This window comes from Cherax quadricarinatus, chromosome 6 (genome assembly GCF_038502225.1).
Source record: "Cherax quadricarinatus isolate ZL_2023a chromosome 6, ASM3850222v1, whole genome shotgun sequence".
NCBI lineage: Eukaryota > Metazoa > Arthropoda > Malacostraca > Decapoda > Parastacidae > Cherax > Cherax quadricarinatus.
Window position 1 is genome coordinate 12,360,853 of NC_091297.1, and position 72,089 is coordinate 12,432,941.

At 41.8% G+C, this 72,089-nt stretch overlaps 1 protein-coding gene across 2 annotated transcripts; it reads left to right on the forward strand.

The window, feature by feature from the left end:
• Positions 1 to 25,588: 25,588 nt before the first annotated feature.
• On the forward strand, positions 25,589 to 57,498 carry LOC128692128 (heat shock cognate 71 kDa protein). Of its 2 annotated transcripts, none has more exons than XM_070080310.1 (2): positions 25,589 to 25,686; positions 55,125 to 57,498. In XM_070080310.1, exon 2 carries the CDS (start codon positions 55,128 to 55,130, stop codon positions 57,057 to 57,059), a length of 1,932 nt encoding a protein of 643 aa, XP_069936411.1. In that variant the 5' UTR covers positions 25,589 to 25,686; positions 55,125 to 55,127; the 3' UTR covers positions 57,060 to 57,498. The 2 variants fall into 2 exon arrangements, with proteins under 2 accessions (XP_069936411.1, XP_053637125.2); XM_053781150.2 differs by lacking the exon at positions 25,589 to 25,686 and adding an exon at positions 25,762 to 25,900.
• The last annotated feature ends 14,591 nt before the right edge of the window (positions 57,499 to 72,089 follow it).

Below are 72,089 nucleotides of genomic sequence, written 5' to 3' on the forward strand. Positions count from 1 at the left end.
CTCCTGCGTTGACTGGTTCGTGGTGCTTGGATTTTGTTCTGGTTAGAATGTTTAGGGTGTTGGAGAATCTGGTGGTGTGAATCATTATATCATCAGCAAAGAGTTCCCAACTTGTGCTCATTCTGAACCTACTCTTATTATTGGCGATTACAATGCGAGACACAAAAGCATTGGAAACTCACAGTTTGGTAATCGTAATGGCAATCAACTGTTGTCACTCTTAAACAGTCATGATAATGTGCAAATCGTAGGTGACCTTGAACCCACACATATCTGTGGAGGTGTCCTTGATCTGTGTCTGGGTTTCAACATTACTTCTGCCAGCTGTGAGTCTTCCATTGTAACAGATATAGCCTCTGATCATTGCCCTAGGCTAACCTCACTAGATATTGGTAATACTATCCTTGTTGGTGGGATATTCAAACGGAAACGTTTTAATGTTCCCACTGATCAGCATGATGACTTTGTTACCCTAAGGAAAATTCTTAGGAATCCACCACGATAATAGACTCAAATTTCATATACATGTACAACAAATTTCTAAGAAAATTTCCAAGACTGTAGGCATACTATCGAAGATACGGTACTATGTTCCACAGTCAGCCCTCCTGGCCCTTTATCACTCTCTTATTTACCCCTATCTCACCTATGGAATTTGTGCATGGGGCTCAACAACAATTAACCATCTCAGACCACTAATTACCCAACAAAAGGCTGCAGTTAGAATGATGATAAATTCTCACTACAGGCAACACACTCCACCAATATTCAAAACACTCAGACAGTGTCAGCGTGCCTCGTTGTGCTCCGGGTTTTCTGGTGTTTTCACGGTCGCTCTTACATGCTAGAACTTTAATTTGTCATCAATCCTATACGATACATCCCTCTAGCGCCTGGAACCAATCTTGGGCGGAAAACATTATATACTGAGTCAAAAAAGGAGAATTAGTGTGCACTACCTAGCAGAGTTTACTGCCAGAGGGGAATCATAGGCCTGTGTCCCGTGTGAAAAAAATAATAATTGAACTTTTCGTGTCAGAGGAAACAAAGTCTCCCTGATAACATTGAGCATACATAGTGTATAGTGTATACTACAGTGGCTCCCTAGTATATTGTTGATAAAGGCTAAAGTGTCATTTGAAAACAGGTGAATTTGTAAATGAAGTGATAAGCCTATAGAGGCTGGTGCCAGAAGTCGCCAGAAACTTACCACAGGTCAGCTGTTTTTAATAATCTTCCTGGCTTGCTAGTGTACTCGCATATAATCTAGTGATACCAGTGAATAGCAGAATACAGTGTTGTAGTAGCAACTAACCAGTATTATAATGGTACTTAGTGGAGTGGAGTGACTTTCATTAGTTTCTTTTTTCTTGAAATACCAGACGTATACTGTGAATTTCATATAACCTGTAGTTACCAGCGGTCGCAATATACACAACCAGAAGCAAATATTACTACAGAACAAGCGTCCTTCCTCCAAAATTTCCACCAGCCAAATATAGTGATAATATAGCATTTATTGTGGTGGAGACGGAAAAAAAATAGAAAAGCTAGATACAGCGATTGATAAACAAGGGTTGAGGTCGACCGTTCGTCATTGTAGGAGCTGCCAGAAATCACCGGTTTCTTCAACACGCAAGTTATACTTTTGTATCAATCAAATCACATATTACTCGGGTAGATAATTTCCAGTAGATCCTTCATGTGTTAGCCCAAATCACCGACCAGTATGTTTTAAATAAGCGACCCACTGATCAGATCAGATCGACTGGTCCGAACCCTTGACTGGTCCGAACCCTTGACTGGTCCGAACCCTTGACTGGTCCGAACCCTTGACTGGTTTCAAACGGTTTCGTTGGACAATAAAGCAGACTGTAAACGGATGGGGTTGTAGGCGCCCTTATAAACACAAACATTAAATATATATCAGGAATGTGCACGGTAAGCTGTCCAATATACAAAAACAGAAACAGAAATACAAATAGCTAGAGCTTCATTTAAGGAGGTTATTAATAGAATATTCAAGAGGTTGCTAATAGAATTGCAGTAAATCAACCATTCAAATCATTATGAAGCTGTGTGTAGTCTGTGGTCAGTCAAACAAAAGGGCTTCCACATGGATAAATCGTCATTTGTGTGGAAATTGGTGTCACGCCCCTTGTGCAGATATCCAAGAACTAGCTACAAGCAGTGTTAAAACAGGGAAATGTTTTTGGGTATGCCCAAATGAGATAAATCTGTGGACTAAAATCACAAGGGTATTAAAAGAGGACAACATCAAAGCTGCTTTCATGGACAACCTGGAAGCTTTCTACAACAGATGGGAACATAAAAAGTCTGTGCTGAATGGTACTGCCCTTGATACTGGCCATGTAGTCAGAAACTGTAAGGCTGGAGATGAAGTCCTGGTAGTCAGTAAATGTGGGGCTGATAGTGCTGTCCTGGGAGACAGTAATGGTGAAGCTGGAGGTGCTGTCCTGGGAGACAGTAATGGTGAAGCTGGAGGTGCTGTCCTGGGAGACAGTAATGGTGAAGCTGGAGGTGCTGTCCTGGGAGACAGTAATGGTGAAGCTGGAGATGCTGTCCTGGGAGACAGAAATGGTGAAGCTGGAGATTTTGTCCAGGTAGTCGGGAACTATACGCAGGAAGGAATTTATTTATTTATTTATTTATTTCCAATTTGTGCACACATACAGAGGTACAAAAAAATACAGATAAGAGCAGTATGCCAAAGCCACTTATACTATGCATAGCATTACGGGCTGGCTTAAAATTAACTTAAGATTAACTAAGCAATGATTATTATTATTATTATAATCAAAAAGAAGCGCTAAGCCACAAGGACTATACAGCGCTGCTACTAAGCAATGATGAAATCAGTGATAAAACATTAATGTAAACAGATAACTATAAAGCACAAGTGAGTATTACAAAGACAGGTCATATGGTTGCATTCAGTTAGGTAGTGATTCTGTTAGGTAGTGTATTTAAAAAATAATAAAGTTAGATTGGGTTTTAGGTTTAACATTTATGTGATATAATTGTGAGAAACATTTAAGATATACAATTTATAATGTTCAGTTATTCAGTATTTATTTGGTTTTGGGTGAGTAAGTAATCTTTGAGAAGAGACTTGAATTTATAAACAGGTTGTGTTTCTTTTATATTTACAGGTAATGAATTCCAGATTTTAGGGCCTTTTATGTGCATTGAGTTTTTGCATAGTGTGAGATGGACACGAGGAACATCAAAGAGTGATCTGTGCCTTGTGTTATGGTCATGTGTTCTGTTGAGGTTGGCAAGGAGATGTTTGAGGGGAGGGTTAATATCAGAGTTAAGTGTTCTATGTATGTAATAGGTGCAGTAATAAGTATGGATGTTTTGTATGGTGAGTAGGTTTAGTGTATTGAATATTGGTGGAGTGTGCTGCCTGTAGTGAGAATTTGTTATCATTCTAACTGCAGCCTTTTGTTGGGTAATTAGTGGTCTGAGATGGTTAATTGTTGTTGAGCCCCATGCACAAATTCCATAGGTGAGATAGGGGTAAATAAGAGAGTGATATAGGGCCAGGAGGGCTGACTGTGGAACATAGTACCGTATCTTCGATAGTATGCCTACAGTCTTGGAAATTTTCTTAGAAATTTGATGTATATGTGTATGAAATTTGAGTCTATTATCAAGGTGGATTCCTAAGAATTTTCCCTCTGTTAGTTTTGTGATAGGTGATCCATTTATCATTATGTTAAGAGGGACATCTGTAGCTCTGTTACCAAACTGAATGAAGTAGGTTTTGTCAATGTTTAGTGTGAGTAAATGACCTCATAGGGGACAGGAGCCATAGTAGGGAAACAAGTGTACTCAAAGATAAGATAAAACCAATATTGCAAACTAGAAATACCGCAGGAAATAGCAAACAAGAGGACTCCACTAGCAATAGTGAGGATATATTACCAAAAACAACTGGTGGGAGCTCCATTGTTGGTGCTAGGGAGGATAGAAGTAAGACAGGGAAACATGCACCAACAGGGAATACAGTCACAGAAACCCAAGGCAAACGGAAACCAAGCCTGTGCACATACTATGCACTTGGTATCTGCTGTCATGGGAAATCTGGAAAAACAGATGGGACGTGCAACTATGACCACCCTAGAAAATGCCATGCCCATATGACAACAGGAAAATGCAAACTCCCTTCCTGTAAGCTTTTTCACCCTGAACTGTGTACCTCTTCAGTACAGGAAAGACTGTGCTATAACTTAAATTGCCAGGCATACCATCTAAAGGGGACAAAAAGATACAAAACATCCAGGCCACGGGAAAACCTGTGTAGCCACAGCCACTCAAGAGGGAGAGGTTTTTTAGTGCCAGGAAGGAAAAAAAACTGGCAGGAAATGGCAGAAATCGTACACCAAATCCAGTCATTCCTGGAGTGGAACCACAGTCGATGGCCTCCACTCCAAACCAACAGATACAGATACTAATGCCGGAAAAAAATCCCCCCCCCCAGTACCAACAATACCACCAGTCCGATAACATTCTTATTTGCAAACATACAGGGTCTAAAGCCAGCAACAAACAACAAAATACCTTTCATCCGTGGACTGCTTGCAGAGGCAAAGGCAATGTTCGCGGCTTTCACTGAGACCCACATAAAGGATCACTTGGACAACGAAATATGGATCCCAGGTTACAACCTATACAGATGTGACAGAGTGAACAGGCAAAAGGGGGGGGGTTGGCCTGTACATTGCAGAGTCACTTGTTTGCACAGAACTGTTTAATGCCTCAAATGATGTAGTGGAAGTTTTAGCAGTAAAGGTTGAGAACCAAAACCTAGTCATTGTGGTAGTCTACAAGCCTCCGGATGCAACATCCCAGCAATTCCAGGAACAGCTGTTAAAAATTGACCACTGTCTGGAAAATCTTCCAGCTCCTGCACCCAACATCTTGCTCCTGGGGGATTTCAACTTAAGGCACCTAAAATGGAGGAATATAGCAAATAATATTGCTGCAGTAATAACACCAGGAGGCAGCTCTGATGAAAGCTCACACTCACACGAGCTTTTAAATCTCTGCACAAAATTCAATTTAAACCAGCAAATAATAGAGCCTACTAGACTGGAGAATACACTAGACCTCATCTTTACTAACAATGATGATCTGATAAGAAATGTCACCATATCAAAAACAATATACTCTGATCACAACATAATTGAGGTTCAGACATGTATGTGTGGAGCCCCAGACCGACATAATGAGACTAGTCACGAGGGAGCATTCACCAAATTCAACTTCAATAACAAAAACATAATGTGGGACCAAGTAAACCAAGTCCTAACCGATATAAGCTGGGAAGATAAACTAAGCAACACAGACCCTAACTTATGCTTAGAACAGATTAACTCGGTGGCACTCGATGTATGCACGAGGCTTATTCCTCTAAGAAAAAGGAGGAGTAGATGTAAAATAGAAAGAGACAGGCGCTCCCTTTACAGGCGACGGAAAAGAATAACAGAGCGGCTAAAAGAGGTCAATATATCTGAAATGCGTAGGGAGACACTGGTCAGAGAAATAGCAAGCATCGAACTTAAGCTAAAAGAATCCTTTAGGAGTCAGGAATCACGGGAAGAACTAAAAGCCATAAATGAAATCGAAAGAAACCCAAAGTATTTCTTCTCCTATGCCAAATCAAAATCGAGAACAACGTCCAGTATTGGGCCCCTACTTAAACAAGATGGGTCCTACACAGATGACAGCAAGGAAATGAGTGAGCTACTCAAGTCCCAATATGACTCAGTTTTTAGCAAGCCGCTAACCAGACTGAGAGTCGAAGATCAAAATGAATTTTTTATGAGAGAGCCACAAAATTTTATTAACACAAGCCTATCCGATGTTATCCTGACGCCAAATGACTTCGAACAGGTGATAAATGACATGCCCATGCACTCTGCCCCAGGGCCAGACTCATGGAACTCTGTGTTCATCAAGAACTGCAAGAAGCCCCTATCACGAGCCTTTTCCATCCTGTGGAGAGGGAGCATGGACACGGGGGTCGTCCTACGGTTACTAAAAACAACAGACATAGCCCCACTCCACAAAGGGGGCAGTAAAGCAACAGCAAAGAACTACAGACCAATAGCACTAACATCCCATATCATAAAAATCAACTTATTTAATATTACAAATCAGATCTTACTCCTAAACCAATATTATTTCATAGTGACTATCTGTCCATTTAACTTGTTTACCATTACTCAACTGTAGTCCCTTATATATTTTTTGTCCTTTATTTTAGCTCTATATAACTACCTTAGATCATATATTCGCAATTGATAAACTAATCAAGGTGCTATTCTCAGGTGCTAAAGTTAATAAGTTCACTATTTTGCCATTATACTCCAAAGCTCATTTATTTGATTACCACTTTATTGTTCACCACAACTTATATTAGTCCCTTTTATATTATAATTTTATATTATAATTCTAACTTTAAAGAATTACCTTTAAAGTACTACCTACTATCATATTCCCAAGCTCCATTATTTGATCACTTTATTTGTTCACCACAAATTATTTTAGTCCCTTTTATATTGTCTCCTTTATTTTAGCTTTAAAAAACTACCTTAGCTCATTATTTTTTACATTTGTTAAATAATTCAGGTGCTATTTTTTTTAGTTTTAGAATATTTACTTTATTTTTTACTTAATTCTAACTATAGATTCACTACAAATCTTATGATTACAAGCATTGATCCTGATACCAACCTCTTATTTAATGACTTAAATTATTCAAACAGTTACTGTAATTACTACACAGCAGAACAATCAAAGGCACTTCTCAGAGCCAACAACAACATAACTATCTTTAACTACAATATCAGATCTTTAAGCAAGCATTATGATGACCTCCTAGCATTACTAAATTCCTTGCATGTCAATATGTCCATCATTACACTAACTGAAACCTGGCTAAAGCCTGATACTACAGATGTCTATGCCATTCCTGGTTACACAGCCATACACAACTGTAGGCCAGACCAACAAGGGGGTGGCACAGCTATATACTACTCAGACCAACTAGAATGTATCACTAATACTTGCACAAGGGATGAACATGGGGAATATATAATAGCTAAATTCAAATCCAAATACCTACAAAAACCTCTCACAGTGATAAACATCTACAGAATTCCACAATCAAACATTAGCCAATTTAGTCAAAACCTAGGAAGTATGATAACTGATGCACGCATGAACAAAGATCACTTACTACTCTCAGGTGACTTCAATATAAATCTCCTGCAAGACCAGGACCCACACGTTACTGAATTCACAAACACAATGAGTAACTGCATGTTGCTACCAACAGTAACAAAACCTACAATAGTTACAGAGACTAGTGTTTCCCTACTTGACCACATCTGGACCAACACCATATCCCCTTCAAAATCAGGCATAATTACAGATAATACCACAGACCACTACCCTACTTTCCTCATAACAACTCTTGGTAAAATACCCCAAGACACTACTAAAGTCACCTTCAGACTTCACAATGAAGCAGCCATTAATAACTTCACAACAGCAGTAACAAACATTGACTGGCACACTGAGCTAGAAATCTATACAGATATTGACGAATGTTTTAATAATTTTCTAAAAAAGACCCAATACCTTTATAACAAGCACTGCCCTAAAAAAACTAAACAGATGACAGCTAAGAGACTGAACAGTCCCTGGCTAACACCCAGCATTCTCAAATCCATAAATACAAAACACCGATATGAAAAACAGTACAGAATGGGTCACATAACCAGAGACCAAACAAAACGTTACTCGTCAATCCTAACCAGCCTGATAAGAAGGGCAAAAAAATTGTATTATGAGAACAGATTATCCAACTTACGAGGTGATATAAAAAAGACCTGGAGGACCCTATCAGAAATTCTGGGAACAAAAAAGATATCACGACATAGCGAAATAAAATTAGCAAAATCAGATGAACCCCAACTCCCACCAACAGAAACAGCAAACAGACTCAATGATTTCTTCTCCACTATAGGTCAAAACCTTGCCAATAATATCCCAAGCTCAGATACCCCACCAAATGACTACCTCACTGGCAACTACCCGAACACACTGTTCCTAGCTCCGACTAACCCATACGAAGTCTCCCTTATTATCAACGCACTGAAAAACAAGGCAGGAGATTTAAATACCTTACCACCCTTTATATACAAAAAAGCGTCACAAGTACTATCACCAATCATTGCAACACTCTTTAACAAATCCATTGAATCCTCCACCTTCCCTACAGTTCTCAAAATAGCAAGGGTCACCCCGATCCATAAAGGAGGAGACCAAACAGAGTTGAATAACTATAGGCCAATATCCAATTTACACCCTCTCTCAAAAATCTTGGAAAAATTAATTCATAAACGAATCCACTCCTACCTCATCTCCCATAACATTCTCAACCCCTGCCAATTTGGATTCAGGCCTAATAAAAATACTAATGATGCTATTATACACATGCTAGAACATATATACACTGCAATAGAGAAAAAAGAAGTCCCACTGGGGATCTTCATTGACTTACGTAAAGCTTTTGATACAGTTGACCATGACTTGCTCCATGTAAAATTGTCACACTATAGTATTAGAGGGCACTCCCTCAACTACCTCAAGTCTTACCTCAGCAACAGAAGCCAATATGTGTACGCAAATGGGGCAAGCTCTTCCGCACAACCAATTACAGTTGGTGTCCCACAGGGAAGTGTCCTTGACCCTCTTCTCTTTCTCCTATACATAAATGACCTACCAAATGCTTCGCAATTACTCAAACCCACACTTTTTGCAGATGACACCACATACGTCTTCTCTCACCCGAGCCCAGTCACGCTAGCCAATACTGTAAACACCGAATTACAGAAAATATCTACCTGGATGAGGACTAACAAACTTACACTAAACATTGACAAAACCTACTTCATTCAGTTTGGTAGCAGAACTACAGATGTACCTCTTAACATAACGATAAACGGATCACCTATCACAAAGCTAACAGAGGGAAAATTCTTAGGAATCCACCTCGATAATAGACTCAAATTTCATACACACATACAACAAATTTCTAAGAAAATTTCCAAGACTGTAGGCATACTATCGAAGATACGGTACTATGTTCCACAGTCAGCCCTCCTGGCCCTTTATCACTCTCTTATTTACCCCTATCTCACCTATGGAATTTGTGCATGGGGCTCAACAACAACTAACCATCTCAGACCACTAATTACCCAACAAAAGGCTGCAGTTAGAATGATAACAAATTCTCACTACAGGCAGCACACTCCACCAATATTCAAAACACTCAACCTACTCACCATACAAAACATCCATACTTATTATTGCACTTATTACATACATAGAACACTTAACTCTGATATTAACCCTCCCCTCAAACATCTCCTTGCCAACCTCAACAGAACACATGACCATAATACAAGGCACAGATCACTCTTTGATGTTCCTCGTGTCCATCTCACGCTATGCAAAAACTCAATGCACATAAAAGGCCCTAAAATCTGGAATTCATTACCTTTAAATATAAAAGAAACACTACCTGTTTATAAATTCAAGTCTCTTCTCAAAGTTCACTTACTCACTCAAAACCAAATAAATACTGAATAACTGAACCATATAAATTGTATATCGTAAATGTTACTCACAATTATATCTGGAGTTTACCTGGAGAGAGTTTCGGGGGTCAATGCCCCCGCGGCCCGGTCTGTGACCAGGCCTCCTGGTGGATCAGCGCCTGATCAACCAGGCTGTTGCTGCTGGCTGCACGCAAACCAACGTACGAGCCACAGCCCGGCTGATCAGGAGCTGACTTTAGGTGCTTGTCCAGTGCCAGCTTGAAGACTGCCAGGGGTCTGTTGGTAATCCCCCTTATGTGTGCTGGGAGGCAGTTGAACAGTCTCGGGCCCCTGACACTTATTGTATGGTCTCTTAACGTGCTAGTGACACCCCTGCTTTTCATTGGGGGGATGGTGCATCGTCTGCCAAGTCTTTTGCTTTCGTAGTGAGTGATTTTCGTGTGCAAGTTCGGTACTAGTCCCTCTAGGATTTTCCAGGTGTATATAATCATGTATCTCTCCCTCCTGCGTTCCAGGGAATACAGGTTTAGAAACCTCAAGCGCTCCCAGTAATTGAGGTGTTTTATCTCCGTTATGCGCGCCGTGAGAGTTCTCTGTACATTTTCTAGGTCGGCAATTTCACCTGCCTTGAAAGGTGCTGTTAGAGTGCAGCAATATTCCAGCCTAGATAGAACAAGTGACCTGAAGAGTGTCATCATGGGCTTGGCCTCCCTAGTTTTGAAGGTTCTCATTATCCATCCTGTCATTTTTCTAGCAGATGCGATTGATACAATGTTATGGTCCTTGAAGGTGAGATCCTCCGACATAATCACTCCCAGGTCTTCGACGTTGGTGTTTCGCTCTATTTTGTGGCCAGAATTTGTTTTGTACTCTGATGAAGATTTAATTTCCTCATGTTTACCATATCTGAGTAATTGAAATTTCTCATCGTTGAACTTCATATTGTTTTCTGCAGCCCACTGAAAGATTTGGTTGATGTCCGCCTGGAGCCTTGCAGTGTCTGCAATGGAAGACACTGTCATGCAGATTCGGGTGTCATCTGCAAAGGAAGACACGGTGCTGTGGCTGACATCCTTGTCTATGTCGGATATGAGGATGAGGAACAAGATGGGAGCTAGTACTGTGCCTTGTGGAACAGAGCTTTTCACCGTAGCTGCCTCGGACTTTACTCTGTTGACGACTACTCTCTGTGTTCTGTTAGTGAGGAAATTATAGATCCATCGACCGACTTTTCCTGTTATTCCTTTAGCGCGCATTTTGTGCGCTATTACGCCATGGTCACACTTGTCGAAGGCTTTTGCAAAGTCTGTATATATTACATCTGCATTCTTTTTGTCTTCTAGTGCATTTAGGACCTTGTCGTAGTGATCCAGTAGTTGAGACAGACAGGAGCGACCTGTTCTAAACCCATGTTGCCCTGGGTTGTGTAACTGATGGGTTTCTAGATGGGTGGTGATCTTGCTTCTTAGGACCCTTTCAAAGATTTTTATGATATGGGATGTTAGTGCTATTGGTCTGTAGTTCTTTGCTGTTGCTTTATTGCCCCCTTTGTGGAGTGGGGCTATGTCTGTTGTTTTTAGTAACTGAGGGACGACCCCCGTGTCCATGCTCCCTCTCCATAGGATGGAAAAGGCTCGTGATAGGGGCTTCTTGCAGTTCTTGATGAACACAGAGTTCCATGAGTCTGGCCCTGGGGCAGAGTGCATGGGCATGTCATTTATCGCCTGTTCGAAGTCATTTGGCGTCAGGATAACATCGGATAGGCTTGTGTTAATCAAATTTTGTGGCTCTCTCATAAAAAATTCATTTTGATCTTCGACTCTCAGTCTGGTTAGCGGCTTGCTAAAAACTGAGTCATATTGGGACTTGAGTAGCTCACTCATTTCCTTGCTGTCATCTGTGTAGGACCCATCTTGTTTAAGTAGGGGCCCAATACTGGGCATTGTTCTCGATTTTGATTTGGCATTGGAGAAGAAATACTTTGGGTTTCTTTCGATTTCATTTATAGCTTTTAGTTCTTCCCGCGATTCCTGACTCCTAAAGGATTCTTTTAGCTTAAGTTCGATGCTTGCTATTTCTCTGACCAGTGTCTCCCTGCGCATTTCAGATATATTGACCTCTTTTAGCCGCTCTGTTATTCTTTTCCGTCGCCTGTAAAGGGAGCGCCTGTCTCTTTCTATTTTACATCTACTCCTCCTTTTTCTTAGAGGAATAAGCCTTGTGCATACATCGAGTGCCACCGAGTTAATCTGTTCTAGGCATAAGTTTGGGTCTGTGTTGCTTAGTATATCTTCCCAGCTTATATCGGTTAGGACTTGGTTTACTTGGTCCCACTTTATGTTTTTGTTATTGAAGTTGAATTTGGTGAATGCTCCCTCGTGACTAGTCTCATTTTGTCGGTCTGGGGCTCCTCGCATACATGTCTGAACCTCAATTATGTTGTGATCTGAGTATATTGTTTTTGATATGGTGACATTTCTTATCAGATCATCATTGTTAGTGAATATGAGGTCTAGTGTATTCTCCAGTCTAGTAGGCTCTATTATTTGCTGGTTTAAATTGAATTTTGTGCAGAGATTTAAAAGCTCGTGTGAGTGTGAGTTTTCATCAGAGCTGCCTCCTGGTGTTATTACTGCAACAATATTATTTGCTATATTCCTCCATTTTAGGTGCCTTAAGTTGAAATCCCCCAGGAGCAAGATGTTGGGTGCAGGAGCTGGAAGATTTTCCAGACAGTGGTCAATTTTTAACAGCTGTTCCTGGAATTGCTGGGATGTTGCATCTGGAGGCTTGTAGACTACCACAATGACTAGGTTTTGGTTCTCGACCTTTACTGCTAAAACTTCCACTACGTCATTTGAGGCATTAAGCAGTTCTGTGCAAACAAGTGACTCTGCAATGTACAGGCCAACCCCCCCCCCTTTTGCCTGTTCACTCTGTCACATCTGTATAGGTTGTAACCTGGGATCCATATTTCATTGTCCAAGTGATCCTTTATGTGGGTCTCAGTGAAAGCCGCGAACATTGCCTTTGCCTCTGCAAGCAGTCCACGGATGAAAGGTATTTTGTTGTTTGTTGCTGGCTTTAGACCCTGTATATTTGCAAAGAAGAATGTTATCGGACTGGTGGTATTGTTGGTACTGGGGGGGAATTTTTTTTCCGGCATTAGTATCTGTATCTGTTGGTTTGGAGTGGAGGCCATCGACTGTGGTTCCACTCCAGGAATGACTGGATTTGGTGTACGATTTCTGCCATTTCCTGCCAGTTTTTTTTCCTTCCTGGCACTAAAAAACCTCTCCCTCTTGAGTGGCTGTGGCTACCCAGGTTTTCCCATGGCCTGGATGTTTTGTATCTTTTTGTCCCCTTTAGATGGTATGCCTGGCAATTTAAGTTATAGCACAGTCTTTCCTGTACTGAAGAGGTACACATTTCAGGGTGAAAAAGCTTACAGGAAGGGAGTTTGCATTTTCCTGTTGTCATATGGGCATGGCATTTTCTAGGGTGGTCATAGTTGCACGTCCCATCTGTTTTTCCAGATTTCCCATGACAGCAGATACCAAGTGCATAGTATGTGCACAGGCTTGGTTTCCGCTTGCCTTGGGTTTCTGTGACTGTATTCCCTGTTGGTGCATGTTTCCCTGTCTTACTTCTATCCTCCCTAGCACCAACAATGGAGCTCCCACCAGTTGTTTTTGGTAATTTATCCTCACTATTGCTATTGGAGTCCTCTTGTTTGCTATTTCCTGCGGAATTTCTAGTTTGCAATATTGGTTTTATCTTATCTTTGACTACACTTGTTTCCCTACTATGGCTCCTGTCCCCTATGAGGTCATTTATATGTATTCCTTCCTGCGTATAATTCCCGACTACCTGGACAAAATCTCCAGCTTCACCATTACTGTCTCCCAGGACAGTATCTCCAGCTTCACCATTTCTGTCTCCCAGGACAGCACCTCCAGCTTCACCATTACTGTCTCCCAGGACAGCACCTCCAGCTTTACTATTACTGTCTCCCAGGACATCACCTCCAGCCTTACAGTTTGTGACTACATGGCCAGTACACACAAATGTTAAACCTAACTTTGTTATTTTTTTTAAATACACTACCTAACAGAATACTCCATTCTACTGAATGAACAGCAATGCATGCAACCATATGACCTGTCTTTGTAATACTCATTTGTATTTTATAGTTATCTGTTTACAATAATGTCTTATCACTGATTTCATCATTGCTTAGTTAATCTTAAGTTAATTTTAAGCCAGCCCGTAATGCTATGCATATAAGTGGCTTTGGCATGCTGCTCTTACCTGTATTTTTTGTACCTCTGTTTGTATGCTAAAATTTCTAAATAAATAAATAAATAAATAAATAAATAAGAAGCAAGATCACCACCCATCTAGAAGCCCATCAGTTACACAACCCAGGGCAACATGGGTTTAGAACAGGTCGCTCCTGTCTGTCTCAACTATTGGATCACTACGACAAGGTCCTAAATGCACTAGAAGACAAAAAGAATGCAGATGTAATATATACAGACTTTGCAAAAGCCTTCGACAAGTGTGACCATGGCGTAATAGCGCACAAAATGCGTGCTAAAGGAATAACAGGAAAAGTCGGTCGATGGATCTATAATTTCCTCACTAACAGAACACAAAGAGTAGTCGTCAACAGAGTAAAGTCCGAGGCAGCTACGGTGAAAAGCTCTGTTCCACAAGGCACAGTATTCGCTCCCATCTTGTTCCTCATCCTCATATCAGACATAGACAAGGATCCAGGTAAACAGCACCGTGTCTTCCTTTGCAGATGACACCCGAATCTGCATGACAGTGTCTTCCATTGCAGACACTGCAAGGCTCCAGGCGGACATCAACCAAATCTTTCAGTGGGCTGCAGAAAACAATATGAAGTTCAACGATGAGAAATTTCAATTACTCAGATATGGTAAACATGAGGAAATTAAATCTTCATCAGAGTACAAAACAAATTCTGGCCACAAAATAGAGCGAAACACCAACGTCAAAGACCTGGGAGTGATCATGTCGGAGGATCTCACCTTCAAGGACCATAACATTGTATCAATCGCATCTGCTAGAAAAATGACAGGATGGATAATGAGAACCTTCAAAACTAGAGAAGCCAAGCCCATGATGACACTCTTCAGGTCACTTGTTCTATCTAGGCTGGAATATTGCTGCACACTAACAGCACCTTTCAAGGCAGGTGAAATTGCCGACCTAGAAAATGTACAGAGAACTTTCACGGCGCGCATAACGGAGATAAAACACCTCAATTACTGGGAGCGCTTGAGGTTCCTAAACCTGTATTCCCTGGAACGCAGGAGGGAGAGATACATGATTATATACACCTGGAAAATCCTAGAGGGACTAGTACCGAACTTGCACACGAAAATCACTCACTACGAAAGCAAAAGACTTGGCAGACGATGCACCATCCCCCCAATGAGAAGCAGGGATGTCACTAGCACGTTAAGAGACCATACAATAAGTGTCAGGGGCCCGAGACTGTTCAACTGCCTCCCAGCACACATAAGGGGGATTACCAACAGACCCCTGGCAGTCTTCAAGCTGGCACAGGACAAGCACCTAAAGTCAGTTCCTGATCAGCCGGGCTGTGGCTCGTACGTTGGTTTGCGTGCAGCCAGCAGCAACAGCCTGGTTGATCAGGCTCTGATCCACCAGGAGGCCTGGTCACAGACCGGGCCGCGATGGCGTTGACCCCCGGAACTCTCTCCAGGTAAACTCCAGGTGTAATGATAGTTTGTTGTCTACTAACCATTTGCTGCAGGACTCCAGTTCCAGTGTTAAAACATTAGCAATATCTTGTGGGTCTTTACCTGTCACTAACAGAGCACTGTCATCTGCATACAGTAGGAGTTTGCACTTGACACTGATAGGCATATCATTGACATAACATAAGAATAATAAGGGACCCAGAATACTACCTTGGGGAACTCCACATGTTATCGGCAGGGGTTCTGATTCCGTTTTGTTGATTTTGACTATTTGTCTCCTGTTGCTAAGGTAGGACTTAAACCAGTCTACAGAACCTATACCGATAGCTTGAAGTTTCTTACGTAATATATTGTGGTTGACGGTATCGAAGGCCTTTTGCAGGTCTAAGGTTACCATACCTATGAGGTTCCCTTTTGACATTTCAGTTCTCAGGTAATCCATCAGTTTAATAAGGGAGGTATCGGTTGAGTAGGATCTTCTAAAGCCCGATTGATAGCTATGGAGAATGCTGTTGTCATTAAGGTACTTAACTACTTGAGAATACACCGCCCTCTCCAGAATTTTAGATATTATACTGAGTATACTAACAGGTCTATAGTTGCTTACATCAGACCTATTATTTTTCTTGAAGATAGGAGTAACTCTGGCCTCCTTGAACCCCTCCGGTACGGTATTAGTGGTTATTTTTTTTTTTTTTTTTTTTTATTTTATTTAAAATACAATACATAGCTTAACATAAAAAACCCTTAAACTAGGGTTGATACACATTGTATATAAACACATTTTGAAACACAATCTCTCAGAACGTACAATAGCAAATAACAAACACAATATTAACAAACACAAGAGGTTACACAATTATACTAGAAAATATCGCTTGTGACAAAACATAACATTAAGAAGATGGGCAATCTTAACCCTATGTACACAAGAACAACAACAAGAACATAACATGTAGGTGACCCCTGTAGCAGGTTCAATAATATAAATAAAACCATAATCCCTTCGGGTATACACTATTTACATAATATTACTGGGACATATTGCCAATGCACTATACAATACAATAAGAAGAATATTATGATAAATATATAAATATATCGGTTACTCACATCCAACACAAATAATCGATAACCGAAAGAACCTACATCACAATCTCATGATAAAACAAAGTACATACTCTTACTCACCTAACTCCCAATACATAAGTTCCCTACAGTCACACATACTCGCCTTACCACAAGTCTTACGAGTCAGCCACAAAACTAGAATAGCCATAAGCATTCCGCACTCATCTACAGGCTATACACATTATATAATATAGCAATAAAATGCTCAGTACAAACACATAAAACCCCGTTTGCCAGGCCATAGCCGAAAGGTACATCAAGTACTTCAACAAAGAAAGAAGGCAGTAGACTCTGACTTAAGACATCTATAACACATATAACTTCACCACCACATCCACTCACACAACCACATTTTCCTCAACCACGCATTACACAGATACACACAGTAAACCAGCTGTTGTGCATACCCAACCCCGGAGACAAGCCCGTTCCATCCCCTGAAATTCACTCCCCCCCCCCTTTCACAACGTTAACAATGCTCTCACACTCATACTACGGTACCCTGCTGAAAAAGCCTGGTCCCAGCGACTTCCATATATTTCCCGATTATAACACAACGTTCTATAAATGGTCCCCGCCAACACCCTTTTGCGCACCTCCCAATCCCCATTCCTTCTCATTGCCCAGGATACAAAAACAAAATCCGCAATTATATACGTGATTGCACGTTGCACAGGCGCCTCGACGCCTCCCACGTCCAAACTTAACGCCCTCAATACTAATATCCCGCCTCCTCCCACTGTCCTCAGAACCTTACCCATCCATTCCCTGATACTCCCCAAATTATCACAAAAATACACTACATGAAACGCAGTCTCCTCATCCCCGCACACCCGACACGCGCCCTCCACAATCAACCCTCTTTCCTTAAGTGCAGCACCCGACGGCAGTATACCATGGAGAAAACGGAAAAATACCTCTCGCACATTTGGACGCACGCGCATCAACCGTAATCTTTCCCATATATCCTTCCACGCATACATAGGGTAGATACTCTCAGCCTTCACGACTACCTTCGCCCTTACAACACGCTCTAAAACACCCACTCGAACTTTATTAGGGTCCCGTACATGCAGCAACGCCCGCAACACGTCTTCACACACTTTCATCTCCGACCCTCCCCACCACATTCGCACCTCTTCATGCAAGCCATTCACGCCCCTCCCTGCATGACCCCGCACACGGCGTAACCCCCACTTCAAATAAATGCACTTGACTCTTAACCGTAAATCAATCAACCCCAATCCTCCTCTGTTGACCGGTAAAGTAACCACACTCCTACTCAACCATTCACACCCGGAACCCCAAAGAAAATGGAAAACCCTCTTTAACAGCCTTGTAACATCCGGACCTGCTAACGGATATACCGCAGCCACATGCCAGACTTTACTGTATAACAACACATTCACAACAATCGCACGCTGATGTACTGTCAAATGAGTTGGTCTCAACCCATCCAATCGCCCCACCATTCGATCCACAACAAGTCCAGAATTAACCATCCTCGCCTCTCTCGCACTACGCATATACACTATTCCACACACTTTTATCCTGTCCACCATATTCCAGCTACGGTGAAAAGCTCTGTTCCACAAGGCACAGTACTAGCTCCCATCTTGTTCCTCATCCTCATATCCGACATAGACAAGGATGTCAGCCACAGCACCGTGTCTTCCTTTGCAGATGACACCCGAATCTGCATGACAGTGTCTTCCATTGCAGACACTGCAAGGCTCCAGGCGGACATCAACCAAATCTTTCAGTGGGCTGCAGAAAACAATATGAAGTTCAACGATGAGAAATTTCAATTACTCAGATATGGTAAACATGAGGAAATTAAATCTTCATCAGAGTACAAAACAAATTCTGGCCACAAAATAGAGCGAAACACCAACGTCAAAGACCTGGGAGTGATTATGTCGGAGGATCTCACCTTCAAGGACCATAACATTGTATCAATCGCATCTGCTAGAAAAATGACAGGATGGATAATGAGAACCTTCAAAACTAGGGAGGCCAAGCCCATGATGACACTCTTCAGGTCACTTGTTCTATCTAGGCTGAAATATTGCTGCACTCTAACAGCACCTTTCAAGGCAGGTGAAATTGCCGACCTAGAAAATGTACAGAGAAATTTCACGGCGCGCATAACGGAGATAAAACACCTCAATTACTGGGAGCGCTTGAGGTTTCTAAACCTGTATTCCCTGGAACGCAGGAGGGAGAGATACATGATTATATACACCTGGAAAATCCTAGAGGGACTAGTACCGAACTTGCACACGAAAATCACTCACTACGAAAGCAAAAGACTTGGCAGATGATGCACCATCCCCCCAATGAAAAGCAGGGGTGTCACTAGCACGTTAAGAGACCATACAATAAGTGTCAGGGGCCCGAGACTGTTCAACTGCCTCCCAGCACACATAAGGGGGATTACCAACAGACCCCTGGCAGTCTTCAAGCTGGCACTGGACAAGCACCTAAAGTCAGTTCCTGATCAGCCGGGCTGTGGCTCGTACGTTGGTTTGCGTGCAGCCAGCAGCAACAGCCTGGTTGATCAGGCGCTGATCCACCAGGAGGCCTGGTCACAGACCGGGCCGCGGGGGCGTTGACCCCCGAAACTCTCTCCAGGTAAACTCCAGGTACATTCCTTCCCCAACTCTCTCTTCCCACCCAATCTCCTAAGACCAGTAATTTTGATTTTTCCACATTAACTTTTAACCCGGTAACCCCCGCGAAATTATCAATAACATCTCCAGCCGCACGTAAACTCCTCTGCGTTCGCACGAGTATTGTCGTGTCATCCACATACCCTATTATTCCCTGCACTCCACTTCCTACTCCCCAATCCACCTCCATACACGCTTCCACCTTTCTATAGAAAGGGTCTGTTAAACAGGCAAACAACAATTGAGACAGGGGACAACCCTGCCTAATACCCCGACCCATGGATACCCACTCCCCCAACTTCCCATTTACCTGTACACACACTCCCACACCTGTATACAATGTCTCTGCCCAACGCACCACCTCCTCCCCAAAACCCTGCCTCCTTAATATGTACCACAATACCTCACGTTCTACACTATCATATGCCGCCTGCCAATCTAACGCTAAGACACCCCCCCCCTGCTCCCCTCCCGACCCTTCCACAAAATTCTTTATAATACTATGCCCGTCATACATCGTCCTCCCAGACACACCATATTGTCCTCTCGCAACCACTCTATCCACCACACACTTCATCCTATTTCCTAAAATTTTTGCAAAAATCTTATAATCAGCACACAGCAATGATATTATCCTAAAGTCCCGCACCGTGTCCTGTTTCTTACCTTTTGGCACTAAAACCACAACCGCAGTTCCTTGCAACCTGCCCATCCTCCCCTCCCTTTTCATCGTATTCATTAGTTCTACTAAGAAGGACTTCAACACATTCCAATGGCTCACATAAAACTCGCAGGGCAAGCCATCCCGACCTGGAGCCTTACCACGTGCCATCCCCTCCAAAGCCCTCCACACCTCCCCTTCTTCAATATCCCCCCCCAACGCCATGCGATCACTGCTACTTAGCACACAAGATACATTCTCCCCCAACCTCCCGAAAGCCTCCCCATCCACCCCTACACTCAGTAAATTTTTTCCAAACCACCTATCCACGTAATCACTCATTGCCTCCGTTGTTCTTAACTCATGTCCCGCCCTATATCCACCTAAGTCCTCATGTACCACCAGCCTATCAATTTCCATAGCCATACGTCGCTGCCTCTGTCCCCTTAACACACAGGCCGATGGTCTGTCACCCCACACCGCCTCTTCAATTCCACCCTGCACTCTCACCGCATCAAATCTATCATTCTGCAAATCACGAATCCTTCCTTTTAACAACTCGATTTCCTCCATGGGATACTGCCCTGCCTGCACGCCCCTCTCATAACAACTTTGCAACCTACCCTCGAAATACTGCTGCAACCCGTACGTCATCCAACCCTGGTACTTTCCCCATCGCACATAAAACCGCCGGATCCTCTCCTTAGCTACCCCATCCCACCACCCCAGCAAGTCACCCACATCCCTACCCTCTCCCCACAAATTCTCCCACATTGTCCTAAAATCTAACCCCGCCTCCTCCACCCCAAGAAGTCTCACATTTAACTTCCAATACCCTGGATACCTCTTAGGTAAGCTGGCCCAAGCCAAGTCCGTATAAACAGCTCTATGATCCGTGTAAACAGCTTCCACCGTATGCACACACATCACTCGCACACTTCTCGTCACATATAACCTATCGAGCCTGGCCGCGTATCCCTGTCTATGAAACGTATGCTCAACCATTAGGTCCCCACCTCCAATAACATCCCTTAACCCCACGCCCAGCAAAAGATCCCTTAGGCTAACCAAAAAACACCCTGCCCCCCGTGGCTCCACATCCTTTCTACGTACTATACAATTCCAATCACCGCCCACGATTGTTACCGAGGGAAGAGATCTCAAATAATAAACCAAAACATCACGCACAAATTCATTCTTCACCCGTACATCACGCTCCGCCGGCGCATACACACAAACCACTGCCAGTCGCTCACCTCTCCACCATCCATCTACCCGGAGTACCCTACCCTCCTCCCCACCCTCACATCTAATTACAACAAACGGGCTTGTCTCCCGAATCAGAATTCCAACCCCACCTTTCAAACGGTCCGAATATGCCACAAACACACGATATCCGTCCACATTCAAATCCCGACCCGCCTTAAAGTTATGCTCCTGCATGAATACAATATCTATGGCATGACGCCTCAGAAACCCCTGGAGCCACAAACGCTTCACATTCATACACAACCCATTTACATTCACAGTCATACACCTGAAACCTTCTTGAAGGGTTTTACACGCTGCCCTGTAACTCCTTTCATAGACACGTCACCAGCCTTCCTATTTTTCCCACCATGCTCACCACAGTGAGCTCTATTCCCTCCCCGGTCGAACACCTGACCGGACACACCTGTGGTGCCTCCACTCACCACATCAGCCCACGGTTTCTTCCCCGGTCTTTGCGCCAGGGTCAAGACATCATCGGAATCAGAGTGCGTTGCCGCCCTCTTCCGCCGAACACTCTCTGCATCCATGGTCTGGTCGGGGGATGCCTCACAATGCACCTCCGCCGCCACCTCGACCACGGTCACCATTCCCGTAGAAGAGGCACCTGCAGTCAGCTGGCTGTCTCTCCTCTCGTCCTCACTCTCCTCAGGTCCCACCACCGATTGTACATCATCTCCAGCTCTCTTCGTCTCCAAAAACTTTTCCGTCAACTGCTCCAAAGCCACATCCTCTGCTCGTTCTCCTCCACTCAACTTGGTCTCCCCTTCCACCAAAGCGGAGACTGTAGATCCTACAGGCATTGATGGGCTCGACCCCACCGTCGGGAACTCTCTCTCCACCTCCTCGCTCCAAGACGAACTATGGCCCTTTACAGGCGTCCCGCTGGCAGGCCCCGCCTTCGGGTCAGGCCCTCGCTCCGTCCTTCTGTCTGCAACCTGTCGTTGCTGCTGCCTCTCACACTGTGCTGCCATATGGTCATAAGCACCACATAGCCTGCAGGTCTTGCGCTGCCCTGCGTAATACACCATCACTTGCGTCCTAAAGTCGTCCAGGATGACAAACGACGGGATGGGATGCCTCAGCGTCATCTTTAGGTTGAACGTACCCTCCGGCCAGCCGGCGTACGCCCCATCCACCCAGGTACCTGCCGTTGCCAGATGCACAGTACCATAACGTTCAAAAACGTTCCGTATATCTGCCTCGTCAGCTTCGAAAGGCACGTTGCGTACCTTCACCCAAGTGTAGTGTCGCGACACGTCAATTAAACGAACTCGTATTGCCGAGTTTACGTCCACACAGCCATCTTGATACTGCTCCACCAGGCGCTCATACACTGCCGTCGATCGTAGCTTAACGAATATTCGGTAAGCCCCATTGAGCGATACTCCATACAAATCTTGATCAGCAATGCCGTATGTGTCGCGAATAATCAAAGGTAGAAGCACCTGTGCGGACTGAGGCATAACTACACCCCGCACTAAATCAAAGCACACAGTGTTGACGCGCCTTCTGATAGTCTGCGCCATCTTGAGAAAATCAATCTGCGCAGGAAGGCCTCTCAACCAGGAGCGTGTGCGCAGCACAACCTCACGGCAATAAAGCGATGAGGTCAATCCAAAATCCTAGAGGGACTAGTACCGAACTTGCACACGAAAATCACTCACTACGAAAGCAAAAGACTTGGCAGACGATGCACCATCCCCCCAATGAGAAGCAGGGATGTCACTAGCACGTTAAGAGACCATACAATAAGTGTCAGGGGCCCGAGACTGTTCAACTGCCTCCCAGCACACATAAGGGGGATTACCAACAGACCCCTGGCAGTCTTCAAGCTGGCACAGGACAAGCACCTAAAGTCAGTTCCTGATCAGCCGGGCTGTGGCTCGTACGTTGGTTTGCGTGCAGCCAGCAGCAACAGCCTGGTTGATCAGGCTCTGATCCACCAGGAGGCCTGGTCACAGACCGGGCCGCGATGGCGTTGACCCCCGGAACTCTCTCCAGGTAAACTCCAGGTGTAATGATAGTTTGTTGTCTACTAACCATTTGCTGCAGGACTCCAGTTCCAGTGTTAAAACATTAGCAATATCTTGTGGGTCTTTACCTGTCACTAACAGAGCACTGTCATCTGCATACAGTAGGAGTTTGCACTTGACACTGATAGGCATATCATTGACATAACATAAGAATAATAAGGGACCCAGAATACTACCTTGGGGAACTCCACATGTTATCGGCAGGGGTTCTGATTCCGTTTTGTTGATTTTGACTATTTGTCTCCTGTTGCTAAGGTAGGACTTAAACCAGTCTACAGAACCTATACCGATAGCTTGAAGTTTCTTACGTAATATATTGTGGTTGACGGTATCGAAGGCCTTTTGCAGGTCTAAGGTTACCATACCTATGAGGTTCCCTTTTGACATTTCAGTTCTCAGGTAATCCATCAGTTTAATAAGGGAGGTATCGGTTGAGTAGGATCTTCTGAAGCCCGATTGATAGCTATGGAGAATGCTGTTGTCATTAAGGTACTTAACTACTTGAGAATACACCGCCCTCTCCAGAATTTTAGATATTATACTGAGTATACTAACAGGTCTATAGTTGCTTACATCAGACCTATTATTTTTCTTGAAGATAGGAGTAACTCTGGCCTCCTTGAACCCCTCCGGTACGGTATTAGTGGTTATTGATAGATTTATTATGTGAGCAATAGGGATTGACAGTTCAGAAGCACCATCTTTTAGGAACTTAGACGGGATGTTATCAGGGCCTGTGCTCTTAGTTGGGTTTAACCTGCTTAGTTCTTTTTGAATGAAGTCGTGAGATACACTTACTAGTTGACAACTGTTTGGGGTTACCCCTTTATTGGTATAGTATGTTTGAAACTTATCAGAGTCTGTGTTAAAGGTATTTGATGCAGCTGGTAGTTTACTTACTAGTGTTGATGCAACAGATGTGTAGTAGGAATTAAAGCAATTTGCCACCTTAGATGTTTCGTGGCATACCTCATTATCGATAGTGAGTACTATGTTAGACCTATCTACTGGCTTATGGCTATACCCCAACTGTTTTAGTTGTTGCCAGAGCTTTCTGGGGTTATGCTTATACTCTTCAATTTTTGAGCAATAGTGCTTTGCCTTTGCTCCTTTTATAAGCCTCTGTACTCTGTTCCTCACCCTTTGGAATTCATTTAGTGCTGCAATATCCTGTCTGTTTGCTTTAAATCTTTTTAGCAGCTGGTCTCTGAATTTCATATTATCTAATATCTCAGTAGTCATCCAGGGTTCAGTTCTTCGTTTAATCCTAACCTCTTTAACTGGTGCAATATTATTAAGAATGGTAGTGAACATTGTTTTGAATTTTTCCCAGGCATCGTTTACGTCCGTGCAACTTATCTCTGTCCAGTCACAATTGTGTAGCCTATTTACCAGTGTTTCTTTACTGTAGTTTCTAGTTGACCTCATTTTTATTGTCCTGTGTAGGCCTATCCTATCCCTAGTGATTTTCCTGGTGCAGTAAATGATGAAATGATCACTAAGACCTGTGGTAATGACGCCTGACTGACTAAAGTTCTCAGCGCGGTTACAAAGTATGTGGTCAATTAGGGTGGCTGAGAACTGTGTGATCCGGGTTGGTGTATTAATAATTAGTTGGGTGTAGCTATTTAATCCTAGAATTTGCTTATACCTTTTGCATATCCCGTTATTTTGCTGCTGAAAACAGATATTGAAGTCGCCCAGTATTATTGTCTCGCAATTGTTTTCAACTCCGGACAAGACTCTGGAAAAGTCTTCTAAGAACTGGTCCTGGGTAGGAGGGCGGTAACTAGTTCCTACTAAGATGGGTTTGGTCTTAGGAAGCAGCACTTCAAACCATAGAATCTCCAGTTTATTGTTATTTAAATCAGGTCTTGGGTTGTAAGCTAAGTCATTTCTAATGTAGGCACATACTCCACCACCCTTTCTGTTCCTATCTAAGCGTTTTATATTGTAACCTTCTATTTTGACCTCGTCGTCAGTCACCGTATCATCCAACCAAGATTCAGAGATGGTTATAACTGCCGCCCTAATTTTGTTAGCTAGAATCCTAATCTCTGCCAATTTAGGAAGAAGTGATCTTGCATTGACATGAATAAAGTGAAGGCCTGTTTTCATAAAACAATCATAATCATCAATATATGGCAATGGGTCATTTGTATTAAAATTAGGTAAATCAATGTCATCACTGCTAAAGGGTAACTGTGCCAAAGTGCATTTGTTACACACAAAATGAATTCTGGCACCGTTTCTATAATTGTACATACATCCATATATAAAATTTTTTTTTTTTTTTTACATTTTACCTAAATTGCTTTAAAGTACTATAGCTTTTTAAATAAATAAATATATACTTGTGATTATTTAACTTTGCATTACTCTCAATACGAACATATTTCATTTTATTGTTCTGGAAGAATCTGAGTCAGTACATCGTCGCCCAGCCTTCAACTATTCCAGTTCTCAATAATCTTCAAATTATTACAGCTACGTTAGTTTAAGGTAAATAATTTTTAAAATAATTATATTTCCCTAAGATAACCGTGGAAAAAGTGCTGTTACAGTGGAAATAAAGGTAGATTTTCAATAGTATATAGTGTGACGTCATAGGTGAGAGGGCGAGAAGGCGGCCATTCCCGCCTCAGTCTTGACACCAGCAACGCCCAGACTCGTCCTCCTGCACTTTTAATACCGCTATTACTCTCTAAAACCAGTAGTAAGTCTTATTTACTCATGCTTCTACTATAATAAGCCTTCACTGAGCTAATACCTAGCTGGTTTTGTCTGTATTTTTGAATTAACACCATTTCTTAATATATCGTGAGAAATATTTTTTTCTTAATATTGGTGCAGGCATTTTCTTGCTTAATATAATCTGGTGTTAGTGAATGTATCAGACAGGATGCACTTCCTGTTTGTTTGTAATGAAAATAAAATTATATTTTATACATTTACAACAAGACCGGAAATTTAACAGTGGCCGGACTTGAGTCATATTATCAGACCCCAGAGCTATTAAATATTTGTAATGCGTGATTTTTTATTTTTATACAACTCTGGCTTCCCACAGCATAGTTTACAAGCATTAACTTTGTTATTGGAGTAAGTGAAGGTGGTTGATGGGAGAGGTGGAAGCAGCAGCTGTGTAAGTTCCACCTTCATAATACTTTAATAATAATAACTTGTTCACTGTTCACCGCTGTTCTCTTTAGGAAACTCCAAAATTTTACTATTGGCTATAAATCAACGTGGACTTTATAAAGCATTCTGTGGCGCGCCAATAAAAAGTCTTATTGAATATAATATAAATAAAACGTTTAAGGTTATCAACAATGATATGTTAGACGAGTCTTCAAAAATGAGTTTGTGGAGACCGCCATTAAGTGCTGGGGAAGACCGGGGGGTGAGATGTTTCATTTGCTCAATATTTACTGGGATTAGACTGATTATCGATGTATTGAATATATTATATATTACACGCATTGACAATATTAAGAGTGCCGTTGTAGATTTTAAAATAATACAGCTCTGTAGTGTGATAGTGACGTGTGACGTCATACTGAAGTTAAAATGGCGGCGGGTGTTCTCTTTAGAACTATGAAGCAAATGATGGTCTCCATAACCAAGTGTGAGGCGCCACCTGGTTACTTAGGTCACTGAAGCACAAAGATGCTTCATCTGAACAGTTGTAATTGTCTACCTTGTCTTTGTCTGGAGAGCAACGCAGAGGGTCAACGCCCCCGCGGCCCGGTCCTTGACAGGACCGCGGATCAAGGCCTGAGCAACCAGGCTGTTGGTCCTCGCTGCAAGCAGTCTAGCGTACGAGCTGCAGCCTCGCTGATAAGGAACTGACTAGAAACTTGTTAATTTTCCTGAAAGCCAGCAGAGGGAGTTTCAGTAATCTTGTATGTATGGTGGGAAGCTGTTAAATCATGTTTGGGACCCCTTATATTTTGTTCTGTTTTAGTTGTAAAATGGTATGGTGATGCCAACAAACTGGAAAAAGGACAATTGTTTACAGTTCAGGACATTTATTAAAAACTACTCAAGACAGCAAGGATTAACACCAATACATAAAGGTGGTGACCCTACAGATGTAAACAACTATAGGCCAATATCAAACGAGAAACTCGTGCGCAGGAGAGAGTATTCATTTATAACGGCACAAAACATACAAAACTCCTACCAATTTGGTTTCAGAAAAAAATAAAAGCACTAATGATGCAATTGTAAAAATGCTAGATCTGCTTTACACAGCATTGGAAAATAAGGAATATCCACTAGGACTTATTGACCATGGTCTGCTGTCAAAAGACACAGCAGACCATGGCATCCTACTCCACAACCTTTACAATTATGGTATAAGAGGCCATGTGCTTGCATATTTCAAATCCTACCTTACTAATAGGTACGAGTATGTCACCATTATCATCAACACAGCCACTTGATACTGGAGTGCCACAGGGAAGTGTCCTTGGTCCCCTGCTCTTCCTCTTATACATCAATGATCTTCCCAATGTATCCCAGCACCTGAAACCCATTCTCTTTGCTGATTACACAATTTGTCATCTCCCACCCAAATCTTGCAATCCTCAACACCAGTGCTAGCAAGGAGCTACTCAAAATCTCTACTTGGATGACAGCCAATAAACTTAAAATTTACACTGACAAAACCTACTGTATTGTTTGGTAGCAGAGCAGGTGTTGCACAACTTAACATAAAGATCAACAACACTAATTGCCAGACATAATGAGGGCAAATTCCTTGGCCTATACCTCGACAACCTGAATTTCAGCACCCATATCCAAGGGGTAGCAGTAATGTTAAATGATCAGTTATGGAAGGAGAAAAGAGAATATGAATGTGTAAATTCAAGAATTATGTGGATTAAAGTAAAGGTTGGATGCGAGAAGTGGGTCATAATAAGTGTGTATGCACCTGGAGAAGAGAGGAATGCAGAGGAGAGAGAGATTGATTTTGGGAGATGTTAAGTGAATCTCTAGGAGCCTTTGAACCAAGTGAGAGAGTAATTGTGGTAGGGGACCTGAATGCTAAAGTAGGAGAAACTTTTAGAGAGGGTGTGGTAGGTAAGTTTGGGGTGCCAGGTGTAAATGATAATGGGAGCCCTTTGATTGAACTTTGTATAGAAAGGGGTTTAGTTATAGGTAATACATATATTAAGAAAAAGAGGATAAATAAGTATACAAGATATGATGTAGGGCGAAATGACAGTGGTTTGTTGGATTATGTATTGGTAGATAAAAGACTGTTGAGTAGACTTCAGGATGTACATATTTATAGAGGGGCCACAGATATATCAGATCACTTTCTAGTTGTAGCTACACTGAGAGTAAAAGGTAGATGGGATACAAGAATAGAAGCATCAGGGAAGAGAGAGGTGAAGGTTTATAAACTAAAAGAGGAGGCAGTTAGGGTAAGATATAAACAGCTACTGGAGGATAGATGGGCTAATGAGAGCATAGGCAATGGGGTCGAAGAGGTATGGGGTAGGTTTAAAAATGTAGTGTTAGTGTTCAGCAGAAGTTTGTGGTTACAGGAAAGTGGGTGCGGGCGGGAAGAGGAGCGATTGGTGGAATGATGTAAAGAGTAGCAAGGGAGAAAAAGTTAGCATATGAGAAGTTTTTACGAAGTAGAAGTGATGGAAGGAGGGAAGAGTATGGAGAAAAAGAGAGAGGTTAAGAGAGTGGTGAAGCAATGTAAAAAGAGAGCAAATGAGAGAGTGGGTGAGATGTTATCAACAAATTTTGTTGAAAATAAGAAAAAGTTTTGGAGTGAGATTAACAAGTTAAGAAAGCCTAGAGAACAAATGGATTTGTCAGTTAAAAATAGGAGAGGAGAGTTAGAGGTATTGGGAAGATGGAGGGAATATTTTGAAGAATTGTTAAATGTTGATGAAGATAGGGAAGCTGTGATTTCGCGTATAGGACAAGGAGGAATAACATCTTGTAGGAGTGAGGAAGAGCCAGTTGTGAGTGTGGGGGAAGTTCGTGAGGCAGTAGGTAAAATGAAAGGGGGTAAGGCAGCCGGGATTGATGGGATAAAGATAGAAATGTTAAAAGCAGGTGGGGATATAGTTTTGGAGTGGTTGGTGCAATTATTTAATAAATGTATGGAAGAGGGTAAGGTACCTAGGGATTGGCAGAGAGCATGCATAGTTCCTTTGTATAAAGGCAAAGGGGATAAGAGAGTGCAAAAATTATAGGGGGATAAGTCTGCTGAGTATACCTGGTAAAGTGTATGGTAGTTATTATTGAAAGAATTAAGAGTAAGACGGAGAATAGGATAGCAGATGAACAAGGAGGCTTTAGGAAAGGTAGGGGGTGTGTGGACCAGGTGTTTACAGTGAAACATGTAAGTGAACAGTATTTAGATAAGGTTAAAGAGGTCTTTGTGGCATTTATGGATTTGGAAAAGGCGTATGACAGGGTGGATAGGGGGGCAATGTGGCAGATGTTGCAAGTGTATGGTGTAGGAGGTAGGTTACTGAAAGCAGTGAAGAGTTTTTATGAGGATAGTGAGGCTCAAGTTAGAGTATGTAGGAAAGAGGGAAATTATTTCCCAGTAAAAGTAGGCCTTAGACAAGGATGTGTGATGTCACCGTGGTTGTTTAATATATTTATAAATGGGGTTGTAAGAGAAGTAAATGCGAGGGTCTTGACAAGAGGCGTGGAGTAAAAGATAAAGAATCACACACAAAGTGGGAGTTGTCACAGCTGCTCTTTGCTGATGACACTGTGCTCTTGGGAGATTCTGAAGAGAAGTTGCAGAGATTGGTGGATGAATTTGGTAGGGTGTGCAAAAGAAGAAAATTAAAGGTGAATACAGGAAAGAGTAAGGTTATGAGGATAACAAAAAGATTAGGTGATGAAAGATTGAATATCAGATTGGAGGGAGAGTATGGAGGAAGTGAATGGATTCAGATATTTGGGAGTGGATGTGTCAGCGGATGGGTCTATGAAAGATGAGGTGAATCATAGAATTGATGAGGGAAAAAGAGTGAGTGGTGCACTTAGGAGTCTGTGGAGACAAAGAACTTTGTCCTTGGAGGCAAAGAGGGGAATGTATGAGAGTATAGTTTTACCAACGCTCTTATATGGGTGTGAAGCATGGGTGATAAATGTTGCAGCGAGGAGAAGGCTGGAGGCAGTGGAGATGTCATGTCTGAGGGCAATGTGTGGTGTGAATATAATGCAGAGAATTCGTAGTTTGGAAGTTAGGAGGAGGTGCGGGATTACCAAAACTGTTGTCCACAGGGCTGAGGAAGGGTTGTTGAGGTGGTTCGGACATGTAGGGGGAATGGAGCGAAACAGAACAACTTCAAGAGTGTATCAGTCTGTAGTGGAAGGAAGACGGGGTAGGGGTCGGCCTAGGAAAGGTTGGAGAGGGGGGGTAAAGGAGGTTTTGTGTGCGAGGGGCTTGGACTTCCAGCAGGTATGCGTGAACGTGTTTGATAGGAGTGAATGGAGACAAATGGTTTTTAATACTTGACGTGCTGTTGGAGTGTGAGCAAAGTAACATTTATGAAGGGGTTCAGGGAAACCGGCAGGCAGGACTTGAGTCCTGGAGATGGGAAGTACAGTGCCTGCACTCTGAAGGAGGGGTGTTAAGGGGGGCATCGGGCAATTTGCCGCGCGCGCTCACCGAAAAATCGAAAAAATATGGATATTGAGTTATATATACTGAAAAAAAGCTCAACTCTTTGGCAACACAATGGTACCAGAATGAATGTTCTACGACGTTTCTACAAGAAATTATAGTCATTTATATCAGGTATGGTGACGGCGATGTTGGTACCGAGTCTGCTCACGGCCTATATATTTTTTGTAGTTATTTTCTTGTTTTTTATCGCCTTTTCTTGCATTATTCTTTCTAATATAATAACTGACTATTTGGCATCATAAAACAGTAGGCGGGACTTATCCCGAGACTTAGTGACTGCCGGGAACCAGATGGGAACGCTCGGCAGTGTTCCACCGCTCGAGGTGCCAGCCAGGAATCACCCATTATTACGCTTATATCAGCTTATATATCAACTTTACGGCTTATTTGTCTATCAGAATTGATCTAATATGATATAATAAACACTCTAAATAACATACAAACATGTTATATACTCTAGGCTGAATAAAATAGGCCATAATATGACGAAAGATTATCGGGAATATTTCGATAAATATTGAGTCATGTCCCATTCTTTAGTCTCTGAGTAAGAGAAAACGGTGTTTTGAAGAGGATAACTGCACTAGAACATCAGTTTACTAAGAAATACACCCAAACAAACGCGATTTTCGCGAAAAATTTTTTTTTTTTTGAGACGGGGGCCGGCCGGCATTCCCGGCCGATATCTCGGAAGTAACTTATTCACCTAGGGCAACAAATAATTCCTTTATTACTTAATTAAATGGAATAATATTCACAGACATTGTAGAATAATGATTTCTCTTATTTTGACCGTTGAGTTTTTGAAAATATTCCAAATACTTTGGGAGTTATGTGGGAGTAAAGGGCAGATTTTTTTTGCAATATTCCAGAACTAACAAACTTTATTTTTTGTGAAATAACGGTAAGGTATTTAGAGGAAATCTATTGGTCAAAATAAGTATTAGCATTGTACTCTCGGCACCAAGTGTCCAAACCACCTTACGTAGTCCCATATAAGAATGAAGTATTGCCCCAAGGGCAATTTCAGTAAATCAGTCTTTTCTCAGTTGTTGTTTGAGGTATATTTTTGATAAATATTTTCAAGAAAGAGTGAGAACACTTTGTCTTGTGTACCATTAATGTTGCAGTTTAAAAACTGTAGTGTAAAGCACCCTTCTGGCAAGACAGTGATGAAGTGAATGATGGTGAAAGTTTTTCTTTTTCGGGCCACCCTGCCTTGGTGGGAATCGGCCAGTGTGGTGATAAAAAAAAAAAAATTATCCAACACGACAAAAAAAGTATCCAAAACGGTTGGGATCCTCTCCAGGATATGATACTACATGTCGCAATCTGCCCTTCTCGCTATACTATTCGCTTATTTATCCATACCTCGCCTATGTTTGTGCTTGGGGATCAAGTGCAGCAACACCTAAAGAAAATAATAACCCAACAAAAAGCTGCAGTAAGAATAATCAGTCAATCCCATCCCAGGCAACACCCTCCCCCCTACTCTTCATAGATCTAAACTTAGTTCAGTACATCCACACTTACTACTGTGCAGTCTACATCTACAGGACCTTAAATTCCAATATTAACCTTGACCTAAAATGCTTTCTTGATAGTTGACAGGACCCATACCAGACAACCATCTCTGACATTCCCTTGTGTTAGACTAAACCGTTACAGAAATTCAATGTACGTCAAAGGGCCTAAAATCTGGAACACCCTACCTGAAAACTATAACTGCAGACACATTCATCGCTTCAAAACTACCGTTAGAAAACATCTCATCTCCCTGATACACCCAGTCAGCAAGCCACATGAAAATCACCTGGTGGTTCACACTTACTCGCACACTCGCCCAATTGACTATAAACACAAATATAGATCTTAAAATGATGAATCCTAACTAGTCATAAGTTTGCCTGTGATACTCCCATATAGAAACTATGTATTGTACCAAAATAAAAGCATTCACATTGCTAAATTTACAAACTGTAATGTAGTTACTTAGCCTTAATACCAACTTTCTCCATAATCTGTAATAATTTAGTTATGAATTAATCTAAGTCTGCCTGAAATGACTAGCCATGCTAGGTGTGATAGTGGCCCCCATTTGTAATTAGTATTTTATAACATGTAAACCACACAATACCCTAAAATATGTAAACCTCGCATTGTAATCTTTATAGAGAATAAACTTGATTGACTGATTTTGTGATGAGTGGTTTCATCAGTAAGAACATGACAGTGGTGCAGCAGGCCTATTGGCCCATACTGGGCAGGTCTTTAAATCAAATCTAATCAAATCAGATCATATCATTCGGCCTATTTTTGTATCGTCAAATTTGCTGTCACTTGTAATTCCTTCAGTCATTATTATAATATTTTATTAGGACATGATACGTAGTTGTACAAGGTATTATAGTAGTTGGGCGTACATGTCAAAGGCCCCTTGTATGCCAGAGCATTATGGGCAGTAGATGAATGGTTCAGAGAACAGACACTTTGATAAATTAGACACGTGCAACTCTTGGGTATCCTTATTGAGGAAACGTTTCGCCACAGTGGCTTCATCAGTCCATACACAGGAGAATCGTGAAGAACAGGAGAAGAATGAGGTAATCAGTCCCTCTGACAATCCTGTCAGACACTGCAACTTCTTGGGATCTTAATACTACGTACTTGGGAATTCTTTGCTTGCCTAACCCTTGGGCACGACCTACTTCCACATTAAACAAATGTGACACCACCTACGTCTGCTGCACCTCTCCTGCCTATGGTATACAAGCTACTTCTCGGCACATGCTGTATTCTATTCAAGATTGATGGACTGACCACATAGACTAAAGGTTGAGGGACTGATTACCTCATTCTTCTCCTGTTCTTAATGCTTCTCCTTTGTGTGGACTGATGAAGCCACACTGTGGCGAAACGTTTCCTCAATAAGGATACCAAAGAGTTGCACATGTCTAATTTATCATTATGGGCAGGCTTAAATATAACTTATGAACAACAATGGGCTTAAAACTGTTCCTTGTGGAATGACATGATTGGTTCCCATTCAGATTTGACTTCATTAATTGGAAACTGCTTTTTATTGGTAAGCTATGCCTTGATCCATGTTCGAATGTTATCTCCTATACCGTGAGCTGCCACGCATTTTAAGTCTTTTGTGAGGTACTCTGTCGAAGACTACTGAAAGCCAAATAAACGTCATATTCTTTGTCTAATGCCTCAAATGCTTTATTGAAGAACTTCAGTAAATTTGTCAGGTAGGAACAACTCTTGAATCCATTCTGAGATTCATTAATCAAATTATGCGTGTCAAGGTGAATTCTAATATCAGCTAAAAATTGACTTATTATAATTTGCCTGCTTTAGACTTCAGGCTTATTGGACAGTAATTTGATGGAATGGATTTATCCCCTGTTTTAAATAGTACCTTGACTTAAGAGTGCCCCCCCCACCTTGAGTTTTCAGAGTTACAAGCCGTCACTTGGTTGATTTTTTGCTTTGAGTTGCAAGCCAAAATCTGAGTTACGAGCAAGCTTCAGATAAGCTGCCACTAATTGAAGGCGTATTTGAAGTCAAATCAAACTTTGTACCCAGAGGAATGTCGGGCACTTTCTCATCCCACATGCTCTTCTAAGACGTTACTGAAAGGATAATACTCCCACACTAATCCCAGATTGTAGTGAGGCACCTTATCCCTTGTTTGGTTCTCCTATAAATCCAGGGAAGAGGTAACCTCCATTTCAACATCCTGAGTTTTTCCAGAAACATTAAGGTGGGTGGAATAGTGAAGGTGATGCGTTACACCAGTACATGAAGGTGGTGACCCTACAGATTTAAACAACTATAGGCCAATATCAAACTTACCATTGCTATCCAAAATCTTCGAGAAACTCGTGCACAGGAGACTATATTCATTTATAACAGCACAAAATATACTCAACCCCTGCCAATTTGGATTCAGGAAAAATAAAAGCACTAACGATGCAATCATAAAAATGCTAGATCTGCTTTACACAGCATTAGAAAATAAGGAATATCCACTAGGAATTTTTATTGACCTAAGAAAAGCTTTTGACACAGTAGACCACAGCATCCTGCTCCACAAACTTGACCATTATGGTATAAGAGGCCATGCGCTTGCACATTTCAAATCTTCCCTTACTAATAGGTATCAGTATGTCACCATTAGACACGGCATCAACAACACAGCCACTTGATACTGGAGTTCCGCAAGGAAGTGTCCTTGGTCCCCTGCTCTTCCTCATATACATCAGTGATCTTCCAAACGTATCTCAACGCCTGAACCCCATTCTCTTTGCTGACGACACGACTTATGTCATCTCTCGCCCTAATCTTGCCACCCTCAACACCATTGTTAATGAGGAGCTGATCAAAATATCGACTTGGATGACAGCCAATAAACTTATGCTTAACACTGACAAAACCTACTACAGTGGACCCCCGCATAACGATCCCCTCCGAATGCGACCAATTATATAAGTGCATTTGTACGTGTATGTTTGGGGGTCTGAAATGGACTAATCTACTTCACAATATTCCTTATGGGAATAAATTCGGTCAGTACTGGCACCTGAACATACTTCTGGAGTGAAAAAATATCGTTAACCGGGGGTCCACTGTACATTGGTAGCAGAGCAGGAGATGCGCAAATTAACATTAAGATCGACGACACACTAATTGCCAGGCATAATGAGGGCAAATTCCTAGGCCTATACCTCGACAACAACCTGAACTTCAGCACCCATATCCAACACATAACCAAAAAAGTATCCAAAACGGTTGGGATCCTCTCCAAGATACGATACTACGTGCCGCAAACTGCCCTAATCACACTATACCATTCACTTATATATCCATACCTCACCTATGCTATCTGTGCTTGGGTTCAACTGCAGCAACACACCTAAAGCCAATAATAACCCAACAAAAAGCCTCAGTAAGAATTATCACTAAATCCCATCCCTGGCAACACCCCCCCCCCCCTCTTCATAGATCTAAACTTATCCCCTGTTCAGTACATCCACACTTACTACTGTGCAATCTACATCTACAGGACCTTAAATTCCAATATTAACCTTGACCTAAAATGCTTTCTTGATAGTTGTGACAGAACCCACAGGCACAACACCAGACACAAATATCTCTACGACATTCCCCGTGTCCGACTAAACCTTTACAAAAATTCAATGTATGTCAAAGGCCCTAAAATCTGGAACACCCTACCTGAAAATTCTAAAACTGCACACACATTCATCACCTTCAAAACTACCGTCAGAAAACATCTTATCTCCCTGATACACCTTGTCAACTAATTACACGAATACCACCTGGTGGTTAACACTTGCACTCACTCACCCATTTGACCATAAACAGAAATATCAATCTCAATCTCAAAATAATGAAGCTTAACTAGTCATAAGTTGGCCTGTGATACTCCAATACTGAAACTGTGTATAGTGCCAAAACAAAAGCATTCACATTGCTAAACTCACAAACTAGTATTTAGTCACTTAGCCATAATACCAACTTACCTCATAATTTTGTAATATTTTAAACTTAAGATTTAATCTGTCTGCCCGAAATGCTTAGCCATGCTAGGTGTTCTAGTGGTACACTGTAATTATTATTTTAATACATGTAAACCACACAATAACCAAATTCTGTAAACTCGGCATTGTAATCCTTATAGAGAATAAACTTTGAATTTGAGTATACACTTTCTTATTTATAAATATATTTTTCTTATTTAAAAACCCGTAACAAAAAAAAAAAATGGTGTTTTGGGGGCTGTAACGGATTAATGGCATTTCAGTGAGGAAAATAGATTTGGTATATGAGCAAATTGAGTTACGAGCTGGGTAATGGAACGAATTAAACCCTTAAGTCAAGGTACCACTGGATAGGAATTACACTAGCTATCTTCCACATCTGTCACATCACTTTGCATGGAGATTCATTAAACATACTCGTTAATGGTTTCCCAAAGTTTAACGTCTATGACCCTACTTGGTTAATTGTTCCACCCGACAACTATTTAAAAACCAATACAGTGGACCCTCGCCTAACGCTATTAATCCTTTCTTGAGAGCTCAACGTTAGGCGAATTAATTTCCCCATAAGAGATAATGGAAATCTAATTAATCCATTCCTGACACCCCAAAGTATGAACAAAAAAAAAAATTACCACATGAAATATTTTTAATACACACAAACTGAAGAAGACATGCACAGTTACACGACACTTACCTCTATTGAAGATCTAGTAGTGATTGATGGGATGGGAGGAGGGGAGACTGTGAATGGTGTTAATGTAAAGAAGGGGAATCCCCTTCCATTAGGACTTGAGGTGGCAAGTCCTTTTCCGGGGTTACTTCCGTTCTTCTTTTAATGCCACTAGGAGCAGCTTGAGTCACTGGACCTCTGTTGCACAACATATCTGTCCATAGAGGCCTGTACCTCCTGTTCCTTTATGACATTCCTAAAGTGTTTCACAACATTGTCAGTGTAATAGTCACCAGCACGGCTTTCAATAGCTGTGTGAGTGATTTTCATCAAAAAAGGTTTGCACTTTAAGCCACATTGCACATACTTCCTTAATCTTTGAAGTAGGCAACTTCTTCAATTTCTCTATCCCCTCCGAAGCAGTTTCCTCAGGTGTGGCCTCTTGCTGTTGATGATCTAGCAGCTCATCAGTGGTTGGTTCTTCATTGTCCTCCTCCACCAACTCTTCCACATCCTCCCCACTAACCTCCAACCCTAAGGACTTCCCCAATGCCACAGTGGATTCCTCAACTGGCATAGGATTCCCTTAGTCACTTCCTCCCAAGCCTTACCTACAATGTTTACACAATTGAGGATGCTAAAGTGATCTCTCCAAAACTCCTAGTCAATTGAGTTTCTGAGGTCACTACAAAGCACCTTTCAAACATCGCTTTTGTGTACAGTTTCTTGAAGTTGGAAATGGCCTGCTGGTCCATGGGCTGCAGGAGAGGAGTGGTATTAGGAGGCAAAAACTTGACCTTAATGAAGCTCATTTCCACAGAAAGTCGCTCTGCCACGTCTGCAGGATGACCAGGAGCATTGTCTAATACCAGGAGGCACTTAAGGTCTAATTTCTTTTCAGTTGGATAATTTTTCACAGTGGGGGCAAATGCATGGTATAACCAGTCATAGAAAAAGTCCCTAGTGACCCATGCCTTACTGTTTGCCCTCCACAGCACACACAAATTAGCCTTGAGGACATTGTTTTTCCTAAACACTGGGAGTTTGAGTGATACACCAATAAAGGCTTCACTTTGCAATCACCACTAGCATTGGCACACATCAACAGAGTAAGCCTGTCTTTCTTAGGCTTATGTCCTGGGAGTGCCTTTTCCTCCTGAGTAATGTAGGTCCTGCTTGGCATTTTCTTCCCAAACATGCCTGTTTTGTCACAATTAAACACTTGTTCAGGTTTCAGTCCTTCACTATGTACTCCTTGAATTCCTGCACATATTTTTCAGCCGCTTTGTGGTCTGAACTGGCAACCTCACCATGCCTTATCACACTATGTATGCCACTACGATTCTTAAATCTCTCAAACCAACCTTTGCCAGCCTTAAATTCACTCGCATCACCACTAGTTGCAGGCATTTTTCTAATTAAATCGTCATGCAACTTCCTAGCCTTTTCACATATCGCTCGAGAGATGCTATCTCCTGCTATCTGTTTTTCGTTTATCCACACCAATAGCAGTCAACATCTATCACTTGTGATATCTGTTTCAAAAACAAAGTTGCACCTTTGGCAAGAACACCTTCCTTGATTGCAGTTTTCTTGGCCACAATAGTAGCGATGGTTGATTGGGGTTTGGTGTACAACCTGGCCAACTCGGAGACACGCACTCCACTTTCATACTTGGCAATGATCTCTCTTCATATCCATAGTAATTCTCACCCTTTTTGCTGTAGGGTTGGCACTAAAGCTTTCTTGGGGCCCATGGTGACTTATTTTGCAGGTGCAATCACTAAAAAGGCTGTGATTAGATGAAATGTTTCGATTGTATGCTTGGAAGCGACCGCAGTGGCTGGCTTGTAAACACTGGCACCCACGAAACAAGTGAGGCGGGCTCAGGCCGCACGTGGACGCGTCTCGAACGAATCATGTTGAGTGAGTTTTTTAGCGCTAGCCAAGGCAAAAATTTTGCGTTAAAATGTATCGCTAGGCGGATTTAACATTGTGATGCGTTCGTTAGGCGAGAGTCCACTGTACTTTACTTTCTAAATCTAAACTTGTCTAATATAAATCTATTATTTAGTTTTATTTTTTATATCCTCAGTATCTTTGTCTTGGCTTCAGATTTTTGTCATAACTACAGTCTTTAACTTTCTGTATGATAAAGCTCTACATTGCCAAGTTTATAACAGGTTATTTACATTCCCAAGGATTAGGACTTAAAACTTGCCCACATGGAACTGCTGCTGCAACTTTTCATTTGGACCATGACAGTTGATCCAAATCATTCTGAGTTCAATAGTATCTTGTCTTATTTGGCCTATTTTTATCAGCGAATTTACTTTCATTTAATTGCCGAGGTCATTAACCCTTTCAGGGTCCCTGCCGTAGATCTACGGCTTTACGTTGAGGGTCCAAACCATGAGCTCGGCTCACTCTGATAAGCTGAGTGGTAAATTTGGGCCTAGATATGAGTGCATTTATGTGGTATGTGTGCACCACATGAAACAAATCCTGCAGCACAGTGCATAACGAGAGAAAAAACACTAATTTTTTATTAAAACAGCGAATTTGCATTTTCTCGTATATTTTTTATACTTGTATTTGCGATTTCTTAGTCTCGTTTGATAGACTGGAAGATGTATTGCAGAAACTGAGCTCAAAGTAGCGGAAATGTTAAATTTTTGCCAATGTTCGAGTAAACAAATAACCTCACACGTCTAATACACACCAGCTGTTGGGTCTAATATACATTCACAAATGTGGCGATATTATTTACAATTATTACAGTATTGCACAACAGTAAATCTTCTATTTTTTGGTTTGAATAAAAAATCAAAATGGAATTCATTTGTAAAGCCTGAAAACAACTAATGAGACTTGTATGTCTCATAATAATGCTTTCAAATGAGCTGATGTAGGTAACAGCTCTTAGCTTGCCAATAAAGTTAGGAATTCTTAACCTGTAAATAGCTTGTCAATAAAACTAGGGATCCTTAACCTTGTCAAACCCTGTGTAAAAAAAAAAAAGGGGGGGGGGGGAATGTTTAGTGCCAGAAATGCCTGCATTGTTTATTCTGGACCCTATTTTGAAATTGGAATATTTTGAACTTTGCCTTAAATTGGCCAAATTACCAATTTCCAATCACTATTTTGTACTTGAAACGGTTAACATGGCAATTTCTTGTGCTCGGTCGATAGAATAAAGTAATACTAATGAAATAGCTAAGAATTTGGTTGACTAGAATAATGTAATTGGCCTAAAATGGGAGTCAGTCGGCAAAATTGCCGATGCGTAAATATCGCTGACACATCAAAATTCGTGAAAGCATAATTTCGTCAATTTTCCATCATATTTCGTACTTTTTGTTTTATTACCTTCAGAAAGATTCTCTACCATTTCATAAAAAATAAGAATTATTTTTTGAAAATTCTTGGACACTGGTGCACACTTTGAAATTTGGAGTCTGGACCCTGAAAGGGTTAAAGTAGATTATGGATTGTTAAAACTGGTTCTGGTGGATTGCCACTAGTGACTGGACCCCATTCAGACTTCGTCATTTATGTTGACTCCTTCCTATCCTCCTGGGCATAAAGTAATAACATTTTCCCCTGGAAGGAAGATGTTATTACTTGTGTAAGTAATTTTTAGGTGATATTTGGAGAAAAATTTGATCTTATGATTATGTAAATTCTCTAGTATTAAGTGGGTTGTGCAATGAAGATAATTATATTTTGGGTAAACAGAAAAGTTTAGATAGACAATCTTAGCATAACTTGTAAAATCTTAAGTTAGGTTTAGTTAAATTAGGTTAGGCCTGAACATTCAACCTTTGGGGATTGAGACCCCCTCCCCTGCTCACAAACTTGCTCTGTTGAAATTAAAAAAAAATTCTTCTGAAATGATTGTTTCTCCAAAGGTAATGAAACCAAAAGTTTGAAATTTGATGGAAAACTAAGGGAATTATGCTCTAGCAAAGTTAGCAGTCTCAGCGATACTTGCTCGCCTGTGATTTCACCCACTTTCAGCCCTATTTTTGGCCAATTCCTTTGTTCCACTTGACCAAACTCGTAGCTATTTCACTGGAACTTTTTATTCTATTGATAGGTAAACGGGCTGTTTCCTGTACTCTATTTCAACTATGCAGTAGCCTGCCATCCTGACTCCCACTACCTTGATCTCAAGACTGCAAGCAGTGAACATCACTCCCTTGTCATTTGTGGTTTTAAACTGTTAAACCTAGGGTTCTTGACCTCCTAAAAAAAAAAAAAAAAAAAAACTAAGAGCATACACAAAGTATGTATGTATATATATGTATATATATGTATATATATGTATATATATGTATATATATGTATATATATGTATATATATGTATATATATGTATATATATGTATATATATGTATATATATGTATATATATGTATATATATGTATATATATGTATATATATGTATATATATGTATATATATGTATATATATGTATATATATGTATATATATGTATATATATGTATATATATGTATATATATGTATATATATGTATATATATAAAATTTATTGAAACTGAACTGATAATTATTTATTGTCTTTGCAAACCGTACATTGAGATTTTGTATTTACAATAGTGGGTTGCAATGCGAAGAGCCTCTATGCCTAGGCATTACGGGCCAACTTAACATTATTGGCTTAGACTACTTAACACTAAGGATTATATCAGTTGTACAGTAGGATAGTAATTATTTCATAGTTGTACAGTAGATTATTAATTATAAGTGAATCTAATTTGTATACAAAAGATATATATATTCAGTTAGTTTAATATGTTTATTATGCACCCCATACCCATCCTGTGGGCGGTAGTCAAAAGATTACAGAGGTACATAATTGGTCCAGGGACTGGACTCCAAAGTTTTGATAGCTGAGCAAGTTACAAAGGTAATGAACTAGATCTGGTCGTAATCATGACCAAGTTACAAAGGTAATGAGCTCCAGGTAGAGCTGGTCACACTCATGAATAATTGCAAAGGTAATGAATCATAAACACATTAATCATGAGAATTTTGTGAAAACCATGATTCAATTATATTCCTGTCAACAATGGCTAAAAGGTTCAAAGTGATTGTTGAAGTTATGATGTGGGAGTACGTGAGTGTGTGTACTGAGTATTTAGCATTTAGTCTTGGGTGATTAAGTGGCTTTTGAGAAGTCTTAAATTGATTTTCAGACTGGGTTACTTTAATATCTTCGGGTAATGAATTCCATATTTTGGGGCCCTTTATGTGCATAGTTTTTACAGTATATTGACACGAGGTATATCAAAAAGAGATCCGTGTCTTGTGTTGTGATCATGTGTCCTGTTTAGGTTGGTGAGGAGAAGTTTGAGTGGAGGGTTTATATTTGCGTGTATTGTTCTGTGTATGTAGTAGGCACATGAATAAGTGTGGAAGTTCTAAATGGTGAGCAGATTCAGACTTGAAAATTTGTGGAGTATGCTGGCGGGAGTGGGAATTTATCATTCTTACTGCTGCCTTTTGCTTGTTTATTAGGGGTTTTAAGTGATTGGATGTTGTTGATCCCCATGCACAAATTTTGTATGCAAGATAAGGGTATATGAGTGAATAATACAGTGCCAGGAGAGCTGATTATGGAACATAGTACCTTATCTTTGATAGTATGCCTACAGTCTTGGAGATTTTCTTGGTGATTTGTTGTATGTGTGTCTGGAACTTAAGGCTACTGTCAAGGTGGATACCTAGGAATTTTCCCTCAGTCTTGACTGATGATCCGTTTAGCGTTATGTTAATTGGATCATTTGCAGCTTTCATTCCAAACTGAATGAAATAGGTTTTATCAGTATTCAGGGTAAGTTTATTAATCATCCAGGCAGATATTTTCTGCTATTCGGCATGGACTGTTTGGGTGGGAAAAGACGTATGTAGTGTCATCTGCAAATAATATGGGTTTGAGTAGGTGTGATGCATTTGGTAGATCATTGATGTAGATGTGAGAGGAGTGGTCCAAGGACACTTCCTTGTGGGACTCGTACTGTGATTGGTTGGGTGGAAGAGTTTGCATCATTTGCACGCACATTTTGAGTTCTGTTACTAAAGTATGATTTTAGGTAGTTGAGGGAGTGGCCTCTGATACCATAGTGCGTTAGTTTGGAGTACAGCAGTTCATGGTCGACTGTATTGAAAGCTTTACGTAAATCAATGAAAAAGCCCAGCGGGACTTTTCTATTCGAGTGTGGTATATATTAGTTCTAGCATGTGTATGATAGCATCATTTGTGCTTTTATTGTTCCTGAATCCAAACTGACAAGGGTTCAATATGTTGTGTGAGATGAGGTAGGAATAGATCCGTCTATGAATTAATTTTAAGAGCAGTGGTAAGTTAGATATTAATGTATAGTTATTCAAGTCAGCTTGGTCACCACCTTTGTGGATCGGAGTGATCCTCTCTATTTTGAGGATTTTTGGGAAGGTAGATGATTCAATGGATTTGTTAAAGAGCGTTGCAATAATTGGTGACGATACTTGAGAAGCTTTTTTGTACATAAAAGCAGGCAAGTTGTTTGTCTCCTGCCTTGTTTTTAAGGGCGTTTGTGATGAGCATAACTTCTATGGGGTTGGTTGAAGCTACTGATAGCATTTTTGGGTAGGTATCTATGAGGTAGTCTGATGGACGGGTGTTTGTGCTTGGTATTTTGTTCGCTAGGTTTTTTCCTATGGCGAAGAAAACATTGAGTCTGTTTGCTGTTTCAGTTGGTGTGAGTAGGGGTTCATCTGATTTTGTTAGTTTGATTTTGTTTTTGAATAATGTTTTAGTTCCAAGAATTTCAGATGGTTTTTTCAGGTTTTTCTCATATCACCTTTGATGTTACGCAATCTATTTTCATAATACAATTTTTTAGATCATCTTATCAGGCTGGCGAGTGCTGACGAGTAACGTTTAGACTGTTGTAGTTATTTGACCCATTCTATACTGTTTTTCATATTTGTGCTTTGTGTTAATGGATTTGAGGATGCTTGGTGTTAGCCAGGGATTATTTAGTCTCGGCTGTGATCTGTTTAGTTTTTGGGGGGCAATGTTTGTGATGGAGGCTCTTTTTTAGAAAATTATTTATACATTTATTTATTTATTTATTTATTTATTTATAATTTGAGCACACTTACAGAGGTACAAAAAAATACAGATAAGAGCAGCATGCCAAAGCCACTTATACTATGCATAGCATTACGGGCTGGCTTAAAATTAACTTAAGATTAACTAAGCAATGATGAAATCAGTGAAAAACATTAATGTAAACTGATTACTATAAAGCACAAGTGAGTATTACAAAGACAGGTCATATGGTTGCATACATTGTTGTAAATTCAGTAGAATGGAGTATTCTGTTAGGTAGTGTATTTAAAAAATAATAGTTAGATTGGGTTTTAGGTTTAACATTTATGTGATATAATTGTGAGAAACATTTAAGATATACAATTTATAAGGTTCAGTTATTCAGTATTTATTTGGTTTTGGGTGAGTAAGTGATCTTTGAGAAGACTTGAATTTATAAACAGGTAGTGTTTCTTTTATATTTACAGGTAATGAATTCCAGATTTTAGGGCCTTTTATGTGCATTGAGTTTTTGCATAGCGTGAGATGGACACGAGGAATATCAAAGAGTGATCTGTGCCTTGTGTTATGGTCATGTGTTCTGTTGAGGTTGGCAAGGAGATGTTTGAGGGGAGGGTTAATATCAGAGTTGAGTGTTCTATGTATGTAATAGGTGCAGTAATAAGTATGGATGTTTTGTATGGTGAGTAGGTTGAGTGTATTGAATATTGGTGGAGTGTGCTGCCTGTAGTGAGAATTTATCATTCTAACTGCAGCCTTTTGTTGGGTAATTAGTGGTCTGAGATGGTTACTTGTTGTTGAGCCCCATGCACAAATTCCATAGGTGAGATAGGGGTAAATAAGAGAGTGATATAGGGCCAGGAGGGCTGACTGTGGAGCATAGTACCGTATCTTCGATAGTATGCCTACAGTCTTGGAAATTTTCTTAGAAATTTGTTGTATATGTGTATGAAATTTGAGTCTATTATCAAGGTGGATTCCTAAGAATTTTCCCTCTGTTAGCTTTGTGATAGGTGATCCGTTTATCATCATGTTAAGAGGGACATCTGTAGCTCTGTTACCAAACTGAATGAAGTAGGTTTTGTCAATGTTTAGTGTAAGTTTTAGTACTCATCCAGGTAGATATTTTCTGTAATTCGGTATTTACAGTATTGGCTAGCGTGACTGGGCTCGGGTGGGAGAAGACGTATGTTGTGTCATCAGCAAATAGTGTGGGTTTGAGTAATTGAGAAGCATTTGGTAGGTCATTTATGTATAGGAGAAAGAGAAGAGGGCCAAGGACACTTCCCTGTGGGACACCAACTGTAATTGGTTGTGCAGAAGAGTTTGCCCCATTTGCGTACACATATTGGCTTCTGTTGCTGAGGTATGACTTGAGGTAGTTGAGGGAGTGCCCTCTTATACCATAGTGTGACAATTTTACGTGGAGCAAGTCATGGTCAACTGTATCAAAAGCTTTACGTAAGTCAATGAAGATCCCCAGTGGGACTTCTTTTTTCTCTATTGCAGTGTATATATGTTCTAGCATGTGTATAATAGCATCATTAGTATTTTTATTAGGCCTGAATCCAAATTGGCAGGGGTTGAGTATGTTTTGGGAGATAAGGTAGGAGTAGATTCGTTTATGAATTAATTTTTCGAAGATTTTTGAGAGAGGGTGTAAGTTGGATATTGGCCTATAGTTATTCAACTCTGTTTGGTCTCCTCCTTTGTGGATCGGGGTGACCCTTGCTATTTTGAGTACTGTAGGGAAGGTGGAGGATTCAATGGATTTGTTAGTGTTGCAATGATTGGTGATAGCACTTGTGACACTTTTTTGTATATAAAGGGTGGTAAGGTATTTAAATCTCCTGCCTTGTTTTTTAGTGCGTTGATAATAAGGGAGACTTCGTATGGGTTAGTCGGAGCTAGGAACAGTGTGTTCGGGTAGTTGCCGGTGAGGTAGTCATTTGGTGGGGTATCTGAGCTTGGGATTTTATTGGCAAGGTTTTGTCCTATAGTGGAGAAGAAATCATTGAGTCTGTTTGCTGTTTCTGTTGGTGGGAGTTGGGGTTCATCTGATTTTGCTAATTTTATTTCGCTATTTCGTGATATCTTTTTTGTTCCCAGAATTTCTGATAGGGTTTTCCAGGTCTTTTTTATATCACCTCGTAAGTTGGATAATCTGTTCTCATAATACAATTTTTTTGCCCTTCTTATCAGGCTGGTTAGGATTGACGAGTAACGTTTTGTTTGGTCTCTGGTTATGTGACCCATTCTGTACTGTTTTTCATATTGGTGTTTTGTATTTATGGATTTGAGAATGCTGGGTGTTAGCCAGGGACTGTTCAGTCTCTTAGCTGTCATCTGCTTAGTTTTTTTAGGGCAGTGCTTGTTATAGAGGTATTGAGTCTTTTTTAGAAAATTATTAATACATTCGTCAATATCTGTATTGATTTCTAGCTCAGTGTGCCAGTCAATGTTTGCTACTGCTGTTGTGAAGTTATTAATGGCTGCCTCACTGTGAAGTCTGAAGGTGACTTTAGTAGTGTCTTGGGGTAATTTACCAAGAGTTGTTATGAGGAAAGTAGGGTAGTGGTCTGTGGTATTATCTGTAATTATGCCTGATTTTAAAGGGGATATGGTGTTGGTCCAGATGTGGTCAAGTAGGGAAACACTAGTCTCTGTAACTCTTGTAGGTTTTGTTACTGTTGGTAGCAACATACAGTTACTCATTGTGTTTGTGAATTCAGTAACGTGTGGGTCCTGGTCTTGCAGGAGATTTATATTGAAGTCACCTGAGAGTAGTAAGTGATCTTTGTTCATGCGTGCATCAGTTATCATACTTCCTAGGTTTTGACTAAATTGGCTAATGTTTGACTGTGGAACTCTGTAGATGTTTATCAATGTGAGAGGTTTTTGTAGGTATTTGGATTTGAATTTGGCTATTATATATTCCCCATGTTCATCTCTTGTGCAAGTATTAGTGATACATTCTAGTTGGTCTGAGTAGTATATGGCTGTGCCACCCCCTTGTTGGTCTGGCCTACAGTTGTGTATGGTTGTGTAACCAGGAATGGCATAGACATCTGTACTATCAGGCTTTAGCCAGGTTTCAGTTAGTGTAATGATGGACATATTGGCATGTAAGGAATTTAGTAATGCTATGAGGTCATCGTAATGCTTGCTTAAAGATCTGATATTGTAGTTAAAGATAGTTATGTTGTTGTTGGCACTGAGAAGTGCCTTTGATTGTTCTGCAGTGTAGTAATTACAGTAACTGTTTGATTCATTTAAGTCATTAAATAAGAGGTTGGTATCTGGATCAATGCTTGTAATCATAAGATTTGTAGTGAATCTATAGTTAGAATTAAGTATAAAACAAAGTAAATAGTCTTAAGCTAAAAAATAGCACCTGAATTATTTAACAAAAGTAAAATTATGAGCTAAGGTAGTTTTTTTTTTTTTTTTTTTTAAGCTAAAATAAAGGAGACAATATAAAAGGGACTAGTACAAATAAAGTGATGATCAAATAATGGAGCTTGGGAATATAATGGCAAAATTGTGAACTTGTTCTACTTTAGCACCTGAGAATAGCACCTTGATTATTTTAACAATTGTGAATGTATAAGCTAGGGTAGTTATATAAAGCTAAAATAAAGGAGAAAATATATAAGGGACTAAAATTAAGTAATGTTAAACCTAAAACCCAATCTAACTTTATTATTTTTTAAATACACTACCTAACAGAATCACTACCTAACTGAATGCAACCATATGACCTGTCTTTGTAATACTCACTTGTGCTTTATAGTTATCTGTTTACATTAATGTTTTATCACTGATTTCATCATTGCTTAGTAGCAGCGCTGTATAGTCCTTGTGGCTTAGCGCTTCTTTTTGATTATAATAATAATAATAATAATAATAATAATAATCATTGCTTAGTTAATCTTAAGTTAATTTTAAGCCAGCCCGTAATGCTATGCATAGTATAAGTGGCTTTGGCATACTGCTCTTATCTGTATTTTTTTTGTACCTCTGTATGTGTGCACAAATTGGAAATAAATAAATAAATAAATAAATGGTAAACAAAGTTAAATGGACAGATGGTCACTATGAAAAAATATTGGTTTAGGAGTAAGATCTGATTTGTAATATTAGATAAATTGAGCAGTTTATTGCACAATAAAAGTAAAAAAAAAAATGAGGTAGTTGGTACTAGCTAGCAAAAGATAGTTTTGGTACTTGCAAAAAAGTAATTGGAATATACACTAATTGCATACACAATGTAAAGTGACTAAAAAACAAGTAGTGATAAACAAAATTAAATGGACAGGTAAGAAAAAATGAATATTATTAATTTGGAGTAAGATTTGACTTGTAATTTAAAATTATGAGAAATTAATAGCAGTAAGAAAGAATTATAGAGTATTGGAGGTAGTTGGCATTAGCTAGTGATGAAAAATAATAAAAATAATAATGTACAATATAATAGTAACGTACACTATATGCACCACACGTATATATGTATTAAGGGCACTTATCTAATCTGTTACAGAAATGTCAGCTTTTCTAAGGAAGGTAGAGAAATCATGTTCGTTTGAGATGGTATATTGTTGTCCTGTTGATGTTTTCCTTACTAGTATTTTCCCATCTCGCGTGAAACACTGATGTATTTTGTTTTCCTGTTTAAGTTTTCTCAGCCTGAACAGAAGGTTTTGACGTTTTTTTGTTAGACACTCATTTATGTACACTCCATTTTTCATTGTAATTGCTGATTTAATTAGGTCCTTTCTTTTATCGTATGAATGAAGTCTGATCATTATACTGTGTTTACTTCCTGGTTTTCCTAGCAAACGTGTTTCTTTGATTTCATTGTTTTGCACGATGACTTGTACGTGGTCCTGTATTATCCTGACAGCAGTTTCTTTGCACTGAGCTTGTGTTATGTCGCTAGGAATGTGTGGACTGTTTATTATAACTGCATCAGACAACTTATCTTGTTCAGTTTTGTCGTCTTGGAAATCAAGGTATTCATTTAGTCGAGTGTGCATGTTCTGATTCCAGTCCTTGATTGCTTCTTCAACCTTCATATTTATTGTTGTTATTTGCTCAGTGTGACTGGCTGTAGCTGCTTTTAGAGTATTTTCTGTGTCAACACTTCCCGATGTAATCTTCTCTTCAAGGTTTTGGATCTTATTCTCGAGGTTGGTTATCTTGGAATCTCGTCGCTGTATGTTTCAAGCTCATTTTGCCAATCAGTTATTCATAGCTGCTATAAAGTTGTTAACTGCTGTCTCGTTATGTAGTCTAAAGGTTACTTTAGTAATGTCTCGTGGCAGTTTGCCCAGATTAGTTATGAGAAAGGTTGGGTAGTGGTCTGTAGTGTTGTCTGAGATTATGCCTGATTTTAACCCTTTGAGGGTCGACAGGCCCTCTCCGAAACTCGTTCTCAGGGTCGGCCAAATTTCAAAAAAAAAAAAAAAATATTTTTTCTTAAGTTTTTTTTTTCTAAACATTATAGGCTAAACAAAAAAATTTTAACGTCAATACTTACCGAGATATGGAGGCATGAAATTTGCCAAAATTGAACAACATATGGTAACATCGCCGACTGCCGTCACCCGGTATTTTTCTATTTACTTTTTTATGTACTATTTTCAATTATTTTTCAATTTTTCTTTTTCTGAGTAACTTTTATGGCCTCTGAGGCCAACATGATCAGTATTTTGTAAGTTATTTCTTTTTCAATACTACACAATAAGGGCGTAAACACTGTTGTCATTTTGTTTACAGAAAATATTTACACAAACAAACGATATGAAATGTTGTTTATTACTATTTTTCTATATTTTATATACACATATACAGTCATGGGGAATGTTTCTAGAAGTTCTGAAGCCTGTGGAACTCTTTGAAACATGGTGTAATGCACAGTGGAGTTTTACACTCCTCACACATAAAACGAGTGTCTCTGCGTTGTTGTGTGCGTTTTTTTGTATGTGCACAGACGTAACACCTCTTCTGAGCCTTTTTCTTCAAAGCAGTAGCAGGCAGTTTTACCAGGAAGTGATCACCATGCTTCAGACGAGCAGGTAGTTGTTGAAAATTTGGTGGGCGGTCAATTGCAGGTGCTGTTCCTTGGTACTTGAATACTATTTGTCTGATGACAGACAAACAGAATTCGCCGTACTGTGGTATGTTTCTGGTGCTCATCTTATACATATAAGCATTGAGCATGGAAATGTCCAGAAGATGGAAAAACAGTTTGATGTACCACTTATAACTCTTGCGAACACAATCAGCAAACCCAATCTGAATGTCACATTTGTCCACTGAACGCATGTTGAAGGTGTAATCAATCACAGCTGGAGGTTTTAGAATGGGTTCATTTCTCTCTCTATGCTGCCTGCCACTGTCTGCCATTTCATTAGGGTGAATTGATGACAACAGTGTGACATCTCGTTTGTCATGCCACCGAAATGCCATGTCATTGGCAGCAAACGCCTGCACCTCACCTCTACGAGTGCCAGCGTCAAACCTGGGCATATGTTTCCGATTTGCACGCACTGTGCCACACATCTGTCATGTTCACTCGCAAAAAATCACTGAGTGAGGGGCTTGTGTACCAGTTATCTGTATATAATATATGCTCCTTACCAAGGTATGGTTCTATCATTGTTCGAACCACATCACCTGAGATGCCCAATAACTTCCTGGTATTTTGCAATGTATAACTTCCAGTGTACACAATATCCAATACCAGACCACTGTAACAATCACAAAGCACAAACAACTTTATACCAAAGCGTTTCCTCTTGCTTGGTATGTACTGCTTGAAAGAGTCTTCCTTTGAACAGAATCAAAGACTCGTCAATTACAAGCTTCCTGAAGGGATAAAAATGCGTACTGAATTTCTGTTTCAGATACACAAACACATTCCTAATCTTATATAACCTGTCAGTTCTGTCAGGCCTGGTTTTATCTGAGAAGTGAAGCATACGTAACATTAGCACAAATCGATTCACTGGCATTATATCACTGAAACCTGGTGTTGCAATCAGGGGGTCTGTTGACCAGTATGATTTCACTTTGTGCTTATACACATGTGGCATAAGCATTATTGTGGCAAAGAAAAGATACATCTCAGCCACAGTTGCCTCCTTCCACTGGTGTAGACGTGATTTTGGTGAAAGTAATGTTTGCCATGGTGTACTCGTAGTATGTGTTGCTTTCCATGACAATACTTTTCATCAGTGGTTCGTCAAAGAATAACTTGAAACATTCCAGTTCAGTGGCATTGTTCCCAAGTGCACAAGATGGCCGTATTCCACTTTGGCTGTCATCAAACTGGTGGGGATTTGGAACAAAATTGACAGCTTCCTGCCAATCCCAGGTGCGGTCTGCTGGTGGGTACTGGACAATGACAGGTGGTTGTGGTTGTGGAGGCTGGTGTGGTGGGTGAGTGGGGGATGGTGGCCTTTGTTCTAGATCAGCTGAGGCAGCGGCGTGGGTGGCAGCATGGCCCACTGCTGGTGCCTCACCACCGGCACCACTACCACCACGCACATTTTCCATCCCAATTGCAACAGTATCTTTGTCATTTTCACTGTCTGTTCCTGTTGTACAGCCACGGGATGTACTCCGAGATACACTCCTTCCCCTTGGTATAACATATGGCACACTACCAGAGCGCATATATCGTCGTATATACTGACGCTTCACTGGGGAATATTGCACTTCACTATCACTACTGGAACTAGTTTGAAGAGCTTGTAGTTCATATTCACTATCACTATCATCACCCATGCTCTCATCTGAGTCTGGGATTTGGGAAAATAGAAGTTTCCTCTTGGGTTCTGGAACAACTGAACGTGAACAAGAGGGCCCAGCACCAGAGGTGGAAGGCTGAGGGTCGTCTGGGTTTTCCTCACTATTACCGATATTATGGTCATTAGTTTCCGTCAAAACCTCACTAAAACCATGAAACTCATCTTCACTGGCACTTCCATCACTATTAGAACTGTCACTGGGGAACAAAAGTGTCCCAGTTCGCCGAGGAGTGAGGACCTTCTTACCGCGAGGCATGGTGGACATTGTTTACTAAGAGGGCATTGCACCACTGGGTCCCAGATTTTTTTTCTACCGCGCACACCGACCACACAGACCCATTCTCTCACACCTAGGCCTACCAGCCTTTTCGCGCGAGATTTGAGGTCGCTAGAATTTATGCGTACTAGTACGTCAAAAACCCCTACGCGTAAGACGTACTAGTACGACCAAAGGGTTAAAGGGGATATGGTGTTTGTCCAGATGTGGTCTATTAAGGAGATGCTTGTCCTGGTGATTCTTGTAGTTTTAGATATTGCTGGTAGCAACAGGCAGTTACTCATTGCGTTTGTGAATTCGGTTACTTGTGGGTCCTGGTCGTGTAGTATGTTTAAATCTCCTGTTAGTAGTAGGTGGTCTTTATTCATGTGCATCAGTAATCATGTTTCCTAGTTTTTCACTAAATTGGTAAATGTTTGACTGTGGTACTCTGTAGATGTTTATAACTGTGAGGGTTTTTTGCAGGTCTTTTGATTTAACCTTTTGGGGGTCGAAAGGTCCTCTCAGAGACTTGTTCTCAGGGTCGGCCAATTTAAAAAAAAAAATTATTTCTTATGAAAAGATAGAGAATCTTTTCCCGATCATAATGACACCAAAAGTATGAAATTTGATGGAAAACTTACGGAATTATGCTCTCGCGAAGTTAGCGGTCTCGACGATGTTTACGCATCGGCAATTTTGCCCACTTTGAGCCCTATTTTCAGCCAATTCCAGTGTACTAGTCGACAAAAATCATAACTATTTCGCTATAACTTTTTTTTTTCTATCGAATGAGTACAAGAAGCCACCCATTTACCGATTTCAACTATCCAATAAAGTGGTCAGAATTTAGCAATTTTGCCAATTTCTCACAAATTTCAAAAGATGCCAATTTCCGAATAGGGTCCATAATAAACAAGAAAGATTCCTGGCACTAAAATAACAAGTTCTCTTATATTTCTTTGGCTTTCCACTTCGAATTTTTCTTTCAAAAAAATATAAGATTTACTGTTATGCAGACTAGTACTGCATTAGTGTAGAAATGGTATAAAATCAACACACTTGTGAAAGAATTAGACTCGCCAGTTGATGTGTATTGGATGCTTGGCATGATTTGTTTACTTTTGAACTTTGGTAAAAATCGAACATTTCTGATACTTTGAACTCAATTTTAAGGTACTTTTCATTGTAAAACCAGCCAAAATCGTCTCAATTTCTGTAATATGTCTTCCATTCTATAAAATGAGACCAAGAAAACTAAATGCAACAATAAATATCATACGAAAACAGTGCAAAGTCGCTGTTTTAATCCAAAAACACTCGGGGGGGGGGGGGGTTCTCATTACGCACTGTGCCCTACAGAATTTTTTTTTTTATACTGCGCACACTGACCACATAGACCCATTCTTTCATATGTAGGCCTACCAGCTTTCTCACTAGATTTGAGGGTGCTAGAATTTAGGCGTACTAATACGTCAAAAACCCTGGGTCGTAAGACGTACTAGTATGTCCGAAACCCCCAAAGGGTTAAATTTGGCTATATGTTCTCCATGTTCATCCCTTGTGCAAGATTTATTGATTTATTGTAAAGCTTGTCATCACATAAGAACATAAGGAACACTGCAGCAGGTCTACTGGTCCATGTGAGGCAGGTCCAAGTCTCCTACTGGCTTAAGCCAATGCCCTAGTTACGTCAAGTCACATTCACTTGAGGAACGAGCACTGCATCTGACCTAGTAGCACAAGCTAGCTAGGTCCAATTTGCACCCACTCATGTATTTATCCAACTTATTTTTAAAACTACACAATGTTTTAGCCTCTACAACTGTACTGGGGAGTTTGTTCCACTCATCCACAACTGTTACCAGTGTTTTCCTATATCCTTCCTGAATCTGAATTTTTCCAACTTGAGACCATTGCTGCGAGTCCTGTCTTGGCTAGGTATTTTTAGTACGCTATTTATATCGCCTTTATTTATTCCTGTTTTCCATTTATACACCTCGATCATTCTACATCTTTCTAGAGTGCAGATTTAGGGCCCTCGGCCTATCCTCATAGGGAAGGTTTCTGATACGTGGGATCAACTTTGTCATCCTGCTTTGTACGTTTTCCAGAGCATTTATATCCATTCTGTAATACGGTGACCAAAACTGTGCATCATATTCAGGATGAGGCCTAACCAAGGATATATAGAGATGAACAACAACCTGAGGACTCTTATTATTTATGCTTCTTGATATAAAGCCAAGGATTCTGTTTGCTTTATTGCAAACACTCCTGCACTGTTGTCTTGGTTTTAGATTACGTACTGCTACCCAGAATTCCCAAATCATTTTTTGCAATCAGTAATATTAAGATCTACATTTAGTTTATATGTTGCATGGTTATTTTCCTGTCCAGTGTATAGAACTTTGCATTTGTTTATATTAACCCCTTGACTGTTGCAACCCCAAATCCTGAGGCGTCTCCTGGTGTCACAAAATTTCCGAAAAAAAAAAAAAATTTTTCTTATGAAATGATAGAGAATCTTTTCCCAATTGTAATGACCCCAAAAGAACGAGTTTGGGGACTCCTGATCTAAAAGTTGACAATACTGATTATGCAAGTCATAAAATGGAGGTCATTCTTTACACTTTACAAATGTTTTGTATAAGCTAGTCCCTGGTGTGCCCTTTTTGACATGGTAGGGGTAGTAAAGTTGTAGTTAAATTTAATTTTCTGTAATTATTAAGGCTAACTTTGCCATCTGTTAGGTTATACTGCATTTCACAATTTCTTACTGAAGCCCTTTTCTGCTCTGCTAATAAATATATTTTTCTTCTAGGTGATGACGAAAGCAGTAGGCATCGATCTTGGCACCACCTTCTCATGTGTAGGTGTTTTCCAGCATGGGAAGGTAGAGATCATTGCAAATGACCAGGGTAACAGAACTACACCATCTTATGTAGCTTTCACAGATGCAGAGAGACTTATTGGTGATGCTGCAAAAAACCAGGTGGCAATGAATCCAAACAATACAGTTTTTGATGCCAAAAGGTTGATAGGAAGAAAATTCAATGATTCTACTGTTCAGGCTGACATGAAGCACTGGCCTTTCATGGTAATTAATGATGGTGGGAAACCCAAAATTCAGATTGAATACAAAGGAGAGATGAAATCCTTCTATCCAGAGGAAATTTCATCCATGGTTCTTATAAAGATGAAAGAGACTGCAGAAGCTTACCTTGGGGCCACTGTAAAGGATGCAGTTATAACTGTTCCTGCATACTTCAACGATTCACAGCGGCAAGCAACCAAAGATGCCGGAACCATCTCCGGTATGAATGTGCTTCGTATTATCAATGAGCCTACCGCTGCTGCTATTGCGTATGGTCTTGACAAAAAAGTGGGTGGAGAACGTAATGTTTTAATCTTTGACCTTGGTGGAGGTACATTTGATGTTTCAATCTTGACAATAGAAGATGGCATTTTTGAAGTAAAATCTACTGCAGGAGATACCCATCTTGGAGGAGAAGACTTTGACAACCGTATGGTTACTCACTTCATTCAAGAGTTCAAAAGAAAGTACAAGAAGGATTTGAGCGACAATAAGCGTGCAGTCAGACGACTTCGTACTGCCTGTGAGCGTGCAAAACGTACCTTGTCGTCTTCTACTCAAGCCAGTGTTGAGATTGACTCCCTATATGAAGGTGTTGATTTCTACACTGCTATTACTAGAGCTCGATTTGAAGAAATGTGTGCTGACCTTTTCAGGGGAACCCTTGATCCTGTAGAGAAGGCCCTTCGTGATGCTAAAATGGATAAAAGTCAGATTAATGACATTGTGATGGTTGGTGGCTCTACTAGAATTCCCAAGATACAGAAACTACTCCAGGATTTCTTTAATGGCAAAGAGTTAAACAAGTCTATTAATCCAGATGAAGCTGTTGCCTATGGTGCTGCTGTACAGGCAGCAATTTTGAGTGGAGACAAATCTGAAGCTGTGCAAGACTTGCTGCTTCTTGATGTTGCTCCACTCTCTCTTGGTATTGAAACTGCAGGTGGTGTAATGACTGCACTAATCAAACGCAACACAACCATCCCCACAAAGCAAACTCAGACGTTTACAACGTATTCTGATAACCAGCCAGGTGTGCTTATTCAGGTGTATGAGGGTGAACGTGCTATGACCAAAGACAACAACCTTTTAGGAAAGTTTGAGCTAACTGGTATTCCACCAGCACCACGTGGTGTTCCCCAGATTGAAGTCACTTTTGACATTGATGCCAACGGGATTTTAAATGTATCTGCTGTGGACAAATCAACTGGCAAAGAAAATAAGATTACTATTACAAATGACAAAGGTCGCCTAAGCAAGGAGGAAATTGAAAAAATGGTTCAGGATGCAGAAAAATATAAGGCTGATGATGAAAAGCAACGTGAACGTATTTCAGCAAAGAACAGTCTAGAGTCTTATTGCTTTAACATGAAATCTACTGTGGAAGATGACAAGTTCAAGGATAAGGTTTCTGGTGAAGACTGTAGTAAAATACTGGATGCTTGTAATGATGCAATCAAGTGGTTGGATACTAACCAGTTAGCTGAAAAAGAAGAGTATGAGCATAAACAAAAGGAGGTAGAACAGATTTGTAACCCCATCATAACTAAAATGTATGGCGCATCTGGGGGTGCTCCAGGTGGTATGCCGGGCGGTATGCCTGGTGGAGCTGCCCCTGGAGGTGGCAGTGCAGGTGGACCTAAAATTGAGGAAGTTGACTAATTCATTAATTACCCCTAGTTTGATTTTTTTAAAGGCAATATTAATCACTTCTTGCACTGCAGAAAATTTTTAGCCTACATTAGTCAAAGAAAAATTAAAATATTGCTTTATAATATTTCCACGAGATCTAAAATTTATGGCCATTAGCAGTTACTATATAGGAATTTATGTAGTACTTAATATGGCAGATACCCCAAGATGAAACTTTTTTTTTTTAGTTCACCCCTCATAGAAAAGTGCCAGTATTAATTTGATGTTCTAAATTTAGCTTCCTTTAATGTGGATTTTAATTCCTAGAAATGATTTGAAAGATTTTTTTTATTCAAAACAACATAGGAAGGCATTTTGTATCTGGTTTAATTTATGAAAGTTGGAATGTGCTTAAATTATTTTGTGTATATTTATCAGTTATCTCGTCAATAAAAATAACTTTGCTTTAGCAGTGTTTTACAAAAACCAAATATTTTTTTTCTTCCTTTCAAGGTGAGGGACTTCATAAGAGTAATTATCTTTTCCTTTTGGGTTAATCCTGATTATGTTGCATATAATAAACTAGGATTTTCTTTCCATACCCAAGTGCTGATGACCACTATGAGTAAATCCTACAGGCTCAACGCTGTATCTCGTTAATCATCCAATGTTCTTTGATGCTAGACTGATCTAATTGCTTCCCATTCCCAAGGTGCTATACGATTCCTTAGCCTAAACCCTGAGGCCTGGTCATGGACCAGGCTGCAGGGTACTGACCTCTTGGAATACCCTCCAGGTAAATGGCCTCTTCAAGGGGGGCTCCTTGGCGTGGTGAAGAGGCTCTTGGTCTGAGGAATTAGCCCTGTCGGTCTTCTTCCTCAGACCGAACCTAATTACCCCCCATTCTCCCCTCCCCTATCCCATCCTCCCCTTTTTCCATTCCTCCTCCTCCTCCTCACCCCTCCCTTTTGCCCTTCCTCTTTTTAGCCTTCGTGATTTCTCCCACAGGCGCGCTAGTTCCTAGGTAGGGGAAAGGACACCGGGGTCCATCCCATTCCGTTGAGGTTTCTTGGCGGTGGCGTAGTTTGCCGTGGAATCTGGATTGCCTAGGGATGTCCCGATCCCTCTCCGGTATCCCGGAGTAGCTTTGGGTGTCTTTTGGGCGACGGGTGTATCTCTGGAAGCCACCTTTCGGATTCCGGGGGTGGTGGCTGAAGGAGGTATGCTTTGTGGCGGATATCCGGCCGCCCTCTCTTTTGTCCACCGAGGTAGCTCGGCAGATGTGAGGTTGCTATCCCAGATTGCTGGTTTACTGGCATGAAGGGTAGGGTATGGCACGGGTTCCATGCTGCATCTGCGCTACTAGCGGTGTCGAGTCCTCTTGGGCGCGGAGGGGGATTTCCGGCCCTTTCATTCCTCCTGGGAACTATTCCTCCCCGCTCCCCCCTTTTTTTATTCTTTTTTTATTTTTATTTTCTTTTCTTCTTTCTTTTTTTTTCTTAAAAACAAAAAGCAAAGGAGTAACCTAACCATGGCAGCCCTAGTCCATGAAACCACTACCCGCGGGCCCCTTCTTGATACCGCACCCCATTCTGACCCTGCCTTGTGTTTAGACCACTCTTCGGACACTCCTGATGCCCCTGTACCTCTTGCTGGTGCTGTTTCCTCACCCGCTTCAGGTACCGGGGCTTCGACTGACTCCTTCGATTTGTCTGAACTCCGCTCTCCTTTGACTATGCTTCCGGCTTCTCCCTCTACGGTACGGCAATTTTCGAATCGCCCACCCATTTCATGCCGGACCAACTCCGGTCCTACTCCTAAACGCCAACGTCAATCTCCTGATGATGCTCCGTCGTTACCTTCCCATTCTACTCGGAAACGACCGACACGTCAAGCACTCCCTCTCCACGCTCAGTTTCGGACCACACAATGGACTAAATTCTTTACTTTAAGACCAACTTCTTCTTCTGCCTACCTTTCTGACCATAGTATTGCCAAAGCGCTCCTGCGTCATGTTGGCAGAGATATTTCATTTCACGGAGATATTTCATTTCACGCTCTCAAGAGCGGTACGCGCATCGTCACTGTCCAGAATGCTACCCAAGCTCATGATCTTTCTCTCCTTTCGAATATCGATACTACTCCTATCACTATTGAAAAACATCTTTCTCTCAATTCTTGTAGTGGTACTGTCATTCTGCCCCATACCATAGTCCAACAGAATTTCCAGTCATGTGGCAATGACATTTTTGAACAGCTGGAACTCCAGGATCTCCCAATCCTCAAAGTAGACACTTATGTCCTTCCTGCCCGGGGGCGGAGACGTTACCCTTGCAATGTGGCTCGTTTAACTTTTGACAGCCGAGAACTCCCGTCCTCTGTATATGTCGCGGGACATCGGTTACAAGTTCGAAAGGTGATACCTACACCGCAACAATGTAGAAATTGCTGGCGTTTTGGTCACCCAGCGAAATATTGCAGATCTATGGCCGAATGCCCAGTCTGTGGTGCCGACGACCATTCTAATACATCTTGCAGTCAACCTCCATCTTGCCTTAATTGTAATGAAGCTCACCCTTCGTACTCCCGCCGTTGCCAGGTCTACTTAAATGAACGTGAAATCCGTTGCCTCAAAGAGGCAGAAGGTCTCCCTTATGCTATGGCAGTTACTCATCTCCGCCTCCAAGGGAGACTACCCCGTGTTTCTTATTCTCGTGTTTCCAAACGTCCCCCCACTTCTGGGGTCCCATCTTCTGCAGCCTCCTCTGTTGTTACCCCTCCCATAGCCACTACGGCATCTAATCCTTTTGCTGTCCTTGGCTCTGACGTCCCGACTACAACTCAGTCTGTTCTCACATCTTCGCGTCCTTCCTCACAAGCCCCAGTATCGACAAGACCTCGTACGACACCTAATACCAATCGCCCCTCTACTCAGAAGTCCAAAAAATCCACATTGCTCAAATCTTCTTTGCCCCTTCCTTCCCTTCTTCCACCTCCACACTTTACCTTTCCAGTCTCTGTACCTAGTTCTTCCCCTCTCTCTGGCTCTATTACAAGTGTGGAGATTCACCCTCCTCCTCGTACTATGCCTTCCACCCCCGTCCCCTCCCAAGTTTCTCCCTCTTCTGTCACCTCCCAGGTTTCTACCTCTTCTGTCCCCCCCCACACTTCATCTCCAGTCCCTTACACTTTTCCCTCCCCCTCTACTTTGGTACAGTCCATTACTGTCCCAATCTTTACTCACCCTCCTCCTCCTATCTCCAATATGGTTTCCCATACATCTTTGAATTCAGAAACACTTGAAGCCATTTCAGAATATATTGCAGAGACTAAACCTTCAATGGACACTGATTCACTTCCTGTTCCTTCTCTTCCCTCTCCTCCATCTTCACAACCCCATTCTTCGCAACGCTCCGTTCCTTCGCTACTTGAACATCTTCCAATGCCACCACACGTTGACTTTTCTAACCCTTCTAGTCCGTAGGTGCCTTTACCTACAGATTCCTGATATTTTCTTCATCGCCAATCATGGCCTATTTACAGTGGAATATCCGCGGCCTCAGGGGTAATCGGGGTGAGCTTCAGATGTTGCTTTCCAGGTTTTCCCCTGTTGGTGCTTGCTTACAAGAACCAAAATTACACTCGGCTGTTTTCCAACCTATCTCAGGCTATAATTTATTGTATTCTTCGGATCCTTTCTCAGATGGGACCTTTAATGAAAGTGCCCTTCTTCTACGCAATGATATTCCGTACTGTCAACTATTTGTCCATACCTCGCTGCATTACACTGCAGCCCGTATCCACTTGAATAAGTGGTTTACAATATGTTCTTTATATCTCTCTCCTTCTCGAGCATTTTCTATCCCAGACTTTGCCTTTCTTGTTTCATCCTTACCACCACCACTTCTGTTACTTGGTGATTTTAATGCCCACCATTTCCTCTGGGGGGGGTCTCATTGTGACTCACGTGGCATTCAGTTGGAGGCTTTTCTTGCCTCTCACCCCCTCCATGTTTTAAATACGGGTACTCCCACCCATTTTGATCCTCGTACTCATACTCTCTCTTGCATCGATCTATCAGTCTGCTCTTCCTCCACTGCACTAGACTTCACCTGGTCTGTTCTACCAGACTTACATGACAGCGATCATTTTCCGATCATTCTTACTTCTCCTTCCTATTCACCACCTTTCCGTAGCCCTCGCTGGCAATTTGATCGGGCAAATTGGGATCTTTACTCACACCTCACTGCTTTTAGTGAGGTTCCTTCTTCATCCTCCATTGATGAGCTCCTACACATCTTCTCGACATCAGTTTATACCGCAGCTTCTCATTCTATACCCCAAACCTCAGGCAGGCATTCTCAGAAGTGCGTGCCTTGGTGGTCTCCTGCTTGTGCTCGTGCAGTACGTTTGAAACGTGCTGCATGGGGCAGGTACCGGTACAATAGAACCGCTGAGAGACTTGTTGATTTTAAGCAGAAGCGTGCGATCGCTCGCCGTGTCATCCGTGAAGCTAAACGCACTTGTTGGCGAGACTGTTTCCACCATCACCTCTGCTTCTTCTATGAGTGCAGTCTGGAAAAAAGTGAGGAAATTGAGTGGTAAATACTCTCCTGACCCGGCTCCTGTTCTACGGGTCACTGGTGTTGATATAGCAAACCCTCTCGACGTTGCCATTGAACTTGGCACACATCTGGTCCGTATTTCCCGAGGGCTCCATCTATGCCCCTCGTTTCGTTCCTCAAAGTCTGCCAGAGAGTTAGTACCCTTGGACTTTTCTTCTCTCGGAGAAGAACAGTATAATGTGCCTTTTACACTTCAAGAACTGGAGGCAACGCTCTCAGCTTGCCGATCATCGGCAGCTGGGCCTGATGACATTCATATTAGTATGTTACAACATTTACATCGGTCAGCCCTTGTAGTCCTCTTACACCTCTTCAATCTTATTTGGGCACAAGGAGTTCTTCCCCAGCTGTGGAAATCTGCCATTGTTCTCCCTTTCCGCAAACCGGGTACTACAGGACATGATGTCTCCCACTATCGCCCCATCGCTCTTACAAGTGCAGTTTGCAAAGTGATGGAACGCCTCGTAAATCGACGTTTAATGTGGTATTTAGAGACTCACAACAGTCTCTCCGCTAGTCAATATGGCTTTCGTAAGGGTCGTTCTACCATAGACCCCTTACTACGCTTGGATACGTATGTTCGTAATGCCTTTGCGAATAATCACTCAGTTATTGCCATATTTTTTGACCTTGAGAAGGCATATGACACAACTTGGAGGTATAATATTTTGGCCCAGGCCCATTCCTTAGGCCTCCGAGGCAATCTACCATCCTTCCTTAAGAACTTTTTAACTGACAGACATTTCCGTGTTCGAGTCAATAATGTTCTTTCCCCGGACTTCGTCCAAGCTGAAGGTGTCCCTCAGGGATGTGTTCTAAGCACAACACTTTTTCTCCTTGCTATAAATGATTTGGCCTCTGTTCTTCCACCCAATATTTGGTCATCACTCTATGTTGATGACTTCGCTATTGCTTGTGCAGGCGCTGACTGTCACCTTATTGCAGTTTCTCTCCAGCATGCGGTCGACCGTGTTTCCACTTGGGCCACCACACATGGGTTTAAATTTTCAAGTACCAAAACTCGCCAAATTACTTTCACTAGACGCTCTGTTATCTCCGATCATCCTTTGTATCTCTATGGCTCCCGTATCCCCGAACGTGATACAGTCAGGTTTCTAGGCCTTCTCTTTGACCGTCGGTTAACCTGGAAACCTCACATTACCTCTCTGAAGGCAACTTGTCACAGCCGGCTAAACCTTCTTAAAACCCTTGCTCATCTTTCCTGGGGAGCTGATCGTCGAACTCTGCTTCGCCTACATTCAGCCCTCGTTTTATCGAAACTCGATTATGGTGACCAGATTTATTCCGCGGCCTCTCCTGCTACTCTCTCTAGCCTTAACTCTATCCATCACCAAGGCTTACGTTTGTGCCTTGGTGCTTTTCGCTCTTCCCCTGTTGAGAGCCTCTATACAGAAGCAAATGTTCCATCCTTGTCTGATCGCCGTGATGCCCATTGCCTTCGTTACTATGTACGCTCTCACGATCTACACAATCCTTCCATTTATAGAATGGTCACCGATATTAGTAGACATTCTTTATTCGTTCGCTGCCCCTGTTTGCTCCGTCCCTTTTCTCTTTGCCTACATTCACTCTTGTCTTCCCTTCAGTTACCACCTTTATATGTTCATGTAGCATCTCACTTTTCCCTACCCCCCTGGGAAGTTCCAGCTGTTCGGGTCTGTTCTTTCTCACTCCCTTGCTCGAAAGCTCAACTGCCTACGGTGGCTTCCCGCTCTCTTTTTCTTGATCACTTCCACTCCCATTCTCATGCCACCGCTGTGTACACAGATGGCTCTAAGTCTTCAGACGGCGTCGGATTCGCAGCAGTGTTTCCGGACAGCGTCGTACGAGGGCATTTACTATCTTCAGCTAGCATTTTTACTGCTGAACTGTATGCCATTCTTGCAGCACTTATTCGTATCGCATCTATGCCTGTGTCATCATTTGTAGTAGTCTCAGACTCCCTTAGTGCTCTACAGGCTATACGAAAATTTGATACATCTCATCCCCTAGTTCTCCGTATCCAACTTTGGCTACGCCGTATCTCTACCAAACATAAAGATATTGTTTTTTGTTGGGTCCCTGGTCATGTCGACGTACAGGGCAATGAACAGGCAGACACTGCTGCGCGGTCAGCAGTATATGACCTACCAATTTCCTATCGAGGTGTTCCATTTCTGGACTATTTTGCTGCAATAGCTACCCACCTTCGCACCCGTTGGCAACAATGTTGGTCAACTCTGCTCGGTAACAAACTTCATTCTATTAAACCGAGCATAGGTTACTGGCCGTCTTCTTGTCATCAGTGCCGAGGTTGGGAGACCACTCTCTCCCGCCTTCGCATTGGCCACACTCGTCTTACTCATGGGTATCTCATGGAGAGGCACCCTGTTCCTCTCTGTGAGCAGTGTCAAGTTCCAGTATCAATTAGCCACATTCTGTTAGACTGCCCTCTCTATCAACGAGCACGCAGAATTTACCTCCAACGTCGTCTTCGTTCTACTACTCTCTCTTTACCTTCCCTTCTTGCTGATGGACCCTCCTTTAATCCTGACTCTCTCATTGACTTCTTGACAACGACTGATTTACTCCACAAACTCTGATGATACTTTTCGCACTCCCCTCAGCCCTTTCTAGTTCAGTCTCTTGCTGCCCTTTACCCTTTCACCATCCACTACCCCGCTGTTATCCGTAACCTATTACTCGTCCATCTCCCTTTTGCTACCTGATGCCCTCGCTCCCTTCCTGCCCTGCAGCGCTGTATAGTCCTTGTGGCTTAGCGCTTCTTTTTGATTATAATAATAATAATAATAATAATCCAGGTAAATGGTTATGAAAATTGTCAAAATTTGTGGAAGAGTCCATGGTCTCCCTGTGGCCAGATTCTTGTACAAGGGCACTCTTCAAGAGGTTGATACTAGTAAGGGGCTCTTAATCCAAGTAATTAAAGCTTTCCTTCATATCCTTGGATCAGACCTCATTCCTCACCTTCGCCCAATCCCAGGCATACAAACCTTATGGGTTCATTGTTACATTAGAATGCATTCTCATTGTTACATTAGAATGCATTCTTGCTCCAGTAACTGACCCTAGTAGGTTTAGCACTTGGTTATGATTGCTCCAGTAACCAGGTTTGTGGTGTCATCAGGCAGGCTATTTGTTCTTGCTTGTAGACACTGGTTAATCGATGTGCTGCATAAACCTTCGTTACTGAAAAGAATGGTTTTCTTTGAACATAACGCATGCTCCTAGCAACTCACTTTTTAACTTTAGGTTTGCAGATAAAAGCTGGAAAGTCTGCCATGCAAACAAAAATAGCCCCTACAGCATGAGGCTGCAGTGTCTTCAGTTGGTAAAGTTTCACGTATTGCGACAGTGCATCGATTTTTGTTTAGGAGTTTGGGCTGTTGAAGCTACTCTGGCTGGGGTACAGGCAAGGGTTTTACAAGATGGCTGTCTAACCCTAGTAGGTTTAGTGCTTCTTTATTATGATAATCTTCACATGGTTAAGGTCGTTGAAATAGGTGCTTAGTTAAAAGGGGTAAATATTCCAAGAAATTGGATTTATCCTTCCTTTAACACTAAATTTGAAAGCCTCCCATTCCCCAAGTGCTTTAATGTCCCTTTTCTCTATGTAGGTTCCTTGATGGCAAGGGACTATTGATCTATGGAACTGAACCTGTGCCAATTCCTTGGATGAAGCCTGAATGCATTCACCCAGGCTCTGTATGAATCCTATGGGTTTAGTGGTCCCCATCCATGTAATACAGTATGAGTGGTGCTAACCCCTGATTAAAATGTGCAGTGGTCCCTCGCTTTTCGTAGTTCTCGGCAATCGTAAATTTCGCCAATCACATGGGTATTTTCGTATAAACATGGACTCGCTTTTCATAGGTTGACTCGCGAATAGTAGTTCGTCTGGGACGCATATGCACGGTGTGAGCTGGGGCGGCGTCCCTACCCAGCCAGTCTGGCATTGTTTACCAGTGAGTGAAGGTCCCCTCAAGTGCTACGAAATATTTCATAATATTCCACTCATTTTAGAAGGTGAGAAATATGTAGTGACAAAGTCTTGGGCCATTTTCGGGAAGTGTTAAAGAGATGCCAGAAACAGAGCTCTCTCCACAGTTACTTTGCGAGACAGGACTAGTGACTCTCAAGGTGGTCCTAGTGGCATTAAGAAACAGAGAAGAGAAGCAATTGGTACCTGAGGTGTTGCTGGAAGGGGATTCCCTTTCCAAACTGTAAACAATCCAATCTCTCTCCTCCTCCAGTCTCCTATACACTAAGAAGAATCTCCAATAAAGGTAAGTGTTATACTGTTAATGTTTCATTCATCATTTCCCATTGTATTGTTATGTACTATATGTATATTTCATGTAAATTTTTTTTTTAATACTTCTGGGTGCCAGGAACGGATTAATTGTATTTACATTATTTCTTATGGGGAAAATTGATTCGCAAATCGTAAATTTCGTTTATAGTAACGGCTCCAGGAACGGATTAATTACGAAAAACGAGGGACCACTGTATATCCAGAATTGAAAACCCAGGTAACTGCTGGGGATTACCTAATTTGAGGAAATCCCCCCCCCCCAAGTGAAATTTATCACCTTTGATGCAGACTGTCAGCAACTTCATTACACCAACTGATTATTTTTTTTACTTTAGCTCTCCCCACTACCCTCAGGAACATCAAGGGAGGTTCCTTGATGCTAGCAACAGGCTCTTGAGCTAGAACTGGATCTGTGCTCCTATTACCTGACTTAGGCCTGAATGCCTTTCATCTACCCCCCCCTCCCCCCCTCACACATACAGGTGCTGTATAATCCCTATGAGTTAAGCACTCCCATACTTAATGACTGCTCTTGCATACTCCTAACCTCACTGGTCTGATCTTCGTAATTTCATCTTTAGCACATGCAACCCTGCAGTGGTGTATGACCTTTGTGGGTTTAGCACTTTTGATTAATAATTGTAAATGAAATTCTTGAGTTACTCACCCTTATTATTATTATTATAATCAAAAAGAAGCGCTAAGCCACAAGGGCTATACAGCGCTGCAGGGTAGGGAAGGAAGCAAGGGAATTGGATGGCAGAAGGGAGGGGGGATGATCAGCAGGTTACAGAAAACAGCGGGGCAGGGGATAGTACGGGGGTAGAGGGTAGCAAGAGATACAAGTAGAAAGGGCTGAAAGTATCAGAATTTGTGAAGTAAGTCAGTCGTTGTCAAAAAGTCAATGAGAGAGTCCGGATGAAAGGTGGGTCCATCAGCGAGAAGGGAAGGTAAAGAGAGAGCAGCGGGGCGAAGACGACGACAGAGGTAAATTCTGCGTGCTCGTTGATAAAGTGGGCAGTCCAACAGAACGTGGCTGACTGATAATGGAGCTTGGCAATTCTCACAGAGAGGAGCAAGACGCCTCTCCATGAGATATCCATGAGTAAGACGAGTATGGCCAATGCGAAGACGGGAGAGAGTAGTCTCCCAACCTCGACACTGGTGATAAGAAGACGGCCAGTAACCTATACTCGGTTTAATAGACTGAAGTTTGTTGCCGAGCATAGTAGACCAACGTTGTTGCCAACGGGTGTGAAGGTGGGAAGATATTACAGCAAAATAGTCCGTACATGGAATACCTCTATAAGAAACTGGTAGGTCATGTACTGCTGACCGCGCAGCAGTGTCTGCCTGTTCATTGCCCTGTACGTCAACATGACCAGGGACCCAACAAAAAACAATATCTTTATGCTTAGTAAAGATGCGGCGTAGCCAAAGTTGGATACGGAGGACTAAGGGGTGAGGTGTATCAAATTTTTGTATAGCCTGTAAAGCACTAAGGGAGTCTGAGACAACCACAAATGATGACACAGGCATAGATGCAATACGGATAAGTGCTGTAAGGATGGCATATAATTCAGCAGTAAAAATACTAGCTGAAGATAGTAAATGCCCTTGTACGACGCTGTCCGGAAACACTGCTGCGAATCCTACGCCGTCAGAAGACTTAGAGCCATCTGTGTACACAGCAATGGCATGAGAATGAGAGTGAAAGTGGTCAAGAAAAAGAGAGCGGGAAGCGACCGTAGACAGTTGGGCTTTCGAGCAAGGGAGGGAGAAAGAACAGACTCGAACAGCTGGAACTTCCCAGGGGGGTAGGGAAAAGTGAGATGCTACATGTACATAGAAAGGTGGTAGTTGAAGAGAAGACAAGAGCGAATGGAGGCGAAGAGAGAAGGGACGGAGTAAGCAGGGGCGGCGAACAAATAAAGAATGTCTACTAATATCAGTGACCATTCTATAAATGGAAGGATTGCGGAGATCATGGGAGCGTACATAGTAGCGCAGGCAATGGGCATCACGGCGATCGGATAAGGATGGAACGTTCGCTTCTGCATAGAGGCTTTCGACAGGGGAAGAGCGAAAAGCACCAAGGCATAAACGTAATCCTTGGTGATGAATGGGGTTAAGGCTAGAGAGAGTAGCAGGAGATGCCGCTGAATAGATCTGGTCACCATAATCAAGTTTCGATAAAATAAGGGTGGAATGTAGGTGAAGGAGGGTTCGACGATCAGCTCCCCACGAAAGATGAGCAAGGGTTTTAAGAAGGTTCAGCCGGCTGTGACAAGTTGCCTTCAGAGAGGTAATGTGAGGTTTCCAGGATAACCTACGATCAAAGAGGAGGCCCAGAAACTTGACTGTATCACGTTCAGGGATACGTGAGCCATAGAGGTACAAAGGATGATCAGAGATGACAGAGCGTCTAGTGAAAGTGATTTGGTGGGTTTTAGTGTTGGAAAATTTAAACCCATGTGTGGTGGCCCAATTGGAAACACGGTCGACTGCATGCTGGAGAGAAACTGTAAGGAGGTGACAGTCAGCGCCTGCACAGGCAATAGCGAAGTCATCAACATAGAGTGATGACCAAATATTTGATGGAAGACTAGAGGCCAAATCATTAATAGCAAGGAGAAAAAGTGTTGTGCTCAGAACACATCCCTGGGGGACACCTTCAGCTTGGACAAAGTCCGGGGAGAGCACATTATTAACCCGAACACGGAAATGCCTGTCAGTTAAAAAGTTCTTAAGGAAGGATGGTAGATTGCCTCGAAGGCCTAAGGAGTGGGCTTGGGCTAAAATATTATACCTCCAAGTTGTGTCATATGCCTTCTCAAGGTCAAAAAATATGGCAATAACTGAGTGGTTATTCGCAAAGGCATTACGAACATACGTATCCAAGCGCAGTAAGGGGTCTATGGTAGAACGTCCCTTACGAAAGCCATATTGACGAGTGGAGAGACTGTTGTGTGTCTCTAAATACCACACTAAACGTCTATTTACTAGACGTTCCATTACTTTGCAAACTGCACTGGTAAGAGCAATGGGACGATAGTGGGAGGTTTCATGTCCCGTAGTGCCTGGTTTGCGGAAAGGGAGAACAATGGCGGATTTCCACAGCTGTGGAAGAACTCCTTGTGACCAAATAAGATTGTAAAGGCGTAATAGGACTGCAAGGGCTGACTGATGTAAATGTTGTAGCATACGAATATGAATGTCGTCGGGCCCAGCTGCCGATGATCGACAAGCTGAGAGTGTTGCCTCCAGTTCTTGAAGTGTAAAAGGCACATTATACTGTTCTTCTCTGAGAGAAGAAAAGTCCAAGGGTGCTAACTCTCTGGCAGACTTTGAGGAAAGAAATGAGGGGCATAGATGGAGTCCCTGAGAAATACGGACCAGATGATTGCCAATTTCATTGGCAACATCTAGTGGGTTTGCTATATCAACACCGGCAACCCGCAGAACAGGAGCCGGGTCAGGAGAATATTTACCACTCAGTTTTCGTACTTTTTTCCAGACTGCACTCATAGAGGAAGCAGAGGTGATGGTGGAGACATAATCTCGCCAGCAAGTGCGTTTAGCGTCACGGATGACACGGCGAGCGATCGCACGCTTCTGTTTAAAATCAAGGAGTCGCTCTGTGGTTCTATTGTACCGGTACCTGCCCCATGCAGCGCGTTTCAAACGTACTGCACGAGCACAAGCAGGAGACCACCAAGGCACGCATTTCTGAGAATGCCTGCCCGAAGTTTGGGGTATAGAATGAGAAGCTGCGGTGAAAACGGAGGACGAGAAGAGGTGTAAAAGCTCATCGATGGAGGACGAAGAAGGAACCTCTTTAAAAACAGTCAGGTGTGAGTAAAGGTTCCAATTTGCCCGATTAAATTGCCAGCGTGGGGTGCGAAGAGGTGGCGAATATGAAGGGGAAGTAAGAATGATTGGGAAATGATCACTGTCATGTAAGTCCGGGAGAACAGACCAAGTAAAGTCTAATGCGGCGGAGGAAGAGCAAACTGAGAGATCGATGCAAGAGAGAGTATGAGTCCGAGGATCAAAATGGGTGTGAGTACCTGTATTTAAAACATGGAGGGGGTGGGTGGCAAGAAAAGCCTCTAACTGAATTCCACGGGAATCACAGTGAGACCCTCCCCAGAGGAAATGGTGGGCATTAAAATCACCAAGTAACAGAATCGGTGGCGGTAATGACGAAACAAGGAAGGCAAAATCCGGAATAGATAATGCCCGAGAAGGAGAGAGATATAAAGAACAGAGCGTATACCACCTATGTAAGTGGATACGGGCTGCTGTGTAATGCAGCGAAGTATGAATAAATAGCTGATGGTACGGAATATCAGTGCGGAGAAGAGGGGCACTTTCATTAAAGGTCCCATCAGGAAAAGGATCTGAAGAATACAATAAATTATAGCCTGAGATGTGAGAAATAACAGCAGAGTGTAATTTTGGTTCCTGTAAGCAAACACCAACAGGGGCAAACTGGGAGAGTAACATCTGAAGCTCACCCCGATTACCCCTGAGGCCGCGTATATTCCACTGTAAAAAGGCCATGATTGGCAATGATAAAGATACTTGAAATCCGCAGGTAAGGGTTCCTACGGACTAGAAGGGTTAGAAAAGTCCACATGCGGAGGCAGTGGAAAATGTTCAAGCAGTGAAGGAACGGTGCGCTGTGAAGAAAGGAGTTGCGCAGATGGAGCAGAGGAGAGAGAAAGAGCGGAAGGTGGATCAGTGTCCATTGATGGTTTGGTCTCTGCAATATATTCAGAGATTGCTTCAAGTGTTTCGGAATTCAGAGATGTCGTATGGGAGACAATATTGGGAATGGTAGGGGGAGGATGAGTAAAGATTGGAACTGTATTGGACTGTACCAAGGTAGGGGGGGGCGAAAGGGTGGAGGGAACTGGAGAAGCGTGGCAGGGGACAGAAGAGACAGGAACCTGGGAGGTGGCAGAAGAGGAAGAAACTTGGGAGGGAACAGGGGAGGAAGGTACATTACGAGGAGGAGGGTGAACCTCTGCACTTGTAACTGAGCCAGTGAGAGGGGAAGAACTAGGGACAGAGACAGGGAGGGTAAAATGAGGAGGTGGAAGATGGGTCGGAGGTGTTACCGGACCTTTTTTTGACTTTTGAGAAGTAGAGGGACGATTGGGAAGAGGTGTCGTACGAGGTCTCGTCGATACTGAGGCTTGTAAGAGAGAACTCGAAGAAGCGAGATTAGACTGAGGCGTTGAAGTAGGGACGTCTGAGCCGAGGACAGCAAAAGGATTAGATACAGGAGTGATTATGGGAGAGGTAACCACAGAGGTGGGTGTAGAAGATGGGATACCAGAAGTGGGGGGACGTTTTGAAACACGGGAATAAGAAACACGTGGGAGTCTCCCTTGGAGGCGGAGATGAGAAACTGCCATGGCATAAGGGAGACCTTCTGTCTCTTTGAGGTAACGGATTTCCCGCTCGTTTAAATAGACCTGACAACGGCGAGAGTACGAAGGGTGAGCCTCATGACAGTTAAGGCAAGAGGGAGATCGATTGCAAGACGTATTAGAATGGTCATCGGCACCACAGACTGGGCATTCGGCGATAGATCTGCAATATTTCGCTGGATGGCCAAATCGCCAGCAATTTCTACACTGTTGTGGTGTAGGGATCACCTTTCGAACTTGTAACCGATGTCCTGCTATATAAACGGAGGATGGGAGTTCTCGGCTGTCAAAAGTTAAACGAGCCACATTGCTAGGGTATCGTCTCCGCCCTCGGGCAGGAAGAACGTAAGTGTCTACCTTGAGGATTGGGAGATCTTGGAGTTCCAGCTGTTCTAGAATGTCGGTGCCACATGTCTGGAAATTTTGTTGAACTATGGTATGGGGCAGAATAACGGTACCACTACAAGAATTGAGGGAATGATGTTTTTCAAGGGTGACGGGAACAGTATCTATATGGGAAAGACGAGAGAGCTCACGAGCCTGGGTAGCATTCTGTACGGTAATGATGCGCGTACCGCTCTTAAGAGCATGAAAAGAAATATCTTTACCAACATGGCGTAGGAGTGCCTTGCCAATACTATGGTCAGAAAGATAGGCA

What these genes read in the sequence shown, in the direction of transcription:
- LOC128692128 (XM_070080310.1), top strand. Translation starts at nt 55,128, where the DNA reads ATGACGAAAGCAGTAGGCATCGATCTTGGCACCACCTTCTCATGTGTA.